The sequence below is a fragment of the Cucumis sativus genome, chromosome 4 (genome assembly GCF_000004075.3).
Source record: "Cucumis sativus cultivar 9930 chromosome 4, Cucumber_9930_V3, whole genome shotgun sequence".
Taxonomy (NCBI): domain Eukaryota; kingdom Viridiplantae; phylum Streptophyta; class Magnoliopsida; order Cucurbitales; family Cucurbitaceae; genus Cucumis; species Cucumis sativus.
This window is the reverse complement of record NC_026658.2, coordinates 11,818,181-11,890,269: the sequence shown is the minus strand read 5'-3', so window position 1 is coordinate 11,890,269 and position 72,089 is coordinate 11,818,181. Positions and strand designations below refer to the sequence as shown.

General features: G+C 35.9%; 1 protein-coding gene and 3 long non-coding RNA genes across 4 annotated transcripts; 3 read left to right on the top strand and 1 right to left on the bottom strand.

The window, feature by feature from the left end:
• Positions 1–23,853: 23,853 nt before the first annotated feature.
• On the bottom strand, positions 23,854–24,356 carry LOC116403481. Its single transcript, XR_004216245.1, has 2 exons — positions 24,266–24,356; positions 23,854–24,172 (listed from the first exon to the last, which is right to left on the bottom strand). It is a non-coding gene; the product is annotated as an uncharacterized LOC116403481 (long non-coding RNA).
• Positions 24,357–29,001: 4,645 nt separating this feature from the next.
• On the top strand, positions 29,002–31,065 carry LOC116403160. The gene is made up of 4 exons (XR_004215763.1): positions 29,002–29,786; positions 29,879–29,951; positions 30,037–30,085; positions 30,874–31,065. It is a non-coding gene; the product is annotated as an uncharacterized LOC116403160 (long non-coding RNA).
• A 239-nt stretch (positions 31,066–31,304) lies between these two features.
• LOC116403161 lies at positions 31,305–32,466 on the top strand. The gene is made up of 2 exons (XR_004215764.1): positions 31,305–31,922; positions 32,271–32,466. It is a non-coding gene; the product is annotated as an uncharacterized LOC116403161 (long non-coding RNA).
• A 381-nt stretch (positions 32,467–32,847) lies between these two features.
• Positions 32,848–39,757, top strand: LOC116403159. The gene is made up of 2 exons (XM_031883648.1): positions 32,848–34,029; positions 39,573–39,757. Exon 1 carries the CDS (start codon positions 32,946–32,948, stop codon positions 33,999–34,001), a length of 1,056 nt encoding a protein of 351 aa, XP_031739508.1. The 5' UTR covers positions 32,848–32,945; the 3' UTR covers positions 34,002–34,029; positions 39,573–39,757.
• The last annotated feature ends 32,332 nt before the right edge of the window (positions 39,758–72,089 follow it).

Genomic DNA, 72,089 nt, shown 5'->3' with positions numbered 1-72,089 from the left:
AGATCCATTTACAACCAATAGGTTTTACGTCATTTGGTTGATCTACTAGAGTCCTAGAAAGAATTAAAGTACATAGACTCCATTTCGAGGTCCATGGCTTTGATCCATTGGTCACGATCTACATCTTTCATTGCCTGTTTATAGGTTAATGGATCCTCTATGCCATCGTCAGGTATGACGACTTGAGTTTCAATTAAACCCAAATAGCGATCAGGCTGATGAACAACCCTCCCACTACGTCGAGGCTCTCTCAACTGTTGAGAAGGATGTGATTGACCAGATTTCCTAGTCTTATCAACTACTTTAGTGGATGAACTAGGTTTTATCTATAGCACTTTTGGAAATTTCTTTAAATACTAGTTTACTACGAGGTTGATGATCCCTGATGTGGTATTTTATGTTTCTTGAGGATCATAAAATTCAATACCAACCTCTTGATTCTTTTGGATAACCTATAAAAAAGCATAATTTTGAACGATGTTCCAATTTCTTTGGATTTTGTACCAACACATGTGCTGGACAACCCCAAATTTTAAAATGACGTAAACTGCCTTTACGCCCTTTCCATAGCTCATAAGGTGTTTCTGAAACACTTTTAGAGGGAACATTATTCAAAATATAAGCAGCTGTTTCTAAAGCATATCCCCAAAAAGAATCTGACATCTGAGAAAAACTCATCATAGAGCGAACCATGTCTAACAAGGTCCAGTTTCTTCTTTCTGATACACCGTTCTGTTGAGGTGTACTAGGTGCAGAGAGTTGTGACTGGATTCCATTTTCTATTAAATAGTCTCGGAATCGTAAGTCCATATACTCTCCACCTCGATCTGATCGAAGTATTTTTATTGTTTTACCTAATTCGTTTTCTACTTCAGCCTTATATTCTTTGAACTTTTCAAGACTATTAGACTTATGATGTATTAGGTAAATATGACCATACCTTGAATAATCATCAATGAAGCTAATGAAATATTCATATCCACCTCGAGTTTTGACATTCATTGGTCCACAAAGGTCCGAATGTACGAGCTCTAAGGGTCCTTTGGCTCTTAGACCTTTTCCAGTAAAAGATCTCTTGGTCATTTTTCCTTCAAGACAAGATTCACAAGGAAGGTAAAGAGTTATCTTCTAACGGACTTAGAAGCCCACTTTTAACCAATCTCCCAATCCTATTGAGATTTATGTGACCAAGTCTTAAGTGCCATAAATAGGCATTAGAAGAAACTTTTTGTCTTTTATTCTGAGTTTCAGGCTGTTCTGAATATTTCAGTATTTAAGACAAAATTTGCTCTAGTTGGTCTTAACTTATATAAGTTGTCTTCAAGTATAGCAGTAACAAACTAGAATACCTTTATAGAAAACGAACGCTTCATTAATTTCAAAAGATATTCTATACATTTGTTCCAAAATACAAGAGATAGATATTAAATTTCTTTTCATTTGAGGTACATATAAGACATTCTTAAGTATGACATATCTATCTCTAAAAAACAACTTTAAATCTCCCACTGCTGAAGCTGAGACCATCTCTCCTGTTCCAACCTTGAGAGTGATCTCGCCTTCTGAAAGCTTTTTCAAGAACTATTTTCCTGAAATGAGAAGCAAATATGGTTAGTGGCTCCTGAATCTAGTATCCAGGTAGAATATTTCCATATTCCACTAAACATGTTTCTACAACTAGTAAATCATATTTACCTTGTGTTTCCTTCTCTGCCTTTTTTTCTGCAAGGTATTTTGGGCAGTTTCTTAACCAGTGCCCGTTTTGGCCACAATGGTAACACTTACCTTTTTCTGCACTTTCTTACCCTTGTTCTGTTTGGGAGTCTTTCCCTTTCCCTTCTTTTTTATTTGAGCATTAGGTTTTGAGGGTCCAGCTTTGGTTTTAGAGGACGATCCTCTTATAAATTTTCTTTGTTGTGGTAGCAACATTTGCTTCCACATTGTATTTCCTTTACCCATAAGTTAGGTTTTGCGAATCTGCTGGAGTTCATTCAGAAGGGTTGTCAAAGTTAAAGTTCTATCATTGTTCAAAGACGCATTCGTTTGGAATTGGAATGAAGCTCTTCGGAAGAGACTCAATAAGATCAAAACTAACTTGATTAACCTCTTCGATGGGACCACCATTCACTTCAGCGATGTTGAAGTGCATCATCGATGTCCAGAACAATGTTCTCTAACAGAGGTTCCGCTTCCGTTCATACGCTTAGTGTAAATGTATTTGACTGCCTCGTGTCTTAAGGACCATTCATGGTTAGCCCAAGACATTCCCCTTAATGAATCCATAATCTCACTTTAGCCGTGGCTAAGGATTCATGTTTCTTTTGCCAATACATCAGACATGCTGGCAAGAATGTAAACACGGGCTTTATTCATTAGCTTTTATCCATCGATCATATGCATCCCGACTAGTTCGGTTAGCATTAGAGGCAGGGTTTTGAGGACATTCCTGCAGTTAAGACAAATACTTAAATCGTTCAACCACTAGTATTGTGTTAAGATTTGATTTCCAAGCCGCATAATGTATCGCCATTAAGTTTTTCGGAAAGCTAAAAGTTGAACTATTGAGCTATTCATGCTGAAAAACAAACATATTCTTTTTAAGAAAAAACTATCAATCACTAAAAAATATCCAATCTAATTTAGCAATTACTAATAATGGTACCCTTTCATTATTTGTATTTTGCAACAATATTTCAAAGGTTTAGAACAACCTTCTCCGAAGGGTAGTTGACTTATTCCTCCTTTGATACCAAGACAATCTTGACTAGATGCTATCTCAAGAATAACTCTTTATTCTTTATCAGCACTTAGTTTATCGCTACTTTAGTCAAGAATATACTATACAACATTAGTAATTCTTGTAAGTGTTACCCACCATTTTCAGATTTTATAGATTAGAATCATTTATGAAAACTAATCTAAGAAATCCTATCCAGTTTTGGAGTTCGCGGTGTTCCGAATCCTATAATACAACCCTCCGAAGGGTGAACGTCGACTCCAGGGCAGACAAGCAGGCATATTATAGAAATCCTCACGGTGCGACCTAATGGAAGAGACCGTGGGATGTGCTGGCCACAAATCCCTCAACCCACTTACTATGAACTACTTCCCCTATTCACCTTGATTTTGATCCATTGACAAACACTCTCCGTAAGGGAGGCCGCTCCTATGCACGGCACAAAGCCCTGCATGGACCTCACGGTGTGAACTCTTAGGGACACTAGAGCTAAAATACATTATTTTTCTCTAGTTGAAGTGTTCTAAAAGAAAAAAATAGGGTAATCCAAACTTCAAGTATTTATATTTAGGCTAACTTAAACAAATCTTAAGTCTAGAATAAAACATCCAAGTACGTAACCATTATACAGGATTTCTAACCTATGATGTCCTAGGTGAAAAACCATTTTTATTGACCTCAACACCTCTCACGAATGCTCATAAAACTAGGTTAACTAGGCTCAAGAACTTGATTACGGACTCTCCAGGTAGGAGGTGTTCCGTAAACCGTCAACTTAAGAAACCTCCAACCTTAGTCATCTTATCTGACTTGTTGACAAGATTGAACCAGGTGAGCCTTTTGTAACCATGTTTTACAATGATATCGTACCTTTACTTTCTATGAAAAATGGAAGATATGTTTAACCTAAGTGAGCATGCATTTAATCTTTGTTATTGATTTTAAAAGTCTAATTTATTTTATAACACTTATAAAAACTTTTCAAACTTAATCAATCACTTTTATCAATATATAATAAACGAACAATCAATTAATAATGGATTTTAATTTATCTTAACTTTAATTAAATTCATATTTAAGTTAAATTAAATCGAAACAACTAATTAATTAATTTGATTAAATTCATATTTAATCAAGAATAACTTAATTAATTACAATAATTAATTAATCATATTAATTAATTTCCATATTAATCAATTAACATGCATACAATACAATATAACCTTTATATCATACATTTTAATGCATGAACATGTTAACCTATGGTGGGATCTTTAAGATCTCAGTTATGACATTCAAAATGCACATACAAATTTAAAGTAATTTAATCATGGACATCACATGCATAAATAAAAAAAACACCCTAAAATCAGGACTGATTTTTGGCTCCTAAATTAAGCTAAGTGCTAAATTATTACATAATCCTTAATTTGGTGTAGTACAGAACCACTCCCAAAAATTTCGAACCGTGCTAAAAAACCAACCGAACCGCTTGAACCGGCCCAAAAACCAAATTTATTGGCTTGAACCGGCCCAGGCGCACTACGGGTCGTGCGAAGACAGGCTGCGGCGAAGGCGGGCGCGCGGACACATGCGGGCATTGCGGGCGCGTGCGGGTCGCGAAGCGGGTCAACAACCGGGTATTCGGGTCTGTGACCTTCTTTTCTTCACTTGGTTTTTCAATTCTCTTCACCCGAGTTGAACCAATTGACAGCCTAGCTTCAACTCTAATGACTTTTTTTTATTTTTTAAAAAATTACAATACACTTTTGCAACAATAAAAATAAGCCATTAACAAGGCTATATTACAATAATTAGAACAAAAACACTTAGAGATCTAGAGCCAAAATCATAATATATCCATTTTAGTTCAAACCAAAATTTATCTAATGAAATATGAACCCACCACCATGCAAGTTGGGTAAAAATGATAGCATGCTCTGATACCACATGATAGAACTAAGGTCATGCACAGCGGAAAAAGAATCGAATTTCTACCCTAATTGCCACAATTAACATGTAACCATAAACTAATCAAATTAGGGTTTTAAGAAGTATTACCTTTGAAGACTTTCAAAAGGTTTGATGTCATTCTTACCAATTCTGAGCCCGCAGACCACCACTAGTACTCAACTAGCTATCCTTCTAGACAAAGAACCGGGTTGTGGGACCCAATTTTGGTGTAGAAAGTTAGTGGAGATAAAATGAGATTGGAAGCTTTTTTTTTTCTTTTGTTGAGATTACTGAAAATGATCACAAAGAGAGCAAAAGGTACCTTCAACATTCTCGAAAACATCTCGTATTTATAGCCTAATTACATGCAAAATGCATGCAATTCAATTGCCAAATCTCAACACCTAATATTCCACTAACAATTAGTGGAACTTAGTGGGCTAGGTGTCTATATCTCATATAGCCACATATCCCACTAAGAGTTAGTGGGATTATCCAACAAAATGTTGGAATTTTCCCACTAACTTGAGTCCATAGGGTGAAAATGGTCATTAGATTTTTCTAGTCAAAAGTTCAGAACTTTGACTTTCTCTAAGTCAAAAGATACAGATATTTTGACTTTTTACCATTTTGTCCGTCTTGACTAATTCCAACCTCCCGAGCATGAATCCGCATTCATTGTTTCCAAAATTCAAATCACATTTGAATATAAGGCTGGTCAAAGTTTGACTTTGTCAAAGTCAAAAGTCATACATTTTGACTTTTTACTATTTTTGACCAATTTTCGAGCTTCTTAGTATGAATCTGTATTCATACTTATAGTATGTAAAACATAAAGCTCATATTTCTAATTAGAAGACCGACGATTATATCACTGTATATGTCGGTTTTCCTTTCTTCTGCCCTGATTCGAACAATTCGACTTATTTCATCACACTGTTCTAAGTTTAATCCATATGAGCTCAGCAGAGGAACCTATATGGACCTATAGATCATGGGCTCCAACGATTCAAGATCTAGACTAGCTAAACTATCTTTCTAAACCGAGTTAATCAACATTCGTTAACTAACGGGTCATTCCACTAAAGTCCCGTAGTTGCACTCCCCTCACTATAGATATATTTGTGTCCATTTGATAAAACCATAATCAAGTAAAGTTAATCCTTCACAGGTTGCTCGTAACCTTGGCTGGGTCAAATATACGCGTTTTACCCCCAAGATTACATACTTGCTCCTGTAAGTCCCACTAATCCACTATTGAACAATTGGTTTAAGGTTCAACCTTATAAACTTAAGTCCCTCTCGGGCCAATGAGAGGGTGGGGCCCCTTGTTCAAGACTTGGATTCAGTGCTTAAGAGAACAACCTATCTACTAACCCTAAAGCGGGTTACGGAGTGAATTCCATCTTGTACTCTATGTTCCCAGCTATCCACCCGATCTTACCCCTGAAATGTGGAGAGCTTATTGGGCCAACGCTAGATGAGCTGCCCTCACCTATAGCAGATCTAAGGATAATCTCGTATGAACAGGAGTTCATAGTTAACTCAGGGATTAAGAACTAAGTTACCTAGGTCATCAATAATTGAGATAGTCAGTTTTAAACAGTAAACGGTGTTATAACGTAAAAATGACTAATTCATGGTTCAGTCTTATGTAAACATTTTACATAGGATGCCCCCACTTTCATGTCTCTACATGAACGATTAGGATCACATCGTTTGTACTACAAAGTGGGCCGCATCCATAGTCTCTCAAAATAAGGCGCCCCACCTTTATTTCATATACTATAGACTATTTAGGCTATATACTCGAACTTGATCCACGTTTATGTTTACACATAAAGTTCAAGTTTATTCAAAAAATAGCCTTGGAACTTTGATTTATTGGATTTAAGATTATAATATTTTAATTTCTCAATAACAACTTTATTGAATAGAATATGATTTACAAACTACGAGTTTTAGGACAAAAAATTCCAACAAACTCCCACTTGGACTAAAATTCCTAGTGGTATGAGAGATGTGGTGTGAGAGAATATATATGAAACTAGGGCACATGGCCAATATTTGGCCATTCGTTTGAGGATGGCAGCTTAAGGATATATTTAAGCGTGTCCCCAAGAAGGCGAATAGTTCGGTCCAGAGAGTACCAATGAATCTACCATCCCTGTCACTCACAGTGCTTGATGGAACTCCTCATAACTTCAAGACGTTCTTAAAGAACAAGTGTGCTATCAGCTCGACAGAACATAGTTTTGTAGTGGGGATGAAGGTGGCGTACTTCAGGAACCAATTGATTATAACCAAGATGCCTCAAAGTCGTTCACCTTTGGGATGTGTAATAAAATCCATGGATTTCACACATTCAGGGAATTTCAATGTGTTCGACTGACTTTCCAAAGTTAGTTGAAGCTGTAGGATTTCGGACAAACACTTTTGGCCAAACAAAGAGCGGAAAACTCCACACTTCCCTAATCCTACTCTTCCAGCTCCTTGGCTCATACAGCCTCTACGATCTCTAAATACTGATAGGCCCATGGTAGTGAAGGTGTACACCCGTAGGCACAAGAAAGGATTCAGGAGAGGAGGATGGGAAGCTGTATTTGTTGGTCTGAATGTTGCTAGTTAAGGGAGCCATGAGTCTTTTATGCTTTCATATAAATGCTATTATGATTGTTTGGGGAGGGTATGTTTTGGCATAGCTTGTATCAGATTTCTTAGAATAATTGGGAGAGCTAGAGAAGCTTCTGATTCCTTCCCTCCATTATTGATAAATAAAATTGAGGTTAAGGCTTATCATATACATACCTAGTCATTGAACTTCTCCATATTCCTTAAGAGGCATATCTTGCTTGGCTTATTTGGTTGGCTCTACTCATGTAGGATTTCAAAAGGCGAATCTGACATCCTGCCAAAAATGATTAATCAGTTTCTTTAACTGTTGAACTTTTAGGTTGTATACTAGCAAGCACATGAAGTTTAGGGATTCAATCTTTATATTATTTTTAAGAGTTATTCAATATCCCTACCTAAAATAGACAAATGAAGCTTGAAACTACCCATAATATTAATGTTGTTGTTTAATTATGACATTTTTTGATCGGTCTTTCTAACTTACGAATATCCATCTTCTGATATGTGTTCACATGCATATTTTATGGATGTAGATTTTATAGTATTTCTTTATTTATTTTATATGGCATTAGTTGTATACTTTTTTTTATAAAATATGAATATAAATATTAAACCACCGATTCACCAAAATGTTTAAGCTGGTGGTTGAAAGAAAATTCAATTATCGCCTTAAGCTTAAGCTACTTTGGTGGACTAGAAAGTATAATCTTAGAAACACTCAATCTGATCAAGTTCTCTGAAGCAAGAATTAAAGTTCGGAAAAATCTTTGCGGATTCTTACCAGCAACTATAGAATTAAAGAGTGAGAACTGAGGAAATTTTTCCCTTAATTTTGGGGATTTTGAACCCTTAGAAGCTCCTGTAATAATCCAATTTGATCTATTTCAAAGTGATTTTTCCAATCCTATTGATTTATGTAGAATAAATTCAGTGATTTTAGATGAAGGGCTCCAAAGTGATGGTCTCTCAGATACCTGAATTTTCTCAAACAGAATGCCCCATCCATCTCAAGAAATCCTTTCGAAGCACTTAGGAAGTTGGGTGAGGAAGAAGAAAACCTTGTTCGACCGGAAAAAATAATTTTCAAAAGGCAAAGAGAGAAAAACAGATCTCGAAAGAAGAAAAGACAGGCACCCAGCATTTTATTATCTAAAAAAATAGCTCACCTTGCCCTCCCCAACCAGATTTTTTCAAACTTAATGTATCTGCAGATATTTTAAAAGCTGACACACAGATGGTAGGCCCCAAGAATTTTATTAATCAGAATTCCAATGGCTTTTGGTATTCTGACGAATTGGAGGAAGAATCAGAGTCCTCTCCTCCATCAAGGAACTTCACTTGCGGGCCATCTCCTGTTTTCATTTCTCAACCAAAATTATCAACCTCTCCCAAGACTAAAATATCCTCTGCAATGAAAGTTATTCCAATTCATGCCAGAAATTTTTCTAAGCACCTCAAGACCTATACCAAAGGGAGAACTTCTTTTCGCAACATTTGGATGAGCTTGGCTAATTCTGATTTATTAGAGGAAAGTTGTGTGAAGATACAAATTCCAAATTCACTTGGCAAAAGGTCAGTACTGCCTTCCTCCTTAAGTAATACATTTTCTCAATCCTCCTCTAAACTTTTTGGTTCATTCTTTAATTTTGTGCAAGATACTTCTTGTCTCAAAAAAGTTGAGAACCTAGAAGATGAATTCATGGAAGTTGAATCAGTCACCAGTTTAAGTAGTGCAGAATTTGAACCAGTTGAGGAAGAAATAATTCAATCAGAGACAGAGAAACAAGAGGACATTGACTCTCTTGGTCCAGATTTTATTAAACTGTTTTCCTCCCCATAAAAAGAAATTTTGTGCAGGTCAACAAGTATCCTTCCCCCTCAAGAGTTGGTTCCTTTCTTGGCAGCATGTGAAATTGAATTGATATAAGGCAGAGGTAGCAAAGATGGAGATTATATCATGGAACACTAGAGGATTCATGGGCCATTCGAAACAATTGGCTATTAAAAATCTTTTGAAGAAAGCTAATCCAGATAGAGCATTGATTCCGGAGACCAAAAGAGAAGAGATTGCCAGTTGTATTATAAAGGCACTATGGAGTTTAAAAGGAATTGGCTGGGTCTTTGTTTGAAGCTAGTGGCAGATTAAGAGTTTTGCTGATTATGTGGATAAATATAAGTTGTCGATTATTGAAGTTCGGTCAAGAGAAGGAATGTCATTACAGTGTGGCTTATAAGTTGTTTCAACATTAATTTATAAGTTGTTTGGAAAGGTTCTCGCAGAAAGATTAAAGAAAGTCAGGCCAGTATTACTTTGTAAGACCTCCTATTATCTATACCTATAAAAGGAACGGTAGAAAGGGAAATTCCTTAGCAACCAATGATGAGAGAATAATGGGAGAGGATCGTGCAGGTGGGGCCGCCAGGAGGGATGAGAGAGAGAGGTATAAATATGTAATGTTGGGGTAGGGGAGGCTAGGTCTTTTTTGGTTATTTCAAGGAGAGTAAAGGCTGTTGTAGCCTGAGGGTATCCAGCCCCGTATAAAGGAGCTGGGTAAGTTTTCTATGTTGTTCATCCTTTATTTTTCATATCTACTACAGTTGAATGTGTTTTGGCTTTTACATAAATAAAGAATTACAGAGTGCTGCCTCTGTTTAGCCATTTGGTTAGGATATTTTGTGTTTTATTGTTAGAATCCTAACATACTTCTCCATTACAATGTGGCTTTCTGGAAGAGTGCCAAATATTGGATCCTATTTTAATAGCAAAAGAAACTGTGGAGGTCTATAGTATCCGAAAAAAGAAAAGATGGATCATTAAATTAGACCTTGAAAAGGCCTTTAACAGAGTGGATTGGAAATTTTAGAAAATGTAATGCAAAAGAAGATCTTCGACGTAGGATATTGTGATGATCAGAACTTTCGGATCAACCCTCTGCTTCAAACAGTTTTTGCTCAACCAATCAAGGCTTATTCTTCTTTGTTCTCAGCATGCTGCCTTGGATTATGATTTTGCTTTGGAAAGATTCTTTTTATCATTTTGTTTGTCTTTGTTTTTGTGGCTTTTTGTTTTGATCTTGTGTTGTCGCTTTTTGGATGTTTTGAGGGCACTAAGGGGGTGTCAACCTAGTTTGAGATGCCCGGATGCGCCTGTTGATCTTCCCTCTCCCCTTTTGCTCTTTGTATAATCCTCATGTACATTGAGCTTTGTCTCTTTCTTTATATTAATAATAGTGAGACTCGTATCCTTTTTTAAAAAAAGAAAGAAAATTCAATTATATATCACCAACACTCTCCTCACTTGTGGGCTTGAAATATTTGAAAGGCCCAACAACTGGAAATGGATTTTAATTGGGGAGGAAACGACAATGCGAGGCTTGAACACAAGACCTTCTTGGACCACCTGCTCGATACCATATTGAAAGGGAGACAAAAACACACAACTTTACGTGGAAACCTGTGTACCAGGAGAAAAACCACTATATTTTTCTTCTTATTATTTTTGATGAAAAATACAATAGGTACAAGGGAGAATAAATAGAATATACAGAGGAATAAAAAAGGAAAATATTTAGGAATTAAGAAAAATATTCCCATAAACTTTTCATAAATATTCTAAGATTCTAACAATAAAAAGTTCTATTTATTCCAAATTGTGACTGCTCTAATGTGCAGTTGTTTTCTGATTTAGATGATTGAGGAGCTTGGTGGTTCTCTCACTGCTGATGGGAGTACAAGCACTCATGTCATTACAGGAAATGCGGAAAACTCTAAATTTTTGTATTGCTCTCTTTTCAGGGTTAGTCTTGCAACCTTAGACGAACACTCTTCTATGTGTCCTTTTGGCCTTTGAATACCGATAATCATCTCATTTGCACAAAGTTAGCGATTCCATGCACACAAGGCCTTTGCGTTATTCTTCCATTGCTCGTAGTTGTGCTTAGGCTGGAAATTGTTGTGAACCTTCTAGATCTAAAAGGGCATAGTTTCTTATTCTACTGCCTGTTTACTTTTAATTAAACAAAAATCAATTCTTATGTTTGAGTTGGATTGTATCATGCTCTTCCTTCTCAGTTGTTTCTATCGTGATGGTGGGTAGTGGTTGTTAAGACAACCATTAGGCTAATTTGGGTTTCAGGCTTACTTTTCCCATTTTACGTGTAAAATGGCTCAAGCTCACTAATGAAAGATATTTGTTGGCTAGCTAGTGTTTTTATCCTCGATTTCCTTCTTCCCCTAATACATTATGTTATGGAATTTGTTAGATACCTAGATTAGTATAGGGTTGGGGTATAAGGGTAATTAGATATTTAGGAAGTTACTAGTAGTTATTGTGTAAGTGTGGTTACTAGTAGTTATTATGTAAGTGTGGTAACTAGGGTGGTTACATGTTATTATAAATGGAGGGAGGGTAAGTTGGGAGAATTCTGGGGAGTGATATAAGGCTTGGGTGAGAGTACTCAAGAGGGAGGGTTCCAATGCTTTATACTTGGTTTTATCTTGTATTTTCTTATAGTTACATTATAATAAATTCAGATCTTGTTCTTGTTAGGAAGTATATGTCTCCAATATTATTTAAATACAGTAGAAGAATTAAAAAGGGTAATATTGACCCACACGAGAATATAGGAGAGATTATAGGAGGAGAAATATCGGAGGAGATCTTTCCCATTAGTTTGTTAGTAAAGCAAAATAAAAGGGAGGAAAGAGGAGGGAGAAAGGGGACAAAATATTCCAAAGAAGTAGAGGCTGCCGTCTTTCGTGCTTGGGAGAAGTAGAGGGTCCAAGTCAAGTTCTTTTTATTGTTTGTTTTGGTCATTTTCATGGTTGCGGTTTGTTCTTAGTTTTTCTTGTTCTTTGTTGTGATCCTCACTGGAGTGTGCCTTTAGGAAGTAGATGTGAGTGATTTTTTATTCTCTATACTGTAATTCGTTGAGGTAATTCAATAAAGTAAGATACACTTGCCGTATATTTACAGTATCTTAACAAATTGGTACAGCGTTTTAACTTGGGAGAACGATAGAGCAGCACAAAAACGGATCGAAGAGAAGTTGGAGACCTCTGATAAGGAAATCTCGGGGATACAAGTGGAGTTACACAAGTTGCTGGCAATTGAATAAAACTTGTTATCCTTGCCAGAAAGCATCGAAAGACTGGTCATCTAGTTGGAAAAACAAGAACGGTTGCTAAATGCATCGAAGGAATAGCAGAAGGATAATTCGAAAATCTCCGAAAGAATGGAAGGATCGTCGAGCAAAGGACCAACGATTGAGAGTATCATCGAAGGTGGAGGTAAGACATTGAAGGAAATCAAGGTAGAAGGTAAAACAAACAACTTTAAAAGGGATGAAAACTCGAACGATCATAGCAAATTCAAGAAGGTTGAAATGCCTGTGTTCAGTGGCACTGATCTGGATTGTGTTTATTTAGAACGGATTGGAATCTTCAGGTCCATAAATCGATGGATTCCAAGAAGTTGCTAAATCCATAGAAGAATCGAGGAAAACGCGATTGCAACGGTTATACAACGAAGGTGAAGAGGATGGCAAAGAGTGACCAAGAAGAAACTATAGAGGAAGGTCGACGAGGATTACCTGTGAGGCTCGAAATGAAGACTCGAGTGGAGAAAAATTTGTTGCTCAAAGAAAACAAAATGGCTGGTTGCAATGGAGAAAGAAGAAGCCGACAGTTACCGGTCTACAGAGGCTCGAGAAGGTGGTCTGGAATAGGGGTGAATCACGTGACGAGGAAGAAGTTGCTGCACACATGATGGTGACAATGACGTGGTAGAAATTGGTAGGAAAGAGGATTAGGACAAAAGTAACAATCTTGGGTTTTACTATTTCAAGTGGGCTTCAACTTACTCTAAATGAGCTTCAACTTATTCTAAATAAAACATTGGGGGCACATCATTTTGTAGATGAAGTGGGTGGAGAGTTCCAAAAATAGGAGGGAAGAAAAACGTGTATGTAGGTGGGTCCTAGGAATGAAACCGGCGGCAATATGATTTTGGTCTTGACGCAACACTTTGATTATGGCCGAGCCCACTAGAGATGAAGAGTTTGAAAATTAAACACTTGTTGGTGATATGCAAAGGGTTAACTAAGACAATGTGTTTTGGAAAAGGAAAATTCAAGTACATTGGGCTGCTTTGTGGGCTGAAGTCAATGGACCTTATTGGAATCAAGAGTTTTTCAAAGCCGAAGGGAGGATTTCTTTTCAACATTGAAGAGCAGAATGCTGGGGATTGTTTGCAATTAAAAAGAGAAAAAAAGAGAAAGGGGCCTTGATCATGTTTGTAAGCACACCTTGAGGACAAGGTGTTTTGAAGGATCGGGTAATGTTAGATACTTAGATTATTATAAGGTTAGGGGTATAAGGGTAATTAGATATTTAGAAAGTTACTAGTAGTTATTATGTAAGTGTGGTTACATCTTATTATAAATGGAGGGAGGGTAAGTGAGGGGAGAATTGGGGAGTGATCTAGGGCTTGGGTGAGAGTACTCAAGAGGGAGGTTCCAAGTGCCTTATACTTGGTTTTATCTTGTATTTTCTTATAGTTCATTATAATAAATTAAGATCTTGTTCTTGTTTGGAAGTATCCTAACAGAATTCCTCTAGAAGGTCTCATGTTAGCGAATGATAATCTGCGTTAAGTGTGTATTTGTAGGAGTTCTTCTCCCGGGCATCTATGGTTGATATTCTTTACCTTTCAATATATCAAAGCCAAGGATTCTTTTGCATTTCTCTATGCTTTTTCTATGTAACCCATTTATGCTTTTTTCCAGTTATAATTTGAGAGTAGTATTTCATTTCTTTCATGTGAAAGTGTTGAGACTTTCAGTCCAAGTGTGGAGAGTGTTGAACGTAATATCTTAAACCTTTTATATTGTAAGTATAATCCATTGACCATTGTTAAGCAAGTGTTGTTATTGTGAAGATTGTTATTGATTGTAGAATGTTTTTTGTTCTTCATAGCTACTGTTCATTAAACTATTATTTTCTCCTGTTTAATAAGTTCTCAATAGATTATCGAGACATACTGGATCAATGTACCATGTCGGCTTCAAGTGTGTACAGTATACGGCTAAGACTGGGTGCCTTCATCCTGGTAACATTATGATTACTACTCATCTTGTATTTACTAAAATTGCAATGATCTAATGTGCAAATGTACTTCAGATGCTTGTGATTTTCTCCTATCCAGTGTGGTTGCAATAGACGAAACCGTGAACGGGAAGGCAGATGTTGTTGGTACAGTATCGAATTGGCTTGCTAGTATCACAAGCGTGACCTATGTAATTTAGTCTTCCACTTGAGTGTATTTTCATCTCTTGTACGCTAGAGATTGTCTTGTGATTTGTATTAATGATCCTGTATTGATCTGCAGACTGAGTATGCCTATCATTCACTACTACAATGATAGACTCTCTTGACGTTTTTACACTATCAAGAATCAGTATTCGAGCCAGCCTAAAAGCTGCAGTTGACTCCAGCGGCAAGAAAGTCAATGTTCTTGAACTTTATTTGAACGTCAGGTATAGCGATTGTTTGCAGTTTATCAGCGTCACGTCTACAACCATCCATGACACTTAAAACTCGTCAAGTCCTTGAGTAGTCAAGTCATTTAAAACCGGTGGAGAATGTAAGTTCTCTGTTATTGTACAAACGGTCTCGATTACTATGGTTTAGGTTCTCTATATTACATATAGAATCCACTTATTAATGACATGGCTAATCCGTCATCTAATGAAGACGTTGAAGTTCTTCAACAAACATGAAGCACGTATCACGAATTTCTAGATCATGGGTCAATTAAATCATAGTACATGTGTTGACTGTGTCATTCTTGTAGTGTGGCTAAAAAATATCAGGAATATGCATGACTAGAATTCTACAGTTTTAATATATATTAACATTTAATCATATATGTATGATCATTTCGATAACTTTATATAGAAATTTCATATAGTCATATACAGTACATTGTTTCAGTCAACACCATCCTACTGTACTAATCCTAGTGTTACAACACGTGTTCTCCGATGCTGTTCCATACATCACTTGTTTACAATTCGAGTACACTAGCCAAAATCTAGAGTGTATGTGCTTCTTAAAGTCTTTAATATTGTATGAATTTGTTTTGAAATACAAACTAGGAATTGAGCATGTAATGTAAAATAAAGTACTATAGCAAGTCAAGATGGGTTCATATGGCAACATCTTATCACGTGGTTTCAATGTTTCAATTAATCAACAATTAATGTTCAAGTTTTTAATTGTCATCTAGAAATATACGAACTAAAAAGTACTTGGATGTTAATTATTTTGTGAATTTGGTTTACTAAATAACATACATCTCATGTTTCTAATTATGATTAAGATTGCCATTTTCTTACTTTGGCAACATTGTTATGGCAACCTCTTAGCTGTGACTTTGATCTTGGAAAGACTTACTAAATTATGTATGGATTTAGATAGTATCCATTTTAGCCTTAGTTAACTTTCAAAACATCCATTTTAATCAAGATCGAGAACTTTCAGCTAAAGACGTAGCCAACTAACGATTTTAGTATTTTGTAAAGTCTAACATTTATCAACTAATATTCATTTATCCAATACTCATCGGTCATTTCTGCTATATGTGCACCTTGGAATATAGTCTCATAGGAATCAAAATTTTGATAAGTTGGGAAAAGAATGGAAAATTTTAGGGACTAGAACAATGTAAATTTGTTTGAATAATTTTTTGTATAAGGGTGACATTCTTGCAAATTCAATACCTTGTCAAGTATATACATGAGAAGTTTTTTCTGCTCAATCTTTGAAGCCAAATTCATTATGCTTGATAAATTTATGAGTTCTGATTCTAACTGACTGACTGAGAGTAAAGTAAACAAGCGTATTGGAGTAGAACGATCTTTGTGGCTTGTGAGGAAGACGTAGGATAGGAAGCCAATTGGTGGCCGTAGATCAAAAGCTAGGATAATGGACTATTCTAACGTTGAATGAGTTCCTAAATGGCATGGTAGTAATGAGAGTTATTCCACTCGAATTGTCTTAGACCTGGAGGCTTCCCTTCAGCATTTGCTGAGTCCCTATGAAAGTACAAGGTCACCCTTAAAAACTTTCAGTTTTGAACAAGCAGCAGCCAGCCATTTCGTCCTTAGTGTTAAATCCACTCTTTTCTCAACTCACTCTAATTTGGTACATAAACAAACTCTGATCGCTCCATCTCTAATATTCATCAGTACATCAAAAGAACGATAAGTTTATTCATGGAGAAAGTTGGATGTAAGTATGTTTTCAGGATATGGTCCTTCATTTAAGTTAAAGCTTTGGGAATTGTAAATATGAGGTAAAAATGAAGTTCTCATCAAGTTAGATAGTGTTCTTGTTTAAATGTCTGGATGAGACTGATTCCATTGGATATTACCAGAATTGAACTTGAAGTTACGTGTTTGATGTTCCATTGGAACGTGATTAGAGAAAAAATGTTCCTTTAACAAAGGGTAATCTGTGTTTTATGTTAGACTTTCTTTTTATTAAAATTGCTTAAAATACAATCCTTGAGAGTATATTCAATAGCTATTCAATCCAGAAGTTGTCAAACAACTTTAGTTTTTCTAAAATAACATATTTTCAAAATTAATTACTGTAATAGTTAAACAAAAGATTCTTTCCCTTAGAACTTTTAAAGTGTGTCTAGTTACCTCTTAAACCTTGTCTATATTGCTCTTAATCTAGGTCTTTCCCTAGGATTTTAATGCAACATTTTAAAGTGCTCGTAATTAAATTTTGATATTTTTTTTAAATTATGTTAGATATCAAGATCCTGAAGAAGATGAATCAAAGTAGATTTGTAAGTTTATAAATAGTTTAAAAGTTGAGAAATTAAATTTGTAGTTTAAAAAGTTGGAGTAGAATAGTTTGTTAGCTCTTAAAAAGTTGGAGTAAATAGTCTTGTCGTGTAAAGATTCGGGTTCGTGGATATTTTACATTTAATTTATGTTTAATATATTATGAAGATGAGGGAGACGAAAACATGCAAAGCTGAAGAGGAGAAGAAGCGGATGGCTGACTTTGTATATTTCATAACCTTTGTCTATTTCAATCCCTTGGATGAAGAATTTAGCTTTGCCATACTTCACAATTTGAAACAGGAAACTGAATACTTTCTCCCTAACAGAACTTCAAGGTCTCTCTCTTCTTTTCGAAGTTTATTTTCAATTTTTTTGTGTGCTTCTCACATTGTGTATAGCATAATCTCTCTTTTCTTCCTTCTCTGTTTCCTTCTCCAATGTACCAAACTATCACCACCGTCTTCACAATCCTACACTTTAGAATCCGTCAAGCAACCATTTTTTCCTATTCGCTCGCATGGTAACCTTGTTAGCCCGAGTACATCTTACAGTTCTAGTCACTTGTATCCCCATGTTCATGTTTAGAATGCTGAACCTTTGTTCGGTTATTTGTTGCATCGATCCGTCTCCGTTAGAATTTGCATTCTCCACAATTTGGGTAAGTTATTGGAAATTTACATCATAGAGTGAAAATTGGAAATGGATTAAATTTAGTTTGTGAAGAAAGTGATTGATTTCTCTTCAATTATGTTTACGAGTCGAGGTTCGTTGCAACTTTAGTTTGACAAAAGGAAGCTTAACGTGTTTACAGGTTATCGAATAGAGTAAGGGATTACACATTTCTAACGGTGAACTGACGGACTCACCTCATAGATTTTGAATTGTGCTGTCTGTATAGTTACCTGACTGACGTTGAAGGTAAATGAATGAATCAAAACGATGATATATACATATGGATGTAGACTTCGGTGTTGAATGTATACTGTGAATGCACTGAAAAATATATATATATACATGGATTGATGTACGACGCTTTTGATGTTGAATGCATATTGGTGATTGTCTGGGATATATATATATATGTATGGAATGTAGACAGGACGACAATTGTAAGATTGTGTTTTGTAATGGAATGTGGATGTGATACTTGTTTGGAAATTTCTTGTCGTTTAGATTGGGTGTAGGTTATACTAAAGTTTAGGGCTGTGTACTGGTGAATTGAGGGGTGTTATAGACTTATATTGACGTTTGATTGACGTTATGTATTGATATGTTACTGGCTGGACATTGGGCTAAAGTGAGATAGGTATGAGCTATTTCAGGGTGTTAAGTGAAAGGATTATATGTTGAAGTAGCTCGGACTGTACTATGAATGAGTGTTAAGAATGTTTAGAATTGGATTGAGGGGAAAATTGTTGACGATTTCTATTCGGTAGTTACATCTTGCTGGGTGTCCTACGGGATCACCACCTGAATATGTGCATCCTTTGATAGTCACTAGAGCCTGATATTGTAGCAGTCCTTTCGAGAGCATTACTGACTGGATAGTTGTGATTATACTTGCAGAACAGTAGACTTGATTTATTGCGTCCTTTGAGGTGTTAGACTGATTAATGTGTATCCTACATGGTATCACCAAGACTGTGAACTGTGGTAGGGTACCCTCAATAGGAAGTTAGACAGTTTCTTTTTCCCCTAATGGGACCAATAAACGGGTTCTTCTTTAGTGTTTCATTGGTTTTTCCTTTGTACATGTAAGGTTGGTTTAAAGAATTTTGTTGATGGAACTGGAGTTTACGAACTGTTGTTTTGTAAATAGTACTTTTAAAGTTTTGGTCTATTTGAAATAGGGCCCGAACATATAGTTTGTTTTCTTTGAGTTCAGTTATGAGTTTCAAGTGAATTTTACATAAAGCTAATTTGTGTCAATCAAGGTCTCTTTGTCCAAATTAATCTGACTTCAACTTAGCTTCAGAAAAGTTGGATCGTTACAACAAATTCTTAAGTATTAATGGGTAATGAGATTTATTTGTACTTCATGTAATTAAAGATCGATAAGTTTAACTAGTTTTTTACGATAATTTACAGTGAGACATTACACGATCAGTTTACCAAACTATACAATAGAAATTCAACTTTACAAATGATTCAACACGATCGTGTGACCGATAACATAGACGATTGAGTTTACATCTTAATTCAATACGAATTGCACCAATATCATAATGATCGTGATAAACCCATGTTTCAACACGATTCAAATTTATTTTAAGTCAAATATTAGTCATTTACCGTTGTGTAAATGGTCGTTTATCACGGTTAATAGGATCGTTTAATGTAATATTATTTCATTGCATTCGATTTCGTTTACTTATTAACTAATGCATTAGTGTTTAGTATTATCAGTAGTTTGTACATATTTATTCTTTTATTCAGTAATAAATGTATAGAATCTCATGATTCTATTCTATTTCATTTTCTATTCCCAGAATTAAATAGACTTATAATATCTAGAAGATTTTTTTTTTTTTACAAACGATTATAATGGTACTCTTTCCGATTTAAGTTGTCTTTTTAATGGACGGTCAATGGAAGTGGATGTTAACTATGTTATGAATGAATTACTTAGTTGCTGAAATTTAATGGTACGAATGTCTCGAATCACCTTTAGATTCTCTACATTGTATTTAATATCGTAGAACAGATTCAATTGGATGGAGTAAGTAGAATTATCGAACAATAGACCGTTCATTGAATGATTAGTTGTCATTATGACAAGCTTCTTCAACAGGTTAGATTGACAGTTGCTTGATAGCATGCAGTTCAAGTTCATGTCTACTTCTGCCATCGTATTCATTCCGAAAGCAATTGTGCATAAGGCATGTACAAATGCTTGGAGTTAATATTAAGCAGAAAGCTTGGATGGGCAAAAGAACACATAGTAAAGATATTAAAAGGTGAGACAGTATAAATCATACATGTTAGATTCCAAGGAGTTCGAACAATTTGATAAGCCATTGGTTGAATCTACTCTCTAGGTATGACAAAAATGAGTTTCAAGTTGATATCTAGACATGAATTGACTATCAAATTGTGTAGACAGTGTAAATTTAGTTTTTAAAGATCTTAGAGAACTGACCTGTAGCTACCATGCTTAGCTTCAATTTAGAGATGTATTGGCAAACATGTGGTTATTGATGAAAGAAGTAAAGCTACTTTTAAGCAATGAAGATTGTGCTAAGTTTTGAACTTCTTTGGGCTTGAGAATCGTGTTAGCATGTTTTAGTCTATACCTAAAGTATTCTAAGATATATATTAACCCTTCGGTAAGGTTTTTTTTTTTAATGTTTGTCATCTCAGGTAGATATTAAATAGATTGCTATTTTTGTCTCATCGGTATTAGAGAAGATATGAACAATTCTATGTGTGCTTAGTTTCAGATAGATAGAGATAGATAGCCTATACGAATGTCTATTTGTCCATCTCATTGTAGTTATAGCGAGATAGGGCATTTTTTTTTTTTAGAGTTTCATCTCGTATATTTCGTTTTATGTATTAGGGCTTCGATGCCTAATTTATTGTATTTCGACTCGACAATACAAAGTAATGGAACTGATAGGCAAAATTTGAGATAAGTTGTTTGAGTTTGATTTCATATTGGTTCTAATTTGAAATATTCAATATTTATTATTGGAAAATTATGTATAATTAGTATAATCATACAGTGATACATTTAGCTCAATATAAAGTTTAATATCGTTATATGGATAACGTTGTATGTATAATTAAACTTTAATTTAGTTATTGAGATAAAAGTTCCATATTATGTAATATGACTTCAAATTTAACCCATTTAAGTTGATAATATGAAAAATATTTAGCACCTTTGAGTTGATTAATTAATTGAATCGAAGTGTTAGTTTAATATTATTTAAACATTCAATATTTGTTGGGATTTAATGCTAAATTAAGTATAAAACTTATAAGGTATTGGAGAGATATTCATTCAATAAGATTTAAATTTGGAAATATTAATTTATAATATTGATTTAATTTATATTATTAACTAATTGATTAATGGTGTAATTAGTTTAGTTGATTTTTTTGAAAAGGAGACAACTTCTTTATTAATATTAATATATTTTTAATAGTTAGATAGAAGCTCCTAGTACAAGAGAGTTATTCAATGAACCTGTAACCCCGGATCAGGGGGTGCACCTTGGCATCTCAACTAGAAAGACACCCCCAGAGCACCGTCATCATATCCAACTATGCTAGAACCGATAACAAAGCAGTCTTTTCTTAAGGCAAAACAAACATAAAAATCGCATTCGATTTGTGGCTTTTGATTGCAAAATAGTATTGTAACGACCTGAATGTGTTTCGAATGCTAAGCTGAAGTTAACTTACTTTAGATGACTAGATTCGTCTCTTTAACCTCCATCCTATAGCACTTTGTATAATCTTAAAAAAATTGAGCTATGTCTCTTCATTTTACAACATTAATAAGAGTGAGTTTTATATCGGGCTCTATTTCCAATAAAATTTTGGTAAAGTTGATAAAAGTATCGATAATAAAGATAAGGTTCAAGAACAACTAACACATCGTTCATGATCATGAAACCCAAAACAGTGCTCAAATTAGATCTATAAGAAAACTTGCAGCAATAAAAAAAATATAAGATGTATAAGTCAATTTGAAGGACATTTTCCTTATGGAGCAGTTTCGCAGAAAGGCCAAGACTTTTGGGAAACATTGGAAAAGGGTGATGGTTATAAACTTATACCCAGTAAGAGACCCACTACTGATCAAACTGGTTCACTGAAGAAAAATAAAATTGTTAACTTCCTACTTGGAGGTGCCCTCGCACCTTTAGATAAGTCTTGTGATCATGTAGAAATTACACATAATTCAGTCCAATGCCCTAAAGGACACAAATATTAGTAGTGCTCTTCAGAAAGCACATGTAAGTCTAGTGCTTTCGAAGAATGCACATGTCAGTCTATTGCTCTCGAAGAATGCACATGTCATTCTAGTGCTCTCGAAGAATGCACAACAGGTGGTGATCCTGTAGGCACCTGCAAGGCACACTACCCAATCGACAAAGCTAACAATTTTCCCTTAGTCCATTATAAACATTTAATCAATCCATTCCTAGTATAGTCAAACTACTTCATCATATCATCAATCCAACTTAACACACTTACGTTCAATCTATTCAATCTATCATAAAATCAGTTGATACTATAACAACACACCAGACAGTCAAGATATATATATATACATAACACCTTTCTTAGTTTACAAATACATTATCCATCGTATCTACTTCTATACTAGTCTGGCATAATATACATTTGTCATCATATCTACTTCTACATATTTGGTAAACCATACTAAGTCCAGAGATCCAAACAGTCAACACATTTCAAAACTTTCAAAGAGTCCAGTAATAGAAACCCCTTACTTTAATGTTACTTAAATTTCTCGAACGAAGGAAACCTAATACTAAGAATATGGAACTCAATTACTTTCACAATACTTTCGTTCATTTAATTTCCTCAATGTAAATTCTAGCTTTATTGGCGAACCGAACTCCAACAAATCTACAACTTAGTTGTGAATCCAAAGAACTCAAACGCTAACTTCAAGAATCAATTAACAATTTAACTAATTATCCAAAACTACAACCCAAGGATAATTACAATGTAAAACCACCACACTCACCAATACAACTTACCACAAAAATCCCAAAAATTAGAGTAAAATGGGGGCAACAACTTCGAATAACTGGAATCGACGCGTGTAATAGATCAGATCTAATCAACAAACGAAAAACAAACTTCAGCTTACAACCCATGGCTGAAGGTGAAGAGCCGCGCGACGGCACTTCAACAGACGTGACGGGCTCAGGTCTGTCGACGGCTGCTTCAACTAAGTAACAACGCGGTGAGATGATAGGTCAATCGGTGACGCTCCTCGTCACCTGGAGCAGAATGTGGTGGCGCAACGTCGAAGGAGCTACGCGCGAATGAATCACAGCTTGGCTGGAAAACAGAGGTGAGACGCGATGCCGAGAGTTCGAACTCACGACGAACGGTGCTTCGGCTTCAACGGAGACGAAGGGATCGGTGACGGCGTGGCCGGCTGACGTCCAAGAGTAATATAAAATGGCTAAGGGAGGCAGGTGGCGGTGGGCACGGGAAGAGGAAGAGTGAAGGAGAAAGAGATGGGGTTGCACGTGAATCAATAAAGAATTGATATTTTAAATTAATAATAACATTAATTCTATTATTATTATTTAACCTTTAGTATTAGTATATTTTTTCATAAAAGCCCCCTTCACTTCCTGCTAAATCCACACCACAACCAAATTCCTTAAAATCTTAATAAAATTTTAAAAATTTAGCTTGAGAGAAATACCTTGATATTGGGGGTGTTACATAGTTTCTCTCTAAATTTTTTTTTCATTCCAATTGTTTTCCACAAACCAATCTCATCTTCGAAGATAGGAAGGTCTCCAACGGGTGGTGTCCCCAATTCGGTGGATTATAGATTCAAAGACGTCAACAAGAGTCAGTTCTATGTATCTTTTAATTTAAAAGCATATTTAGTTCTTTATTTAGAACTTTGATTCTAAATATTGTCAATGTACTGGTATTTTGGAATTTTCAAATTAAAATTGATGAATGGTTTTGTAAAATCTTTCACTGCCAAGAGCTTTTATCCCTTTAGGGCACACATACCAATTAAACTAATGCAAGACCTTTGACAGTAGTTAATGGTAGCATCTCACAAAGTGGAAGTGGTTGGCTTACCAACGGAAGATTTTCAATCATTTCTAGCAATCCCTTTTCTGTTTGAGTATGACCTTCCATATTTTCTGCTATATTACTTATAGTTAATATCAAATGTGCATCTCTGCCATATATGCTAATATCACTGCCTGACTACTCTTGATGTTGAGGCGTTGTTCATTTTTGTTCCCTACACAGAAAAGAAAAAAAATTATTGTTGTTTATTTATAATCTAAGCAATTTTAAACAATATAAAGCGGTAACTAATGAATTAAACACTAACTGTTGAGTTTCTACAGTAGATTCTTGAAGATGTGACTCTTGAACAAATGGATTCTCATGGATGATCACATGTTTGTTATTTTGATGGTCATCATTCTTCCAGATTGTGATGACTAGAATCATCACGAAGATCATCATACATGTTGTTAATATCATCAAACAATTGATTCTGGTTCTAGTATAGAAAGAAAAAAGGATAAAAAAAAAATAGTTACAAAATGATCGTGTATCCTTAAGCAAACAATCGTGTAGAATATCTAAACGGTTGTTTTACCAAGGGTGATCGATATTTCAGATGGGATATGCGATCGTTCATATGTGATATGCGATCGTGTAAAGATATATCAAACCTTTGTTCTGTCAGAAGTCGTGCTAAGAAGAGTTGAAAGCTTGTAATAAGATCCATCAAAACTGAAAGATTTTACATCAAACACGTTCCTGACACAGTACTGCAGTATCAATGAGCATCAAATTACGTGAGATACATATTAGAAAATATCTAACTGCTCAGTTAATTTTTTATGGACATCAAATCACCTTTTTTCAAGCTTAAGGAAGGAAATGTCGGCACTATATATGTCAGAGTTGTGGCATTGCAATGGAAGTGCCAACACGAGGTGATACATGTGTGTCTTTCTGGGATGTAAATGCCACTCCCCGACTAGGACCAGCATAGTCTTAGGAGAGAAACATGCTAGGAATTGGAGTTGTGTCCTCAATTTCTCCAATTTTACGAACAAAAAACAAGTCGAATATGTACCAGAGATGCAACACTCTTTGTCATAAGAGATATAGCAACGTTTTTATGGGTCATTTTGAAAAATGGCAAAACTACTTTTTCTTTTAATTTTAGCAAATAGAATTTTTGCACGTGTGCATGATATTATTATATAAAATACCAAAATATTCACCTTCTCAAACAGTAATTATTTCGTTCTAACGTTGTAATTATAATTTATGTTATGCATTTATTAGCTTTTAATTATTTTTACCTGAAAAGATACATCCTTTTTCTTAATATCTCGGGACTCAACTAATTGATTCAAGATTTTAATTTTATTCATTTACAAAATTTCAAAACCTAATTAAATTTCAATTTCAAATAACAAAATTATTATTTTTTGAAATTTGAGAATCTCAACGATAGATTTTGTATCAAAATAACTTTAATTGAATTTCAAAATTAAAAAATATCAACTTGTACACTATTTTTATCTCAAAATAACATTAATGACTTGAATATCAAGATAATTGAATTATTATTTTAAATTGGGAGAAATTTACATTAACAAATATCAACTTGTTCGCACACAAGCACACGCGCACACGTGCACAACACACGCACGCAACACACACCCATCCACACACGCACACGCACGCGCACATATGCACACACACAAGGATGTGTAAATTAATTAAAGTTAAAAAACAAATACATTAATTATGTTTAGAAAGAGTTTTAAACCATGTTCATTTGACTTAATAACATTGATTAATTATAATTTCTATCAATATTGGCTTAAAACTGTCATTCGTTATTATCAATATAATGCGGTCTTATCCAATTTTACCAACAAAAACAAATCGAATATGGATCAGTAGATCTACACTCTTTGTCATAAGAGACATAACAACGTTTTTAGGGGTCATTTTGAAAAATGACAAAACTACTTTTTCCTTTGAATTTTAGCAACTAGCATTTTTTGCACGTGCATGGTATTTTATAAAATACCAAAATATCAACATTCTTCAACTGTAATTATTTCGTTTCTACATTGTAATTAATTTATGTTATGCATTTATCAGCTTTTAATTATCTTTTACTTGAAATAGATATATTAACTCATATCATAATATTTTTCTTAATATCTCGAGACTCAACTAATTAATTCAACATATTAATAACTTTATTCAATCATACTAATTTCAAAATAACCTAATTGAATTTGAATTTCAAAATAACAAAATTATTATTTTTCGAAATTTGAGAGTCTCAACGATAGATTTTGTATTAAAATAACCTTAATTGAATTTCAAAATTAAAAAATATCAACCTGTTCACTATCTTTATCTCAAAATAACATTAATGCCTTGAATATCATGATAATTAAATTATTATTTTAAAATTGGAAGAAACTCAACATTAAAAAATATTAACTTGTTCGCACACAAGCATAGAAGCACTGCGCACACACGTACACATGCACACTTACACACACGCGTGCACACGCACACCTACACATAGACACCCACAGACGCACGAACGCACGCACACACACATGCACACGCGCACGCATGCACACACACACACCTATCCACACGCGCACAAGCACACACACATGCACAAACGCACACACGCGTACGCACAAACGCACACACGTAAACACATACGCACACGCGCACAAACACGCACGCGCGAGCACACCCAAGCACACACGCAATAGCCCGTGCACACACACGCACGCACAAACACATACAAACATGCACACACCCACACACACATGCACACGGACACTCGCACGAACACACGCACATACACATACGCACACCTACCTACACGCGCACACGTACACAGCACATATGCATAAAGATGTATAAATGAGTTAAAATTAAAAAACAACTACATTAATTGTGTTTAGAAGGACTTTTAAACCATGTTCATTGACTTAATAACATTAATTAAACTATAATTTCTACCAATATTGGCTTAAAAGTGTCATTCGTGTAATTATTTCAATATAATGCGATTTTATCCAATTCTATTAGCAACAAACATGTCGAATATGAACCAGTAGATATACACTCTGTCATAAGAGATATAGCAACATTTTTATGGGTCATTTTGAAAAATGGCAAAACTTTTTTTGTTAATTTTAGCAAATAACATTTTTTGCACGTGCATAATATTTTATAAAATACCAAAATATTCACATTCTCCAACTAAAATTATCTTGTTTCTATATTGTAATTAATTTATATTATGCATTTATCAGCTTTTAATTATTTTTTACCTGAAAAAGATACATAAACTCATATCATACTTTTTTCTTAATATCTCGGGACTCAACTAATGGATTCAAGACTTCAACTTTATTTAATCTTACTAATTTCAAAATAACCTAATTGAATTTGAATTTCAAAATAACCAAATTGAATTTCAAAATAACAAAATTATTATTTTTCAGAATATGATAATCTCAGCAATAGATTTTGTATCAAAATAACTTTAACTGAATTTCAAAATTAAAAAATATCAACTTATTCACTATCTTTATCTCACAATAATATTAATGGCTTGAATATCAAGATAATTAAATTATTGTTTTAAAATTGGGAGAAACTCAACATTAAAAAATATCAACTTATTCACACACAATCACACGCGCACACACATACATACACTTGCACGCGCGTGCACCCATACACGCACACACACACGAACATAGGCACACACACACAAACACACACATGCACACGCACACCAAACCGCACGCACACAAATGCACACGCAAACACGCACACACCTACTCACGTACACATGTATGTGCGCATACACACACCCAAGCACACGTGGACATGCGCACACACGAGCGCACACACACACGCCCACTGATGGTTCAATTTCATCGATAGTTCCTATTTTTGCTGACAGTTTATTTTTTGCCATCGATAGAGGATCTTCCGACAGACCTACCTGACGGTGTGTGTTGACAGCTTAATTTCGTTGGCAAAAGAAAAGTTGATTAGTTTTTGAAGATTTACTGACGATATTTGTCATCGACAAAGGGTAAATTTCTTGTAGTGCATGTACGTCAAACATATCGAATTTGTTAAGTGTACCAATGAAGTATAACAAGTTTATTAGTGGTGTATCAAGTGTATCAAACTTATAAGTGAAGTCTTTAAGTGTATCAAACTAATCAAGTGTATCAAGGTCTCAGGGGTATCAAGTGTATCAAGAAGAATCAAGTGTAACGAGAAGTATTATGTGGAACGAGAAGTATTATGTGTATGAAGATGTTTCAGGTGTGTATCAAAAAGTATCGAGTGTATCAATGAGTACCGAGTGCATGAATTGTATCTATCAAATGTATCAAGTGTATCAGTAAGAAGTATCAAGTGTATCAAGGGGTATTAGGTGTATCAGACGTGTATAAGGTGTATCAAATGTACATCAATAACGAGGGCATTTGTGACATTTTACCTCTTGATGTGTGAGTTGGTCTTTGTTTTTGTCATTTTCTCAAATAATAAAGTATGTGTTCTATGGACTTAATTATTATAACTTATTTTGCCATTTTCGCAAGTGTCCCTTAATTGTAATACATGTATATGTGACATAATCTAATCAAACTAACTCATAAATGGACTTAATGTATCAAGAGGTATTAGGTGTATCAGACGTGTATAAGGTGTATCAAATGTACATCAATAACGAGGGCATTTGTGACATTTTACCTCTTGATGTGTGAGTTGGTGTAACGCCCCAAACTCGAAGGTATTTTATTTTAAGAGATTTTTTCGATTTGTACAAGATTTATTGTTTTGAAGAAAATATGTTGAAGGGGGGAAAGAAGATTTGAAAATGTGATAATATAATATATATATATATATTTATTTATATTTTTAGTTTTATTATTTAGTTTAAATAAAAGAAAAGAAAAAGAAATTTTATTATATATATATTTATTTATATTTTAGTTTTATTTTTATTATTTAAATAAAAGAAAAGAAAAAAGAAATTTTCCTTCCTTCTTCCTCCCGTGCGTCCTCCATCCCTTTCTCCTTCCCGTACCCTAGCAGCCGCACATCCCTCTCTTCTCCGTTCACCCAGTCGGCCACACAAGCTGCCGGTCGTTTCTTCTTCTTCTTTCCGGTCGTCTTCCTTTTCTCCTTCGGATCGAAACCGCCGCGCCCATTCGCTCACAACCGCCGTGCCTCTCCGCTCACAACCGTCGTGCTCCCTCGGAAAGCAAATCGTCGTCCAGATCTGCATCGCCGAGCCGTCTAGGTCCTCGCCGCCGCATGTGCTTCACCCTTGCAGTTCGCCGTAACCCAGATCCGTCGCTGCAATCGTCGGTCGGTTCGTGAAGCAAGCCGTACGCGTCACCTTGCAGCAGTCGTCCAGATCTGCGTCGCCGTGCCCATTCCTTTCCTCTCCGTTCGTGAAGACCTGCTGCGCAATCTCTGTCTCCGTCGAAGCCAAGCCCAGCCGCCGCCCGTTCCTTTCTCCTCCGTTTTCTGCACTGCGCGCGACTCTCCGACCGCGTCTGTCTTCACCTCCGTGAAGCCGTCGACGCATACATCTCGTGAAGTCATACACGGATCCAAGTCGATCTCTTCCTAAATTACGTGTCCCCTATCAAGTCGACGTTCTTCTGCTCGTTGTAAGACGGAGTTACGATTTGAAGCCGATTTTCTTTTCCAGTTGAGTCGCATTCAGTGTTGCTCTATTTACAGCCGCTTGATTCGTTCTTGATTGTCATTTTTGCCTCGCCGTGAACCATTGGGCTCATATTTGGGTAAGAACAAGTTATGGTTTTTGTTGGTTTCTTGGTTTTTGTTGAATGCTGCCATTGGATTTAATTGTTGGCGAAATGCTTAATTCTTGAAGGTACATCTTGATTCAGTGAGCGAATCCTTGATTTTCCAAAAGGTTGAAGTGGACTTGATTTTCCACTTCTTGGGTAAGTTGTGGAATTTACATATGGGGTAATTTGAATGGTTGAAACTATTTAGAAAGATGTTGATTTTATGATTGATTATGTTTAGGATTTGATTCATTGGATTTAGTAGATTGAAGAACTTGCATAAAAGTGAGGTAAGGGATTTTATTTTCTACTGGACTCACCTATGCTTTTGAATTGTAATGTTAGTCACCTCTGATTGAGTAAATGTGTTGAGACATATATATATACGTATGGATGTAGGTTCGGTGTTGAATGTATACTGTGGATGACTGAAAATATATATATACACATGGATTGAAGTAGACTTGATGTTGAATGCATATTGTGATTGTCTTGGAATATATATATATGTGTGTGGATGTAGACAGGACGACAATTGTAGATTGTGTTTGTATGAGATGCGGATGTGAACTTGTGATTGTCGTTTAGACTGGGTGTACGTTATACTAAAGTATGACTGTGTGCTGGTGAACTGAGAGGCGTTATGACTATATAGTTTGATTGACTGACGTATTAGTATGTTACTGACAGACATTGGGCTAAAGTGAGATAAGTTGACTGTTAGAACGTTGAGTGAAAGAACTTTATATTTTGAAGTAACTGAAAGATGGTACGAATGGATTGAGGGGAAAAATTGTTAGCTTTTATTGGGATGTGTGCCTTGTAGGTGTCCCACGGGATCACCAATTATTCTGCACCTTCGGGAGCATTAGACTGATATGTGTTTCTGCAGAACACTACACTGAAATGTACGTCCCTCGGGCGTTAGACTGAAATGTGCATCCTACGGGATCACAAGACTGCGACTGTACAGGGTGTCCCAATAGAATGTTAACAATTTATTTTTCCCCTGACGGGACCAGTAGAGGGTCTCTTACTGGGTATTTTTATACTCACCCTTCTTATGTTTAATTTTCAGGCAAAGGTAATAAAGGCGGCAAACCGGCGAGGGGCAGGAAGGAAGTGTGATTGCCATAGGAAATGTGTTATTTTGCTTCCGCTTATTGTTTTTTTTAGGTTTAAGACGTTGTATTGAAACTTAGCTTACAAACTTTTATTTGTAAATAGTACTTTTTTTAAGTTTTTGGAATATTTGAAAATCAGGTTTGACTTAAAGTTGTTTTTCAATTGGCTTACATTTCATTTTGTATCAACCAAAGTCTTTTGTCAAAAATTAACGACCTCGACTTACCTAGAAAAGTTGGGTCGTTACAGTTGGTCTTTGTTTTTGTCACTCAAATAATAAAGTATGTGTTCTATGGACTTAATTATTATAACTTATTTTGCCATTTTCGCAAGTCCCTTAATTGTAATACATGTATATGTGACATAATCTAATCTAATAATCAAACTAACTCATAAATGGACTTAATCGATCTCATGGACCACAAATTCTTCAATTACTTGCAAATTTGGTGAGTTCCTTCAAACGGTGGGCGAAGAGCTTAATTTTGAGAGAGAGGAAAAGTCGTGAAGAGTATTTGCGAGAGAGGGGGAACGTCGCCAGAGAGCATTTGCGAGAGAGCTAAAGACAGTGACGATGTGGGATGAAGTAAGGTTTTTTTCGGTCATTGTTCACAAGTGGGATGAAAGCTTCGAATTATTTGTTTTAAATCAAAAAGCGTATGATTGAAGGAAAACATTGATTTTTTATTAGGGTAATTTTTAATGACACATAATTTATGCCATTATTTACAATGCGAAAATTTTGTCAAGAAAACTCAATTTGTGTCACAAAAAAATTTGTATTTTTATTTTTAACGACACATTTTATTCCCTCATATCTTTTTTTCTTGATTTCAAGTGTCATTAAAACTTATATTTCTATTTATTCGACGAAAGTGGCTAGATTGGTGGGTTTGACGGCGAAGGCTTGTTGTGGGAGCAACGACAACAGTGGTTGGAGTGTGGAATCGACGACGACAAGTGGCAAAAAATTGGAGGGCAAGGGTTCTTCATAACGACTCGGTAGCCCACTTCGAACTTTTTTGAAATTTGAGGTTTTTTCATTTGAAATTTTTTTTAATGACAAAAGAATTGTTAATTAATGACGAAAAAATTGTTTTGAAATAAATTAAATTGTGTCAATATGATTGTTTTAAGAAATAATCCATATTTTTATTTTCAACAACACAATGTACCTCATCCCACCTCTTTTTTCTTTATTTTCAACGACACAATGTCTTGATTAAAATCCATTTTTCTAGTATGACTGAAAAAAAACTGGACAAAATCATAATATCTTTGATAATTAAATCACCAGTTGGTCTCTTACTGGGTATTTTTATACTCACCCTTCTTATGTTTAATTTTCAGGCAAAGGTAATAAAGGCGGCAAACCGGCGAGGGCAGGAAGGAAGCGTGATTGCCATAGGAAATGTGTTATTTTGCTTCCGCTTATTGTTTTTTTTAGGTTTAAGACGTTGTATTGAAACTTAGCTTACAAACTTTTATTTGTAAATAGTACTTTTTTTAAGTTTTTGGAATATTTGAAAATCAGGCCTGACTTAAAGTTGTTTTTCAATTGGCTTACATTTCATTTTGTATCAACCAAAGTCTTTTGTCAAAAATTAACGACCTCGACTTACCTAGAAAAGTTGGGTCGTTACAGTTGGTATCAGAGCCTAAGTTTTAGGTTCTGTAGACTGACTTACGATGTAAGTCTATGTTTTATGTCCCTATGCCTAACGCGACCCTTCGTCTCTCGTCAGGTATGCTTTATGCTTATATGTATGGTTTATTTGCATGACTTTGCCTAAATTAAACTAGATTGCATGACGATAAAGACTTCTTATGCTTATGATTAAGACTTTTTAAAGAGTGTTGTTGGTGGATAATAGGAATTATGCCGCCAAAGAGAGGTGTACGTAGAGGAGGTCGTAGAGGCCGGGTAGAGGAGCAGGTCGTAATCAACCTACTGAGGGTCAAGCTGAATAGCGAATTCCTACTGCACCCGTGACTCATGTTGAGTTTGCTGCACTGTCTGCTCACATGGAGCAGAGGTTCACGGAGCTTATGACGGCTATAGCTCAGAACCAGCAGGCACCTGCAGTTCCACCTGCACCTGTGGTTCCCCCTGTACCAGCAGCTCCACCTGCACCAGCAGCCCCTCCTGCGCAAGGATTGGCTGCACAACAGCCGCAGACATTACCGAACCAACTTTCTGCTGAGGCGAAACATTTGAGGGACTTTAGGAAATATGACCCTCAGACGTTTGATGGGTCACTAGAGGATCCTACTAAAGCTGAGTTGTGGTTGTCCTCTGTGGAAACCATATTTAATTACATGAGATGTCCAGAGGAGCATAGAGTTCAGTGTGCTGCTTTTCTTCTGAGGGACAGAGGTATTATCTGGTGGAGAACTACGATGCGTATGCTAGGTGGAGATGTGAGACAGATTACCTGGGATCAGTTTAAAGACTGCTTCTATACCAAGTTTTTCTCGGCTAACCTTAGAGACGCCAAAAGCCAGGAATTCTTGGAATTGAAGCAAGGACATATGACAGTCGAGGAGTACGACCAGGAGTTTGATATGCTGTCGCGTTTTGCCCCTGAACTTGTTGGTAATGAGCAGGCTAGAGCTGATAGGTTCGTCAAAGGATTGAGAGATGAGATTAGAGGCTTTGTGCGAGCACTAAAGCCCACTACCCAGGCTGAAGCGCTGCGCCTGGCAGTGGATATGAGCATTGGGAAGGATGAAATTCGGGCAAGGAGTTTTGATAAGGGATCGTCGTCTGGTCAAAAGAGGAAAGCAGAGCAGAGAACTGTGGGAATTCCTCAGAGGAACTTGAGATTAGGCGATCCTTTTTGCAGTTTCCAGCAGAGTTCTGGCGGGGCAGGAGACACTACTCGAGAGAAGCCACTATGCAATACGTGTGGGAAACACCACCTGGGTCGTTGTTTGATGGGAACGAGAGTCTGTTATAAGTGCAAGCAAGAGGGACACATGGCTGATCGATGTCCCTTGAGATCTACTGGGGCTGGACAGAGCAGTCAGGGAGCGAAACCTCCACAGCGGGGTACAATCTTTGCCACTAATAGATCATAAGCAGAGAAGGCCTGCACAGTGGTGACAGGTACATTACCAGTGTTAGGGCATTTTGCCTTGACCTTGTTTGACTCGGGGTCTTCTCATTCATTTATTTCATCGCTTTTTGTGACGCATGCATGCTTAGAGGTGGAACCCTTAGATTATGTTTTGTCAGTGTCTACACCGTCTGGAGAAATTATGTTGTCTAAGGAAAAGATTAAAGCATGTGAAATTGAGATAGCTGGTCGTGTGCTGGACGTAACCTTGTTGGTATTAGATATGCGTGACTTTGATGTAATTTTAGGTATGGATTGGCTAGCTACTAATCATGCTAGTATTGATTGCTCTCGTAAAGAGGTTGTGTTCAGTCCCCCTACCGAATCTAGCTTTAAATTCAAGGGGTAGGAACAGTAGTACTGCCTAAAGTAATCTCAGCTATGAAAGCTAGTAAACTGCTCAACCAGGGTACCTGGAGTATTTTGGCAAGTGTGGTGGATACTAGGGAAGATGAGACTTCCTTAACTTCAGAACCTGTGGTAAGAGAATACCCAGATGTGTTTCCAGAAGATCTTCCAGGACTACCGCCACATAGAGAGATTGATTTTGCCATTGAGTTGGAGCCAGACACTACTCCCATTTCTAGAGCCCCTTATAGGATGGCTCCTGTCGAGTTGAAATAACTGAAGGTACAGTTACAGGAGTTGCTTGACAAAGGCTTTATTCGACCTAGTGTGTCGCCTTGGGGTGCACCAGTATTGTTTGTGAAGAAGAAGGATGGGTCGATGCGTCTTTGCATTGACTATAGAGAGTTGAATAAAGTAACAATCAAGAACAGATATCCTTTACCTAGAATCGATGATTTGTTCGATCAGTTACAGGGAGCCACGGTGTTCTCTAAGATTGACTTACGGTCAGGTTATCACCAGTTGAGGATTAGAGACCGTGATATTCCTAAGACTGCTTTTCGTTCGAGGTACGGACATTATGAATTCATGGTAATGTCTTTTGGTTTGACTAATGCACCTGCAGTATTTATGGATTTGATGAACAGGGTGTTTAAGGATTTCTTAGACACTTTTGTGATAGTCTTCATTGATGATATTTTGGTTTATTCCAAGACTGAGGCCGAACATGAGGAACACTTACATAAAGTGTTAGAGACTCTTCGAGTCAATAAACTTTATGCTAAATTCTCTAAGTGCGAATTTTGGTTGAAGCAGGTGGCTTTTCTTGGTCATGTGGTTTCCAGTGAGGGAGTTTCTGTAGACCCTGCAAAGATAGAAGCGGTTACCAGTTGGTCTCGACCCTCTACAGTTAGTGAGGTTCGTAGTTTTCTGGGTTTAGCAGGGTACTACCGGAGGTTTGTGGAGGATTTTTCACGTTTGGCTACTCCCTTGACTCAGTTGACAAGGAAGGGAACTCCGTTTGTTTGGAGTCCAGCTTGCGAGGATAGTTTTCAGAACCTTAAGCAAAGGTTAGTTACTGCACCGGTCCTTACAGTACCAGATGGATCCGGAAGTTTTGTGATTTACAGTGATGCTTCCAAGAAAGGACTGGGTTGTGTTTTGATGCAGAAAGGTAAGGTGGTTGCTTATGCCTCTCGTCAGTTGAAGAGTCACGAGCAGAACTACCCCACACATGATTTGGAGTTGGCAGCAGTGGTTTTTGCATTGAAGATATGGAGACATTATTTGTACGGTGAAAAGATACAAATCTTTACTGACCATAAGAGCCTGAAGTACTTCTTCACTCAGAAGGAGTTGAATATGAGACAGCGAAGGTGGCTCGAGTTGGTAAAGGATTATGACTGTGAGATATTGTACCATCCTGGTAAGGCGAATGTGGTGGCTGATGCTCTTAGTAGAAAAGTATCACATTCGGCAGCACTCATTACTAGACAGGTACCATTACATCGAGACTTGGAGAGAGCTGAGATTGTAGTATCTGTGGGGAGAGTCACCTCACAGTTAGCTCAATTAACGGTGCAACTGACTCTGAGGCAGAAGATTGTTGATGCTCAGAGTAATGATCCTTATTTGACTCCGGAGAGACGTCGCCTTGTTGGAACAGAGCAGACTGATGAGTTCTCCATATCCTCTGATGGTGGATTGATGTTTGAGAGACGTTTGTGTGTGCCAGCGAACAGTGCAGCTAAGATTGACTTACTAGATGAAGCCCATAATTCTTCATTTTCCATGCATCCTGGTAGTACGAAAATGTATCAGGATCTAAAACGATTTTATTGGTGGCGGAATATGAAAAGGGAAGTGGCGGAATTCGTTAGTAAGTGTCTAGTATGTCAGCAGGTTAAGGCACCTAGACAGAAACCAGCAGGTTTGTTACAACCTTTAAGTGTGCCAGAGTGGAAGTGGGAGAATGTGTCGATGGATTTTATTTCAGGGCTGCCTAAGACCCTGAAGGGTTTCACAGTGATTTTGGTTGTTGTAGACAGGCTTACGAAATCGGCACATTTTGTACCAGGGAAATCCACTTATACTGCTAGTAAGTGGGCACAGTTGTATTTAACTGAGGTTGTGAGACTGCATGGAGTGCCTGTATCGATTGTTTCTGACAGGGATGCACGGTTTACTTCCAAGTTTTGGAAGGGACTTCAGACTGCTATGGGTACGAGATTAGATTTCAGTACAGCCTTTCATCCACAAACTGATGGTCAAACTGAACGTTTGAACCAAGTTTTAGAGGATATGCTACGAGCTTGTGTTCTAGAGTTTCCAGGTAGTTGGGACTCTCATCTACATTTGATGGAGTTTGCTTATAACAACAGTTTCCAGGCTACCATCGGTATGGCACCATTTGAGGCTTTGTATGGTAAATGTTGTAGAACCCCTATTTGTTGGAGTGAGGTTGGTGAACAGAGGTTGATGGGACCTAAATTAGTTCGGTCTACTAATGAGGCTATTCAAAAGATTAGAGCACGTATGCAAACAGCGCAGAGTAGACAAAAGAGTTATGCAGATGTACGGCGAAAAGACCTTAAGTTTGATGTGGGAGAAAAGGTATTCTTGAAGGTAGCACCTATGAAGGGTGTTATGCGTTTTGAGAAGAAAGGGAAGTTAAGTCCTCGTTTTGTTGGACCATTTGAGATCTTAGAGAGGGTTGGTGTTGTGGCGTATCGCTTGGCATTACCACCATCACTCTCTGCAGTCCATAATGTTTTCCATGTTTCGATGTTGAGGAAGTATGTGGCCGATACATCTCATGTCGTGGACTATGAACCCTTGGAGATTGATGAGCATTTGAGCTATGTAGAACAACCTGTGGAGATTCTGGCTAGAGAGGTAAAGATGCTTCGTAATAGAAGCATTCCATTAGTACAGGTTTTGTGGCGGAATCATCGAATTGAAGAGGCGACATGGGAGCGAGAAGAAGAGATGAGGACTCGTTATCAAGAGTTATTTCAGGATTAGAACTTTCGCCTTAAGGAGGGAAGAATGTAACGCCCCAAACTCGAAGGTATTTTATTTTAAGAGATTTTTTCGATTTGTACAAGATTTATTGTTTTGAAGAAAATATGTTGAAGGGGGGAAAGAAGATTTGAAAATGTGATAATATAATTATATATATATTTATTTATATTTTTAGTTTTATTATTTAGTTTAAATAAAAGAAAAGAAAAAGAAATTTTATTATATATATATTTATTTATATTTTAGTTTTATTTTTATTATTTAAATAAAAGAAAAGAAAAAAGAAATTTTTCCTTCCTTCTTCCTCCCGTGCGTCCTCCATCCCTTTCTCCTTCCCGTACCCTAGCAGCCGCACATCCCTCTCTTCTCCGTTCACCCAGTCGGCCACACAAGCTGCCGGTCGTTTCTTCTTCTTCTTTCCGGTCGTCTTCCTTTTCTCCTTCGGATCGAAACCGCCGCGCCCATCCGCTCACAACCACCGTGCCTCTCCGCTCACAACCGTCGTGCCTCCCGCGTCAAAGCAAATCGTCATCCAGATCTGCATCGCCGAGCCGTCCAGGTCCTCGCCGTCGCTTGTGCTTCACCCTTGCAGTTCGCCATAACCCAGATCCGTCGCTGCAACCGTCGCCGGTTCGTGAAGTGCCGTACGCGTCACCTTGCAGCAGTCGTCCAGATCTGCATCGCCGTGCCCATTCCTTTCCTCTCCGTTCGTGAAGCCCTGCTGCGCAATCTCTGTCTCCGTCGAAGCCAAGCCCAGCCGCCGCCCGTTCCTTTCTCCTCCGTTTTCTGCACTGCCGCGTGACTCTCCGACCGCGTCTGTCTTCACCTCCGTGAAGCCGTCGACGCATACATCTCGTGAAGTCATACACGGATCCAAGTCGATCTCTTCCTAAATTACGTGTCCCCTATCAAGTCGACGTTCTTCTGCTCGTTGTAAGACGGAGTTACGATTTGAAGCCGATTTTCTTTTCCAGTTGAGTCGCATTCAGTGTTGCTCTATTTACAGCCGCTTGATTCGTTCTTGATTGTCATTTTTGCCTCGCCGTGAACCATTGGGCTCATATTTGGGTAAGAACAAGTTATGGTTTTTGTTGGTTTCTTGGTTTTTGTTGAATGCTGCCATTGGATTTAATTGTTGGCGAAATGCTTAATTCTTGAAGGTACATCTTGATTCAGTGAGCGAATCCTTGATTTTCCAAAAGGTTGAAGTGGACTTGATTTTCCACTTCTTGGGTAAGTTGTGGAATTTACATATGGGGTAATTTGAATGGTTGAAACTATTTAGAAAGATGTTGATTTTATGATTGATTATGTTTAGGATTTGATTCATTGGATTTAGTAGATTGAAGAACTTGCATAAAAGTGAGGTAAGGGATTTTATTTTCTACTGGACTCACCTATGCTTTTGAATTGTAATGTTAGTCACCTCTGATTGAGTAAATGTGTTGAGACAATATATATATACGTATGGATGTAGGTTCGGTGTTGAATGTATACTGTGGATGACTGAAAATATATATATACACATGAATTGAAGTAGACTTGATGTTGAATGCATATTGTGATTGTCTTGGAATATATATATATGTGTGTGGATGTAGACAGGACGACAATTGTAGATTGTGTTTGTATTGAGATGCGGATGTGAACTTTGTGATTGTCGTTTAGACTGGGTGTACGTTATACTAAAGTATGACTGTGTGCTGGTGAACTGAGAGGCGTTATGACTATATAGTTTGATTGACTGACGTATTAGTATGTTACTGACAGACATTGGGCTAAAGTGAGATAAGTTGACTGTTAGAACGTTGAGTGAAAGAACTTTATATTTTGAAGTAACTGAAAGATGGTACGAATGGATTGAGGGGAAAAATTGTTAGCTTTTATTGGGATGTGTGCCTTGTAGGTGTCCCACGGGATCACCAATTATTCTGTACCTTCGGGAGCATTAGACTGATATGTGTTTCTGCAGAACACTACACTGAAATGTACGTCCCTCGAGGCGTTAGACTGAAATGTGCATCCTACGGGATCACAAGACTGCGCGACTGTACAGGGTGTCCCAATAGAATGTTAACAATTTATTTTTCCCCTGACGGGACCAGTAGAGGGTCTCTTACTGGGTATTTTTATACTCACCCTTCTTATGTTTAATTTTCAGGCAAAGGTAATAAAGGCGGCAAACCGGCGAGGGGCAGCAAGGAAGTGTGATTGCCATAGGAAATGTGTTAGTTTGCTTCCGCTTATTGTTTTGTTTTAGGTTTAAGACGTTGTATTGAAACATAACTTACAAACTTTTATTTGTAAATAGTACTTTTTTTAAGTTTTTGGAATATTTGAAAATCAGGCCTGACTTAAAGTTGTTTTTCAATTGGCTTACATTTCATTTTGTATCAACCAAAGTCTTTTGTCAAAAATTAACGACTCTCGACTTACCTAGAAAAGTTGGGTCGTTACAGTTGGTCTTTGTTTTTGTCACTTTCTCAAATAATAAAGTATGTGTTCTATGGACTTAATTATTATAACTTATTTTGCCATTTTCGCAAGTGTCCCTTAATTGTAATACATGTATATGTGACATAATCTAATCAAACTAACTCATAAATGGACTTAATCGATCTCATGGACCACAAATTCTTCAATTACTTGCAAATTTGGTGAGTTCCTTCAAACGGTGGGCGAAGAGCTTAATTTTGAGAGAGAGAAAAAGTCGTGAAGAGTATTTGCGAGAGAGGGGGGAACGTCGCCAGAGAGCATTTGCGAGAGAGCTAAAGACAGTGACGATGTGGGATGAAGTAAGGTTTTTTTCGGTCATTTGTTCACAAGTGGGATGAAAGCTTCGAATTATTTGTTTTAAATCAAAAAGCATATGATTGAAGGAAAACATTGATTTTTTATTAGGGTAATTTTTAATGACACATAATTTATGCCATTATTTACAATGCGAAAATTTTGTCAAGAAAACTCAATTTGTGTCACAAAAAATTTTGTATTTTTATTTTTAACGACACACATTTTATTCCCTCATATCCCTTTTTCTTGATTTCAAGTGTCATTAAAACTTATATTTCTAAATAAATTTATTCGACGAAAGTGGCTAGATTGGTGGGTTTGACGGCGAAGGCTTGTTGTGGGAGCAACGACAACAGTGGTTGGAGTGTGGAATCGACGACGGCAAGTGGCAAAAAATTGGAGGGCAAGGGTTCTTCATAACGACTCGGTAGCCCACTTCGAACTTTTTTGAAATTTGAGGTTTTTTCATTTGAAAATTTTTTTAATGACAAAAAAATTGTCGTTAATTAATGACGCAAAAATTGTTTTGAAATAAATTAAATTGTGTCAATATGATTGTTTTAAGAAATAATCCATATTTTTATTTTCAAACAACACAATGTACCTCATCCCACCTCTTTTTTTCTTTTATTTTCAACGACACAATGTCTTGATTAAAATCCATTTTTCTAGTAGTGACTGAAAAAAAAAACTGGACAAAATCATAATATCTTTGATAATTAAATCACCAGTTGGTTTGAACATATATAATCTTGGATCTATTCTATTATGATATGACCATGGTACATCATGAACATACATTGACTAAAAAACTTAAATTGATGAGTGAATGTAATAAATTTAATATTAATTATATATGATCAATACTTTACACATGTATATTGGTATATCAGTCAATAACAGTAGTAAGACAAATTATAAAATATAAGGGATAAAAGTCCTACACATGCATGTATGGTATACTCTCTTGATAGCAAAATGCATTTATGTCAACTCATGTTTGAATGCATTTATGTAGGAAATTCAATAAAATAATTAAGAAACCTTGCAATATGTGAGAGATATACGAACTTCAAACAAATTTTACAAGTTTCAGCAAAAATTTTCAAACAACTTTTAAAGTTTAAGCAAAAAGTAACCGTAGGTAGGAAGGGGAGCAAAAGTGGGGTCTCGAATTAATTCTGAAAAATTAGTAGGCTTTCAAAATTTAGGTTCTAGAAGTAGAATTATTGCAGAAAAATAAATAATTGCATCATTCAAATTGAATCAAACATATCAGGATGTTATATTCTCCACAACGTATAATGGAGTATAAACATAAAGTTTCTATATACAAAGCTATGTATCTCTACCCTTGACTTCTCTTTCTCTCTTTCTACCTTTTTTATCCTTTCTTTCTCCCATTCACTCAATACACTTGCAAGAACCTTCATTTTTTTTGTATTTAAATTTTCTTGGCACCATCCTTTTTTTAATTATCAAGGCTTTGTTATTGTGTACCAGTATTGTGTCGTGCCTCCTTCACTTCTCATCATCATTTTCATGTCACATCTCTACCTTGTCAATTTTCGTTTTTCACTCAGCTTTCTTTCTTCTTTTGTCTTCACTACTTTCTTCTCTCCTTCTTCTCAAGCTCTAACTTTTGCTATTATCAACCAGTCTCAAATGACCATTGGAAAACCTATCGCCCACTGAGAGGCAGCAAATATAGTAATGCCTCTAATGATAAACTCCAATGAAATCAAAAGTTCTTCTTTAAGATTTGGAAAAATATATTAGATAAACTCGGACGTGGTGAACGCGGTGAACGCAGACGTAGGAATGCGGACTGACGGACGGTGAACACGGCAGAAGTTAGAGATCCTCAGAGAGAACTTGGCATTTCCGAATGCGGTAGAGACAAGTCTAGGGCTTCGAAGGATTCTTCTTTCTATCCAAACAGTCCAAAGTAAGCCAGTTATGGAGGGAGAAATACACATTAGAGAGCTCAGTTATGGATGGAGGAATACACAACTTTTTCTCATGGTCATTTTCCTCGTGGGCATTCTCTTCATGTTTCTTCTTATTCCGACTAAAATACAAGCACAAATTATTCTTCGCCTTCGTATAGGTTTGTTTGAAGAAGATTAAAAAAGTCCTTAATTTATCTCGACACTTCCAAAACCAGAATATAATACCCGTGCTACATAAATCCCTCTTTCCAAATAGTCGAACATGAACTATCCATGCATATCTTGGAATAAACAAGAGAAACCCTAACTAAACCCAAATAGAAAATACGTTGCAATCTAAAATATACTTAAAGAAACAAAAAAGAAGTTTTAATGCTGTGGGTTTTTTACTGATCTTCTTCAACAACAAAATAACTCAACGCCACACTTCAATTTTTCCTTCCACGAATTGGGCTTTTAAAGAGTTTTCACCACGAATTTATCTTTTTTGGTTCGACAAGTAACAACATGTGAATCCCCAAATGCAAGGTTTTATTAAAAATTTAAAATATAATTTTTTTAAAAAAATTATAATACCTAAAAATATTATTTTTTTATATTTATAACCTAATTTTCTGTCATTGCATACTTGAGAGAAATATATTTTTCAATTAGCATAATAACCTTTATATAGTAAATTAAATTTGTAGAATGAGAAAAGACCTTAGATCCAAAAAAGTTATTTATTTATTATTGGAGTGAATTGTCTAATTAATGTAGTTAATGGATGGTTTTGTAACCATAAAAAAATAATGAAAATAATTTTCTAAAAGAATGAATGAAAATTTGGAAAGTTAAAAGGTTTTAGGAATTAAAAAAAAGGGTGTAACATTATAAAAGACTACCAAATATACTGTAAGAGACATGCATTAAAGGAGCTGAGGCATGCATACTACCAAATATACTATAAATAAACCAGAATTCTTTTTTAAGAAATTAAACAACTAATTAAATATAAAGAAGAAAGATTAGAAAATGAATGATCAAACAAACTATGACTCATTTATTTTTGACAGGTTCGGCCAGTATCACCTAACAATTCATTTTCACCAAGAGAATAAACATGAGTAGCCTTGGAATCAAGTTCCTCCGATAAAAGCCACGGAGTTGATGGGTTAGAGACAGAACCAGAATTTGAGTTCAACGATGTGGATGCAAAATTTTGAAACTAGCAGCAACATGAAGTTAAGACAACGAATTATTTTCAATATAGAAAGGCTAATTGTAAGAAGTTGTTAATGAAGTGTCCAAATGCATTATGGTAATATTGGGTGCAGAATGTTTGGAAGTTTTATCCGTGTGCTGTGAAGCACCACAGAGTTGAAGCATATGAAACCTGTGTTTATCTGACAAAAAATAGTGTCATGATCATTGCCTTTCCATTCCATAAATTTATGGATAGCAGAAGAAAGAGAACTCTCAACACTTGAATCACCATATAGCACTCTACATCCAGGTGGTGCCTTGATTTTTGAAGATTTAGTTAAAAGCAGTGATAAAATTGGTACAGAAATTACAGTGCATTTCTCGATATGCAACAACATTAAGAGCAACTTAAAGACAACAATCATCAAGAAATCTAGTATTTAAAATGTACAAAGAGCAGTAGTAAACATATGTATTTTATGGCTGACTTTATCCATAATAAATGTTGGATTAAATCATCAAAATAAAACACAAATAGATAATTATCGAGTTTTTCAATGGAGGATAGAGAGGAAGACATGCATGCACAACTACTAGATCTATATGGTGCCAGACTGCCAGTAAAAATTTAAAGACACACATGACAACATTATTTTGGATGAAGTTCTAATATTGCAACCATGGAGGAAAAATCAGCAAATCTTAAATAGATGTAGTAGTCCAAATGATAAAAGTTTGTCTCAAGATAATATTTTAGTAACTGCAGATGCATTGTGTTGAACCTAACCTCTTGTGTTTCACGGTAATGAACAAGGACAATGTGTTCAAAGGTCCTGAACAAAAAGCAGAAGAAAGTCATAAATTATATAAGTAGAACACGATATACTGCCACTGTCTAATTTCATTTTTCTTTGCTTGTGGCATGATGGGGATAGACCCCACTGAAACAACTGGTAGCAAGCAATTTAACAATTTTCTTTCAACCATAACATACTTATCTAGGAGCCAATAACACCGGCGAACAAAGGTTGGGCTATCTAGTCCATGGGCATAGTATACATGTAATCTTTCTACATTACCAACATGCTGAAGAGAAAGAAAAGATTATCAAAGCACACCTTTTCTTGGTTATTAAGGCTGTAAAAGAATGAAAATTACCATAAATCTAAACACAGTTAATATTAGACCATTGAACAACCTATAGATTCAAAAGAAAAGACTCAAACCACCAATAGACTGGTTAATCATTTAAACTGATCTCCAACAACATGATACGCAGTATATCGTGCTAGATCCATAATTACCACATGTGGACTCCTATGGTAATTTCATTGATGATACACAGCTAGTAGGCAAGATTATGAAATGAAGACGGTATGTGAGAAGATTGAAAAGATCAACATGATAAAATTATAGGGATTTGAATTTATATCTTAAGAACACCAGAGTCAAATGCTTAAGCTGATTAACTGTGTTAAATTTAACTCTATAATATATTTTAAATCTGAACAGTCATTAAACAACTACATTTTGAATAAGCTTTAGAGAATATTAGCAAAAGCAGTAGAAATTACTTCAAATTTGTAGAGAAAGCACATAAATTATATTCTAGAGAAAGAGCATCTGAATTATATTCTACAGAAACACGAGCCCATAGCATGTCTACGGAGTAGCAATGACAGTGAAAAAGGGAATAGTAAGTAACTAATCTCATAAACCCCTTTCTCACATCTAACCAAGTTCTTTCACAACATGCAAAAGCATCAAAATATTTAAGAAAACTTCCAATATTGCATTTGGAACTCATTGATTGACTTCAACGTTTAAGAGTCATAAAAGATACAGCTTACTTTCTCACCTGTCACCACTAAGCCTACGGCAACATCTTTTTATAAGATATTCAGCTAATCTTTAGATTGTTTACCGAATAATCGTCTATTGTTTTGTAATTGATCCCACCAAGCGCTTGCGCCACCTTGAAGTTTGAGAGCAACTAATCGAACCTTCTTGTGTTCGGGTGTATTGGCATAGTCGAAAAAAATTTCTACGTTCTTGATCCAATCAAGAAACTTCTCCACGTCCATTCGACCATTGAAGGTAGGGAGATCCACTTTCATACGTATTTCTTGATCTTCTTGAAAGTATGGTCGAAGTCCAAACCTTTGTTGAGGTTCTTGATGAATGTTCAGCAAGTTGTCTTCATCGAAAGAGTCAGAATCGTTTAAGAAATTTCCAAGTACGTTGTTTCCATACAATCGATTATTGTGGATGTGAATAGGTTGATTTCTTAGTAGTTCTTGGTTTACAACAGGGTTTATTGGTCTTTCTTGTCTTTCTTGGTTTGCTGCAATTGGGTTTCTTGGTCTTTCTTGTCTTTCTTGGTTTGCTGCAATTAGGTTTCTTGGGGGATGAATTGCTTCTTCTAAAGGTTGGACATGAAATCGGGTAAAAAGGTTTGTTAATTCTACTAACGATTGCTGTATATCCGACTGCCCTTTTCGAAGTTCTTCAATAGCTTGTTCTACCAACTGCAAGCCTTGGTTGAATGAGGCTTATGCGTCCATGGATAAGAGTGGTAGGATCCAAGTTTTTTTAGGGAAGAGTGAGCTAGGATCACACTCTGATACCAATTGATGCAGTAATTGCAAAGCTAGAAATCTTTATGTATAATGCCTCTTTTTTTTTTTATGTCTTATTAATGAAAATGAGAAGCTTTTTTATAGGCTGGAGATTACGAGAGTTGTTAAACTAACTTGGGGTTGAGTTAGTTTAACTTGGAGTTGAGTTAGTTATAACTAACTCAAGATACAAAATTGGTAATTCAAATAACTAATCCTAAACTATAAAAATGGTAATTCAAACCACTCCTCTAGGATAAAACTCAAGAAACATCAAGAAGGGAGATGTTCTACATCAAAGTGTAGAGAACGATTCAAAATCATTGGTGAAAGGAATGAATGTTAACTAATGTGTGTTTATGTGAAATTGTTATGTTATGAGTATGTTAAGGATAAAGAAAGGTTTATGCGAGATAAAATTATTTGATGTTGTTTATGCGAAATGATGTTTATGAAAAGGTATTGCGAAAAGGATTTCATAAAACCTTAGTCTTTTAGACATTCTTTCAAAAATTCATCTTCCAAGATGAGGTGTTTAGGCCAAGTAGAGAAGAAGGTTGAAGGATTTGCAGCGAGATGACCAGACGTTTTGAAAATAGTTAAGCATTGGTTGTTTGGTCAAAGTGTTGTAATTATGTATCAAACACATGTTATTAATAAACATCTTGGTAGGTATTTATTATACTTGCACGCCTACTCTCACATTTAGCCATATGTTGTACTTTGTTTTCCACCTTGACTTTTAATGACACACAAACCAACTTTCCAAGGAATTCCCTTTCATTTTCCTATTAAATTTGGGCTTTCACACCAAATGGAATTTCTTTTTCTTATTTACTTAAAAAAAAAAAAGAAAATTTACCACGCCCATTTTTTTCATCTATTTCTCTCGTCCGATTCTTTCATCCAACGGGTCCCACAACTCGATTATGAGTCTAGAGGATACTAAGTCAAACTTAGTGGTTGTTCGAATAAAACGCAGCTTCAAATGTAAGTATTCTAAAAACCTTATTTTTTTGGTTTAGTCTCGTTAATTAAGCCCAATTAGGGTAGAATTTCGATTCTTTTTCTGTTGTGCATGTCTTAGTTCTATCAGTAACTCCCTTCAGGGTGATAGCTCTCATCAGTAGACTTTCCATTGTTGGTTTCTTCCTTAGTCATCATTGTATTGTTGTTTTCCACAATAGATAGGGTGAGTTACAGTTTTACATGAAATGCACTGCTCAACCCACACTCTTTTCTCACTAGTTCCTTATTCTCAATCTTCAACGCAAATTTCATCATCTGGGCCAACCCAATGAAATGCACTGCTCAACCCACAATTTCCACTTCCATTTTTATTCATGGGCTAAGCCCAATCATCAAAGTCTCCTCTAACACTACCGTTTGAAGAAATGCTACTAGAGCTAAATATCGATCAAATCGGTTGCGGTAGTCTTCTACATTCATTTTCTGTTTGATTGAGAAAAATCTTCCAACCAAAGTTCGTTCTCGAATTGATCGAAACTGTACAAGCATTCGTTCTTTCAGGTCAGCCCAATTCTTAAAAACTTCCAACTCTTCTTGTGCTTGGTACCAATCCAATGCCAGATCATCAAAACTAATAACGCCTGTGGTTAATTTCTCTGAATCAGTAAGATCATGTATCTTAAAGAAGCGATAGGCTCTAAATGTGAGACCCATTTCTAATTTAAGTAATGAAGTAAATTTGGCTAGGTATTAAGAATTTGGCGTTTGAATAAATCCACGAAAAGGATTAAGCGATAAAAAAATTTATGGTTAAGTATACGTTATTGCGATTCAGTGGGTAGTTTGCGAAGGAAGTTGTGCGACCCATTTCTAATTTGAGTAAGGAAGTAAAATTCGGCTAAGAATTAATAAGTTGGTGTTCAAATAAATCCATGGAAAGATTAAGTGATAAGATCTTTTACGGTTAAGTATACTTTTTTGCGATAAGTGTGTAGTTCGCGAAAGAAGTTGTGCGATAAGAAGCGAAAAAGTCTTTGCGTAAGTTAAGAAATGAAAGTTTTGAGTGTTAGACTAGGAGTTTTGGGTGGTCTTCCCGAGAAGAATCAAGCATTTCGTGGAGAAGAAGTCTACAAGGAAGCCTTGGAGTTTAAGTTCGTGATAAGAGTTTTATGCGAGTAAAAGTTGGTTAGTTCATGTGGAACGTTTCTTATAATAAAAATATAATCAAGCGATAAGGTTATTCACGAGAAATGTTAAGTGGTTGAATTTATTCACGGTTTGGGTAGGTGGGGAGCAAGGTTTGTAAAGAAAATGTCAAATCTTATTTGACATGGGTTAACATGTAAGATTAAGGATTTGAGCATGACTAGGTTAAATATTAAGGATTTGCATGACTAAGTTAGTATAAGGGATCTATAAAATAGGAGAATTTAGGTAACTAAGGAGGGGATGATGAGAGTTTTGTTGAAATGCTAAAGTGTTGTTGGTTTAGCCACACGAAAAGATGGTTGTGAGAAGGACTTCTTTAGTAAAGTTTGGTGAGTGCTTTTCAGTCAAAAGAATTTATGTTAAGAAACTTTATTACGATTTCTCTTTACTGATTCGAAAGAAGAATTCAGATGAGAATGTTTCAGAAAGATTTCTATGAAAAGTTATGTTTTCAAGCATTATTTATAATGTTAAAGCTTGATTTGATGACTATGATTTCAATATTATGTTTCTTTGAGATGATGCTAACTTTTGTGTGCACATAAAGAGTGAAGGCCACTATGGAGTGTACGAACTACATGGTAATAAGAAGCTGACTTATGCATTGAAATGAGCGTATAAAGCTTAGCGGTATGAGCAACAAAGACGAATTTGTATGTTCTCAGATGCTGTTGATACAGTAGTCTAAACGCGAGGTAATGAGACCAAGCGTAGAGAACGATTCGGGATCCTTGACAAAATGAAATGATTTTTTAAGCATAGAAAGGTTTATTTGAAATGAAATAATTTTTTGGTATATTTAAATGATTTGATATTATTTTTACAAAATGATTATGAAAAGGTATTGTGAAAGGTTTTCATAAAACCTTAAAGGATTTAAAAAAAAAGTGGACCATTCAACTTAATTCCCATCCACTATCCTCTTGTCCAACATGAAACTTTATCTTAGTAAAACTTCTTGATCCACTATTTTACAAAAATATTCAAAACAATACCATACTACACCAAATGTGATATTTTGGTAACACTTAAAATGGTTAGAAATACCATTTTCCTGACTTTTTTTTTCATCGACCATTAAAGAAAAAGTATAGATGATATTTCACAAAAACTTCCAAACCATTGTGTTAGTTATCGTTTTGGATGAGGGTTGGGGTAGAGCATCAATACTCAAAGGTTGTTAAGAATTAAGAACTAAGACTTGAAAACGAAACCGCCTGCCTGGTTGACAACAACACCATCCCACTAGAGTGCACAATGATGATTTATTGCATTAAGAAGAAGATGGCGCAGTTAACCTTAGCGCCGTAATCAGAACCTCAATCCTCTCTTTGATGAAACCTAAAGGTGTCATGCCTTTCCCCTCTACCACATTGAAGCTCTTTGTCTAACACTACAAGAAATGAGGGCTCTCTCGATGCATAAAATCATTGGGAGATATATAAAAAGCGTCAGAAAAGGCTTTTCTGACGCACTAATATATGTCGGAACACAAGTCAGGAAAAATGTATCGGGAGTTCCTCTCCCGATGCACAATGTTGTGCGTCGAGAGTTTCTAGACATCTTCCGACGTTGTATGAACGTCAAAGATGTTGTCAATATAGCATCGAGAGATGTCTAGGAACCATGCGTCGGGAGATCCTCTATTTTTTTAAAAAAAAATAACTTCAATTAATTCCTAAATTCAAATTGAAAATTTTAAATTCAAACTCAACTTCAACACTTCAACCTCAACTTTAACACTTCAATCTCAACTTCAACACTTCAAATTCAAATTTCTAAAACCTACAACTAATTTAAAATTCTAACAACACTTGAAATTAAATTTCAATACTAAAACTTACAACTAATTCAAAATCTAAATACTAAAACTAATTTGAAATCTAAAATCTAACACCTAAAACAAATTTGAAATCTAAATACTAAAACTAATTAACTAAAACAAAACAATATCTAAACTAAACCACTTACAGATGGCGACGACGACAGGACGACAACAGAGGACGGCAATGGAGATGACAATGCCCTCTTCTTCTCAATCTTCCTCTCGGTCTCCCTCTCTCTCTCTCATTTTCTTTCTCTTTATGTTTTTTTTATGTAAAGAATGGAGTTAAAAAAGACAGAGAACTCCTGACGCACAACGAAAACGTCGAGAATAGCACCCTATTCTTGACCTAATTTGTTAAACGTCAGAAATCCCTAAACATATTCCCACGCGATTAATAATACGTCGGGAATCCCTAAATCTATTCTCAACGTTGCTGCCACCACGTCAGAGGAAGGCGTAACATACAATTAATGATCTGCCCTTCCTCTGACGGTTCCTAAGCTTTTAGCTTTTCTCCAATCACCCCTTATGCATGTTCTCAGGCGAATCTCAACCAAACCATAACACTCCATCAAAATAAAGAAGAACAGAGACACCTTAAAACCTTTAATAAAGATAAAGAATAAAGAGAAGAAGAAGCTTAATAAGATGAAGAATGGCGAGAGAAGAAGAAGACACCTCAAAACCTTTAATATTATCCTCTCACCACCAAATACCTCATCATTATAACAACATCCTTCACCTCACGACCTGACCGAGCAAGCCCTTACCCGATAAAAAGGGCATTGTTAGCGAAGACGAATTCCTTAGGGTTGAGGAGGAAGAACTGCATCACATTCCTCTCCCTCCGCACACTACTATACGTAATTCCAAAGAGGAAGACTTACATCTCGCATGTAAACCCTGATACCCAATAATCCTTAATTCATCTAAAGAACTCAATAGGACATTAGGGGTTGATGTTAGGAGAAAGATGGTTTAAGATTGGATAGTTTAGTTGAAGTGTTATGGAAGATGTGTTAATATTTTTAAGATGACAAAAGAAAAGTGTCATCGTAACAAAGAAAGGCCTAAAGGGTGTTCGAAAATTGGCTAAGTGTTAGCTAGGGCATGTTGCATACTCTAGGCGGCCAAAAGTGTCAAGCGAACCTTTAAAGAGACATGTTGGGTGGCCAAAGGTTGAGATGTGGTATGGGCCGAAAGGTGTCAAGACAACCTCTATAAGACAAGGCTATATGACCAAGGGTATGCGCTAAGGCAAGGAAGCTAAGCATCTAGGAAATGTCAAGAAACTCTAAAGAAGTTAGAACGTGGATAAGGAATGTCATGCAACAAAGAGGTGGGCTATGTGGACATAGGCCATGCGGCCAATGGGGCAATTCAACAAAATGCTAGTCAAGATGGCATGGTTTGTTGAAGGCATTGAGGGATGTTTGGGAGATTAGGCGAGAAAAAAAAAGTCTTAGGCATTCTTGGCAGTAAGAATTTACTAAAGAACCCTTATAGAAAAAGGGATATGCGTCCAAGGATGACTTAAGCAATATGAGGTAAGATGTGCGGTAGAGTACAAGTGGACAACATACAAGATACCTAAGTTTTGCCAAATAAGTGTCTTGCATGAGGTGGAAAGTGGCAAGTATAGGCGTAAGAGGTGATAATAAAAGTGTCAACCAAAGAGCATGCAAGGATCACTATATGTACAACTTTGGACGAATTATGTTAACAATCAACTTGTGTTAATTGGGTAACTCTACTTCGAAAATCTCCTAAATTGAGTGTAGTATCAGGAGAAAGGCTACCAGGAAGAAAGGCATTGAAGTGAAGAAAGACTCAAAGGTCATTTTCAGAAAAAAAAAAAAAAAAAAAAAAAAAAAACCTAAACAATGTTAGAGTATTTTGGAGCTACATAACTCAATACTTGGAATTTGTTAGTGACACTTTGTGGTAAGCTAGTGAAGACATTCTAAGTAAGTTTGTAGAAGGAATCTTATTGATTTAAGCTTCAAAGTCGAGTTAAGTTTCTGGTAGAAAAATCATATTTCTAGCAAGGCCAAGGGTGGTTGATTGCCAGGATGACAAGGTGAGATGAGCGTGTGTTTTGAGCGAAAGAAGGTTATTTAGGCTTCGGACATGCAGAAAGCATGTCCTAGCATGATCAAGCAGCCTGAGCCACGCGTCATTACACACTCTATTATGAAAGTTGAGTATATTGATACTTGTGAAGCAGCAAAAGAAGCAGTTTTGCTGAGGAAGTTCTTGCATAATTTGGAAGTTGTTCCAAACATGAACATACCCCATCACTCTATATTGTGATAATAGTGGGGCATATTACTAATCCATTTACAAAGACTCTCATGGCTAAAGTGTTCAAGGGTCTTCTAGAAAGTCTAGATCTGCGAGTTATGTACATTAGGTAATCTAGGAAAAGTGGCAGATGTGTAATGGGTATGAGGATGCCCTAGTTTATTGTATTTGTATATACACATTCTATGTAATACACTTGTACATTTTACCATTTTCAATGTTAGAGGATTACTTTATTATGAACATCCCAAAGAGACTAGAGTTTTAGTCCAAGTGGGAGTTTGTTGGAATTTATGTCCTAAAACTCGTAGATTGTAAATATAATCCATTGACCATTGTTAATAAAGTGTTATTATTGTAATAATTGTTATTGATTATATTATTAGTTTTGTCTTAATAACTCAAATCCAATAAACTAACATCCTAAACTGTTTAATAAGTATTGAATATTATGTAGAGACATACAAGGATCAATGTTCGAGATCAGCTTAAAGGGTCTATAGTATAGGGATAAGACTGGGTACCTTTATCCTGGTAACATTATGAATACGACTCACCTTGTATTTGATACAAATACAATGATCCAATGTGTTCATGTAGTTGACATGCGAGTGAAGGTATCCTATGCAATGAGATTGCAATAGACCAGACCGTGAAATAGTAACCACTTGGTGTTACTACATTAACTAGTTAGGTTTCTATTTCACTAGGATGACCTAGATAACTTAGTCTTAATCTTGAGTGTATTATGAACTCTTGTTCGCGAGAGATTGTCCTTTGATTTGTACGAGTGAGAGTGGCTAGATCGCCGACTCAATAAGCTTATCATTCACTACTACAAAAATAGACTCTCTTGACGTTTTTAAACTGTCAAGAATCACTATTCTTGACGGTTTTAAAACCGTCGTTGAAGCCAGCGTCAAGAAAGTCAAAGTTCTTGACGGTTAATAAAACGTCAAGAATAGCGATTCTTAACAGTTTATAAACGTCAAGTATACAAATATTCATGACAGTTAAAAATCGTCAAGTGAATGAGTATTCATGACATTTAAAAACTATCAAGAATGTAATTTATGACATTTAAAAACGGTCAAGAACACAATTGTTTATGACGTTTAAAAAACGTCAAGAATTTACTTGTTAATGACATTGAAAAACCGTCAAGAATGTATTTGTTTATGACATTTAAAAAACATGAAGCTTGTTTCATTTTTTTTCTAAATTATAATTTATTTATATTTTTGTTCCTGTATTGTCTCTATAATTCTTGTAGTGTGGCCCAACAATCTCATAAATATGCACGAATACAATTCCAAAACTTTAACATATATTAACATTTAATCATATATGTATGAACATTTCGAAAACTTTACATGTTTGTTCGATATTGTCATATACAAAACACTACTTCAGTCAACCCCAACCTAATATGATAATCCCAAAATTACAAAACCAATCCAACTATGCTATTCCAAAAATCACAAGACTACAATTCTAGTTCAAGAAACAAAATCTTAATTAAAGAAGCTTTGAAACTCAATGATCTTGGATGAATTTGACTTCAAATACAAACTTGGATTCCACAACCTAAACCAAAATAAAATAATATATCAAGTTAAGATGGATTCACATAGCAACATTTTATCAAATGGTTGCAATGTTTCAAATAAGCAACAATTAAAATTCACATATCGATTTGGCATCTATAAATATACAAACTAAAAAGTACCTAAATGTCAATTATTTACCCAATAAGGCTAACTAAGTAACCAACCTCTAATATGTTTTGCAATGAAAAAGGTTGCCATATTGTTAATTTGGCCATATTGTGAAGGCAACCTCTTAGATGTGTTTGTGAGAAAGGAAAGAAATACCAAAATAAGTATGGACTAAGATAGTATCAAATAAAGTTGAAGTTGAATTTTAAAGCTCTATTTTTTTCAAGATAGAGAAATTTCAGCTAAAGAGGAAAACACTAAGGACAACCAAGCAAAAAAGTCTAACAAATATCAAAAGAGAACATGCAGGAAAGAAAGAATGTAAATAAGGTTTTATCCGCACCAAGCAAAAAAGTCTAACAAGTATCAAAAGCTTCATAAGTTGTACTAGAATTCAAAGCTCTAAACTCTAAAGAATGTAAATTTCTTTGAAGAAATTTGTGTATAAAGGTCACACAGTTGAAAATTCAATACCTTTTCAAGAATGTTGTTGAGAAGATTATTGTGATGAATCTTTGAATCCAAATTATGGAGACAAGATAAATAAATGAGTTCTGATTCTAACTGACTGAATGAGAGTTAAGAAAATAAGAACATTGGAGTTGAATTATCAGCATTTATTTTAATCAAACTTACGATAGCAAACCAAATTATAGAGAGAGATCAAATGCTAGGATAAAGGAATAGTCTTACATTTGGTGAGTTCCCAAATGTTGTGGTAGTCACGAGAGTTATTCCACTCGAATTGTCTTAGACAAGAGGCTTCCATTCAGCAAGTACTGGTGAGAATTAAAGTGGAATGACAAACTTAAAAACACTTAATCTTTAACAAACTTTTCTGACTTTTTGCAATTACTTTTTAACACAAGATATCAAAACACACTTAAAAACCATAACAACCAATTACCATAAAACGGTGTCCAATAACAATAATTGGGTCAACCCAAACATCATTAAATTCTTGGGAAAGGTTGTGGACTAGACCTTCACCATCTTGCCCCTAAAGCAAGTTAAAGCTTAAGGAAAAACACAATAGAAACAAAAATCATAAACTCATCAGTTAGATAGTATTGGTGGTTAAAACCTCAAGGTCTCACTTCTTCCATTTTATATTACCAAATTTGAAAATGATTTTTAATATATGATCATTAATTGAAACATGTTGGTGTACAAGTGTGAATGAAACTAAATCAAGTTTGTGTTTTATGTTATTGTTTTTGATAGTATATTTATGTGCTATGCAATCCATGAGAGTATATTTATGTGCTATGCAATCCAGAAGGGGGAATGCAACTATACCCAATTCATAATTGTATTTGGAACACTAATGATTTTAGCACAAATTCCATCTTTCCATTCTCTAAGACATATAAACCTTATCTCCCTCACTCTATACCTTGGCTATAGTGCTCTTTGTCTACATCTATCCCTAGGATTAAAACGCAACATATTAAAATGCTCGTAATTAAAAATTCATACACAATTTAAATTAAATTAAACATCAAGACCCCTCACGAAGATGAATCTCTGTTCATTTTTCTTTTTATTAACAAACAAAAGTTTTTAGGTCCACTTCTTTCAACAACCTCCTCAAGGATCCTTAATTAGCTCTTTCCAAGTTCATAACCACTCTAGTCATGCAAAGATTAAGGTTCATGGCCAATCAACAATTAATCTGTGATTAAGATATTATGAACATTATTCACATAAAAACATGAAAAGATTAAGAGCAGATAATCAGATGCATTACAAAGAATAATTCATAAACTTTGTCTACATCTATCCCTAGGATTAAGAGTTTAGCTACCCCATACTTCACAATCTAAAACACAAAACTCAATACAATACCCATAACAAAAATTCAAGGAGAAGAAAAAGAAAACGAAGAAGAAAATCTAGTGATTCGTATTATTATAATATTGTGTATAACAGTATGTGTTTTTTAATATTCTCTGTTTCCAGCTCCAGTGTACCAAAATATTATCACAAACTCCACAATCCTTCTCTTTCCAATCCCTAAACTAACCAATGAATCATATTCGCACGCTTGGTAGCCTTGTTCAAAATATTATATATTACAATTATAATAACTTGTATCCCCCCTTTTCAAGCCTAAAATGCAAAACCTTTCTTCCATTCTCTAAGGCATATTTCCTCTTCTTTAATTTTGCATTCCAATTTTAAATTCCAAATTACAAATTTTAATCACAAAGGAAAAAAGGAAAATTATTACCTTTAGAAAGGGAAGAAAATGAATGAGTAACCATGAAGGATTTGGAAACGAATAGAGGTTTAGCGAAAGTGGAATGCGACAGAAGGACGGTGAACGTGTTTACTCGTTTTCGAATAGAGAATGTGTTTACACATTTCAAACGGTGAACAGACGGACGCAAATCAACGAAGGTGAAGGGAACGCAAAGCAGACGAACGGTGACGGACGATGAAGGCAAATGAATGAAGGTGAACGCTGATGAACGCGAAGGGAAGTCTTTTTCGGCGATGAACGCAGATGAATGCACAGATGAACGCGAAGGGAAGGTTAGGTGAACGACGCTTTTGATTTCGGGTGGAGAAGGGACAAAGTCGCGGCGAATTAGGTTTAATTAAGAAAAGGGGAAGTGATCTAATTGAAACGTTGCGTTTTGTAAAAGAAAATTAACACAATAATTTTTTTGGAAATTTCTTGACGTTTTTAAAACATCAAAAACAAATTAAAATTTCTTGAAGTTTTTAAAAACATCAATGATTTTTTAGAATTATCTTGACGTTTTAAAAACGTCAAGAATTTTTTTATAAATTTCTTGACGTTTTTAAAACGTCAAAAAATTATTAGATATTTCTTGATGTTTAAAAAACGTCAAGAAAAAGTACATCTTACTTGACGTTTAATAAACGTCAAGAAAGTTGAAAATTGGCCTTTCATAAAAATTCTTGACGTTTTTTTATTTGAAATCACATCTTTCTTGACGTTTTTGGGAAAAAACGTCAAGAAAGGAAAACTACAACCGTCAAGAGAGCCTGTTTTTGTAGTAGTGATTTTGGGGACAAGACTGAGTGGGGAGTTGGGATTATAATTGCACAAAATGGAATTCACTCATTTCCTACTTTAGGGTAAGTAGATGAATGTTAGCTTAAATGGTGTCTCCAAAACTTGAACAAAGGGCTCGTACCCTCTCTATGACATGAGATGGGTTTTTGTTTATTAGTAGGACCATAAACAAGTTGTTCATTAGAGGAGCACTGGTTTTTAAGGATTAGAGGTAACATAGGGGTAAAGCGGTAAATTGGTCCAACTGGTGTTACAAACACTCGTGAAGGACTAACTTACTATTATTGGTCTATATCCATGGACACATAAATATATTTTTAGTGAGAAGAGTTCAGTTGTGAGTCTTTAGTGGAGTGTACACAAAGCTAACAAATATTGATTAATGAGTTTAGCCAATTAATCTTAGATCGTTGTAGCTTCTGATCTGTAGGTCCATTAGGTCCCTTTCCTAGCTCGTAAAGGGTAATGAGATTTATTTGTATTGGTTGTAATTTAAAATGTTTAAATTTAACTTGGGAATTAGTATAATGTATAGTGATACATTATAATATAAAGTTTATCAAACTTTACTATATAAATTTAACTTTGGGGATGATTCAAAATTAATTTATGAGAGATAAAATATTTGAATGAGTTCAAATATTAATTTAATGTGAATTGGATTCATATTAAAATTATTGAGAGAAACTTATATTTGAATATGATTCAAATTTAATTTAAGTTAAATATAAGATAAATAATTTAGTGTTATTAGTTAATTGGAGAATTAATTAATAGTTTAGTTTAATATTATTTAATTAAATTCGATTTCATTAATTATTAACTAATTGATTAATGTTTAATTAATCAGTAGATTTGAAATATATATTAATTTAATTATTTATAAATTAATAGAATCTCATGATTCTCTTCTACTTCATTTTCTATTCCTAGAAGGAAAGAGAGTTATAATATCTAGAAGAAAACAATTTTCTTAAAAACGACACTAATGGTACTCTTTGCAATTTAAGCTCTCTTTGCAATGGACAGTCTTCAAAGTTTTTTTTAACGATGTTTCCAATGCTTTCCTTTCTCTCTCATGTTTAATAAAACCAATTTCTCTTAAAACCTATAGGGAGGCTACATCGTATCGAATTTCATACAACTGACGTGTTCATCGAGTTACAACAAGTGTCGCACAATAGTCTGTTCCGTGTTTGAAAAGTTGTGATTGTGACACGCTGCACATGAGGTTAGAACGAGACATGGCAAGGCAAGCCCTACGCGCACCTGCCAACTTCTGCCACAATATTTTGTACGCAAGCTAATGTCTTTGGGCTGTTTTTGTGGTTTTTGGAAATTTTAAGCAAAGTTTTGATATTTTTATGATCAACGGGAATTAAATGGAATTATTTCCCATTATTTTTCATTATTTTAGATCTGAAGGAGATCGAACAAGTTTATAAGCCAAGGGTCCAAGCTACTCTCTATAAATGACAAAAATGAGTTTAAAGTTGATTTCTAAACATGAATTTACTATCAAATGTTTCAAGCATGCTTTGATGTTTGAATATTTGAGAATACTGACTTATAAAGTATTTCCAAAGCATGAATTTAGAAACATTTTGGTAAACATGTTTTTATTGATGAATTTACTAATGAAAATTATAAGCAATCATGATTGTGCTAAGTTTTCAAAATGTTTAAGCTTGAAAATAATATTAGCATGTTTTAGTCTATACCTAAAATATTCTAAGATATATAGCAACCCTTCGGGAAATATTTTCTTGTGCATAGAGGTCATTTGATTTGGATATTCAGTAAATACCTAGCTTTCCATCATTGGTATTAGATAAGAGATGAAGACTTCTAAAGATGCTTAGTTTCCCATCTCAAGGGATGAGAGCCTGTACGAATGCCTAGTTTTCCATCTCATTGTAGTTATAACGAGATAGGGCACAATTGATGCCTAGAGTTTCATCTCGTAAGTATCGTATCACGGGATAGGGCTTCTATGCCTAGTTTATTGTTTTTCGTCTCGACGATTCTAGGTATAGCAACTGAAAGGGAAAGTTTGAGATAAGTTGTTTGAGTTTGATTTCATTTATGTTAAGAGTTAATTGTTAAATACTTATTATTTCAAAACGATGTTTTATAAAACAATCACTCATTGGGCTATTTAGCTCACTCTTTGGATAAATATCCCCATATGGATTACGTTGTTTGGAAAATTAAACTGTGCTTTAGTACTTCAAAGAAAACTTCCCTCCCATGTCCTCTCACCTCATGTCTGCCCCATTTGTGTTGATAACATGAAAAATATTTAGCACCTTTGAATTGACTATGTCTTTGTATCGAAATGTTGGTTCCGTCTTCTCCAAACATTCAATATTTGTTGGGATTTTTTGCTCAATCAAGGCTTATTCTTCTTTGTTCTCGACCTGCTACCTATGATTTATGATTTTGTTTTGGACATATTATTTTATCGTTTTGCTTGGTTTTATATTTGTGGCTTTTGTTTTGTTTTGTTTTTTGTTTTTTTTTTTTTTTTGAAAAGGAGACAACCTCTTTATTAATATTAAAATAATAATAATAATTAGACAAAAGCTCATAGTACAAGAGAGTTATACAATGAACATGTAACCATGGATCAGGGGGTGCACCTTGGCATCTCAACTAGGTTGACACCCCCATAGCACCCTCATCATATCCAACCAAGCTAAAACCCATAACAAAGGAGTAATGTCCAAAGGCAAAACAAACACAAAAAAAGCCTTCTATTTGTGGCTTTTGGTTTTGATCTTGTGTTGTCGCTTTTTGGATGTGATGAGGGTGCTAAGGGGGTGTCAACCTAGTTGAGATGTCCAGGTGCGTCTATTGATCCTCCATCCTATTGCTCTTTGTATAATCCTCATGACATTGAGCTTTGTCTCTTCATTTTTCAATATTAATAATAGTGAGACTCATATCCTCTTTTTTTTTAAAAAAAAACATGGGTTAATTTGATAAAAGTGTTGCAAGCAGAGATTTGGTTTGAGCACAACCAACACATTTTCCATGATAACAAAAGGGATTTGCGTGGTGAAAATAGATCTATTAGATCTCTTGGAGCAATAAAAAAGAAATAAGATCTTTATGTGAAAGTCAAACTTTTTTTTTATGGAGCATTGTGAAGAAAGGCCTTTACTTTTGGGCAACATTGGAATTGGGGCATGGTTGTGCGCTTATTATCAAAAGTTGTCCCCTAACGATCAAACTGGTTCACTGTTGCGAAATGGTGGGTTAGTTTAGGACATGCCATTATTCTCGAACCTTCAGATAAATCTCCTTATCTTAGGGAATTAAAAGTTGTTCAACACAAGCTTGAAACAGACATGTATAGGGCTTCTGTATTTTCCCATAAGGAGCCAATGATTGATTATATATTGGTCTGTTTTGCAAAGGGAAAGATTTCCCTAACACGTATTGTAAAAATATATGTAGTTAGCTAGTAGTGAAAAGTTAGCAAGGCTATTCATGTTTCTCTTGGTGTTCCCTCTCACTCATCTTGAAGCTTATTGTGGGCATTTTGTCAACTTACTTTGGGTTTCTTTTGTCTTCTGTTTTAATTAATTACTTCGTACTTATTTTACATTTTAGTTTTCATTAGTGCGTCCTGGATAGAGGATTTGTTTAGCTCGTTGTTATTGTTGATAAAATTAAAATGCCAACGATTACAATTCTTGAGAACGGACTCATATGTTTCCAATTCAGATGCCCAAAACTTGTTGAATGGATCCTACCTCGTTGATCGCGACATCTTGCTGGCAAAAGTATGCTCCTCTGTAAATGGACTCCAGGTATTGTCCCTAAATCCTTTGTTTTTTATTATGTTCCTATATGGATTAAACTAGGTAGGATTCCAATGGAGTTATGGATAGATGTCAGATTGACTGTTGTGGCTAGTGCTATAGGAAAACCTCTATCTTTAGATCTAGCTACTAAGGAAAGACGAAGGTTGTCACATGCTTGAGATGTGTTGAATCAAATGTGGACTCTCCTATGCTTGCTGAATTTACAATTCACCTTAGGGGAGAGGATTTCGTTATGACTGTGAATTATGAGTGGAAGCCTCGAAGGTGTAATTTGTGCCGGTCTTTTGGGCATTCTAGTGGTAAGTGTCCTAAGATTGTGGAAAACAAAGTTCATCGAGAGAAGGATGTGAGCAAGGTGGTTTCAAACAAAGAGGAGGAATGGACAATTGTGTCTTGTGGATGTGGTGTTAGACTTTAAATAGTTGGAGGAAAGTAAGACTAATAGCTCCCCCATTAGGCATATTAAGGAAAAGGAGGTAGGTAATCGAGATGAAATTACTCGTTATTAGGAAGAAAAGAGAGTTGGTTTATGTTCGAGAGAAGGGTAAACGTGTGGATGTGATTATGCCTAACTCTTTTGGCAGCCTTATGAAGTTGGGTGAGGGAGACAAGTGGACCTTATCTATAGTGGATGACTCCCCTCCCCCCTTACAAGTGGATGATACCGCTATTGTTCTTAGGCGTATGTTATTAATCACCTTAAGATAATTTCAAAATATAAATATATTTTTAGTATAAGTCCTCACGTTTGACTCTAGACTCACCAAGAAACCTTATTTGGATATTACGAATATGACAAAATTAGTGATATTAGATGACTATCAAACGATAATCATAGGGTTATCAACTTTTAAATTTACTACTTTTAAAATTTAGAAAATGTAGTGACATGAGTCATGTGATTATAAATGTTTTTGTTATTTTTGCAGGGTTCCAAAGAAAAAAGAAAAAAGTAAGATGTGATTGATAATATGTGAAAAAAGGAAAAAAATTAAATAAATATAACTCGATATATCTAATTTGTTTAAAAACGACCCCATTTGTAATTTTTCTTTTCAAAAGTCACACAACATCTTTTTGGAAAGTTTTTTTAGAGAAGCATGCCAATACCTTCATCCTACGTATATAGATGTATTTATGAATAATTTTTAAAAGTTCAAAACAATTTTTTTTAACATTTCAAAGTTTAAGGTTATTTTTTTACACAAACTACAAAATTCAAAAGAATTTTTTTTTGTAATTTAACTAAATACTGTTGTATATGTATATATATTATATATATATATAAATTAGTTATCTTTTTTAGTCCTATATTGTAAAAAAATATGATTATCGATTTATTGAAATCTAATTTGTAAATGGCTTAAAACATTTAGTTATTAGTAAGCAGCGTTATTATTTTAAAATAGAAAACAAAAATTAACATTATTGTTAAACCGAGCCATTCTCGAGAACATGAAATAGAATTGGATAGCTGCCATGCATCGTGTCTATGAATGTTAAGAATGAAACTATAGTAGGGTTATAGAATAATCATTCTATCAGCCTCAATTATGATACAGGGTTTATGAAATAGAATTTTCTTATGTATTGTAATAGTAGAAGATTATTCGTCAGGAAGCAAAGCTTATAGCTTTGAAGAGTATCTAAAGGTTACAGAAGAGCAACCGAAAGCTTACGATCAGCTCCAAACCAATTTTCCAGCACAAAGCCAGAGTGGATCCCAAGTACAACGGGAAGGTTGTTAAAATCAAATCTCTTATGTCTTATTTCATAACTATTTAGTTTTGATCTTAACTACAACAATTTTCATTTTTTTCTAGGTGAACATTGTATGTGCTTAGAAATTAAGTGTTTTGAAAATTAGAGGTGAGCAATCACACTTAGAAACTAAGTGTAGAACCATAGAAATGTTACCCATCGGTTCTAGCAATGCCTAGTTACCGCAGTTCATAACAAAGAAAGAAAAGAGGCTCGTAAATGCAGACCATAAAAAAGTGAGACAATCAACAATTATAAAAAAAAAACATATGCAATATGCATTAAAAAAAGCTCATAAAAAATACAGAGTCAAGTCAATTAGGTCAAGTAGAACATGTTGAGTTCCCTAGCTATTAGAGATTTTGGGGGAAAACATCGCTTTTGGCCTAACCAAAACTAGACCATCTATTTTTAGTGTTTTAAACATAACGTCAAGTTTGATTGAGGGCTTTGAAAAGAGGAGGAATCCTCCTCGATCCACAGTAGGGCGAAAACGAGGCTTGTTGTCACTTCGAAGGGAGCAGTCAAACTTAGCATTGAGTTTGATTTTTTTTTGAAAAGGTAATAATGATAATATTATACAACAACAAGGTGGACCTCACAGCCTGAGGTCAAGACAAAAGAGCGAACAACACTCACAAAACAAGTAGTTAGACAAAACAACCCATAAGTACCCAAAACAACCCCACATCTCGGGAACAAGAACTAAAACCAAAAGAAACCAACTAGTGTTCCAAACATTAAAAGGACAAGAAAAGAGAGAAAGACAACAAAGTTAATAAAGAGAAGAGAAACCCCACAGCCCGAGGACAAGCAAACGAAAAGAACATTAAATAAGACCATGAACACCATCCGACCAAGAAGCAGCACACGCTTTAATACACGACCGAATGAGCTGGAATACAACCATAGGCTCCCGAACAGCACCTCCATGAAGACGATGATTTCGCTCCTGCCAAATGAAATAAATTGTAGCACACCAGAGAAGGCGCCACAGTTTTCTCCTCACACTCTTCCCAATACCCTGATTATAAATCCAAGATAACTCAACCCCCAATAACCGATTCTATGAGAAGATGACATAAGCAAAAGGATCCTCGACCAAATCTCCCACCCAAAATGACAAGAAAAAAACAAATGATCACGAGACTCATAGTTCCCTCCACAAAGCAAACACGATAAAGGAATCGACCTATCCACCGACTTAACCTATCTCTAGTACTCAACCTATCCCTGATGGCCAACCAAGCACAGAAGGAGTGCTTAGGAATATTTCCCCCACCCCATAGTAAACCCGACCATCCAACCCTACTTATGAGGACGAATAGTCTCCCACGCACTAGTGATCGAAAAACTATCACGACTCCCCGCACCCAGACCCACCTATCCTCAACACTCGGACTCGGCCTCACTCCCTGAACCCTTATCCCAAATGTCCATCAAATCCAAAGAAACAAGCGGCCACCTCCAATCACCATCCCGACCCATGAAATCCACCAGCCTCACATCCCACCGACTACCCGCATCATAGATCACCCTCTCCCCAAACTGCTGGATAATCGGCCCACCCTGAATCCATGGAACCAACCACACTCTACACTTCCTTCCATTGCCCACCTCCATCTAAACATGAGCTTTAAGGATATCCCGCTTACGCAAGATTTCCCTAAAGCACCAAGATCGACCCACCCCAGCATCGATCTCCCACAGCGATCTCCCTTTAAGGATATAAGATTCCACCCAAGAAACCACAAACTACCAGATTTAACAAGTAGCAACCATAATATCTTCAACGTGCTTGCTATATTCCAAGAAGATCCATCGCGAATATCAAGACCTCCTTCATCAAAAGGAAGACAAACCTCATCCCAGGCAACTTTAGCACCACTTCTTCCCTCCTCCTTACCTCTCCACAGATAAGCCCTCAAGATCTTATCAACGTCTCTGTGGACTTTCATAGGAAGCATGAACACACTAGCCCAATAAACCTGAAGGCTCCTAAGGACTGAGCGAACAAGCTGAAGTCTACCTGCAAAAGATAACACTTTAGCAGACCAAGACCGAATACGAATGGTAATACGCTGAATAAGGGGATCACAATCAGAGCTCCGCAATCTTCCAGAGAGGAGAGGAAGCCCAAGATAACGAATAGGGAGATGACCAATGGAAAAACCCATGTTAGCAGCAAGCCGAGAATCTTTCGAACTATTAACCCCCACAAGAAAAATTGAGCTTTTAGGAAGATTAGCAAACAATCCCGAAAGCTCACCAAACCTCTTAATAGTCTCTTTTATGAAACTCATAGAATGATTATCAGCAGTACAAAAGATCATTAGGTCATCTACAAAAGTAAGATGAGTTAATCTGACCTTCTCACAAAACTGGTGGAATTGAAAATTCTGAGGTGGCCTGTTCAACATGCGAGAAAGCACCTCCATGACCATCACAAATAAGAATGGGATAAAGGGTCACCTTGTCTAAGTCCTTTCCTCCCATGGAAAAAACCTTCCAACGATCCATTAATCATAATGGAGAACATCGGAGAGGTCACACACGCTCGAACCCAACTCATAAATCTTAAAGGCCTACCTATGGCAATCAGCAGGCCAAAGAGGAAATCCCAATTAACAGAATCATAAGCTTTTTGGAGGTCAACCTTCATAGTGCACCGAGGTTTACCTCTGTGCAAATGGTATGCCCCTACAAGCTCCTGACAAAGAAGAATATTGTCAATAATACTCCTCCCAGGGATGAAAGGTGGCTGATTTCCACTAACAAAAGAAGGAAGCCACACACGAAGCCTATCTGCCAATATTCTTGAAATGCACTTATAAATAACCCTGCAATAAGATATAGGGCTGAAATCCTCCAATCGATCAGCACCATTCCTTTTAGGAATAAGTGTAATAGCAATCGTATTCACCCCTTGAGGGAAGTAATTGGTCTCAAAGAAGTGTAAGACGACATCATAGAAACCCTCTCCAACCACCGTCCAAGCTCCTTAGAACCATAGAGAGATTACCCCACCGATTCTAGCAAGGCCTATTACCATATTTCATACCAAAGAAAGAAAAAAGAGGCTTGTAAATGCAAACCATAAAAATGTGAGACAATCAACAACTATAAAAAAAACATATGCAATATGCATTGAAAAAAGCTCATAAAAATTAGAGAGCCAAGTCGATTAAGTCAAGTAGAATGTGTTGAGTTCCCTAACTATTAGTGCTTTTGGGGGAAATTTTCACTTTTGGCCTAACCAAAACTAGACCACCTATTCTTAGCGTTCTAAACATAGCATCAAGTTTGATTGAGGGCTTTAAAAAGAGAAGGAATCCTCCCCAAACCACGGAAGGGGGAAAATGAGGGTCTTCACTCTGAAGGGAGCAGTCAAACTTAGCATTGAGTTTGGTTGGAGGCTTTGAAAAGAGGAGGAATCTGATAGACCCCCTATATTACATCTATACAGTGGAAGAGGAACAAAGAAATTAAAAAAAATATATCACGTGCACATGAATAGCATGTGAGGGTTAGTAAAGGGAAGGGTTAGTTACCTTATTGTTAGTATAAATAAAAAGTAATCGTGGGCGGGAAAGTTAGGTTTTGTTTGAGAAAGTGAATTTCTATTCTTCCTTGAGAGAGAGGATAACAGGAGAGGGATTTCATATTGTAATTAGGATTTCATTCCTATTCTATCATTAATAATATAGTAGCAATTTCATTCCAAGACTGGTTTCCATCAAATTGGTATCGGAGCATTGATCTCGGGCAAGAAGAATGCAAATGGTTCAGACTCGGATCGAAGAGATGGAGACGTTTGACCAGGAAATACAGGACATTAAGAAAGACATTAGTAAGATACTGATGATCGAAAAGACGTTGGCCAAAATATCCAAAAATATGGAGAGGTAGAATTTAGATGATGTTACGAATTATGGAATAGACAACAATGCACAATTTATCGACGAAGAATGTGGACGAAGGTGAAGGGTGACCAAGATGGGAGAACGAAACAAGGAAGGAAGGAAAGAAAATATATGATGAAAGTAATAGTTACTGCAATAAGTTTAAGAAGGTGGAGATGTCGATATTCAATGGAGATGATCCCGATTCTTGGCTGTTTCACGTAGAGAGGTATTTGCACATTCATAAACTTACTAAATTTGAGAAAATGACTGTATCCACTATTAGTTTTGAGGGACTAGCATTGAACTTTTACCGTTCTCAAGAAGAACGAGAGAACTTTGTAGATTGGGTGAATATGAAGGAAAGATTATTTGTGCGATTTCGATCCGTGAGGGAGGAATCGTTGTATGTAAGGTTCTTGCAAATTCAACAAAAGAAAACGATAGAGGAATATCAAAATTTATTCGATAAGTGGGTAGCTCCTTTGTCGGACCTATTAGAGAAGGTGGTAAAAGAGACATTTATGTCGTGATTGAAACTGTGGATCTAGGCGGAGATGGATTTATGTGAGTCGAAGGGATTAGCACAAACGATACGAATCGCGCAAAAGGTAGAGAACAAGGAAGATATACATCAGGAAGCAAATATTTCTGGATATTCTGGAGAAAATGTGATAAACTCCAATAATAGCACCAAGGCTAATACCATTGCGAATACAGAAGAAAGTAAAGGAGGAATGAATTGGCCGATGAGAACTATTACTCGACGAGGAACAACAAAAGAGGAAGTACGGAAAGAGGGACAGGCGAAGCGCTTATTTGATGCTGAATTTCAATCTAGAAAGAAGTGATTGTGCTTTCGCTGTAATGAGAAATATTCTCATGACCACAAATGCAAGATGAAAGAGCAAAGGGAATTGTGAATAATTGTTGTGAAGGAAGAAGGCGAGGAGTATGAAATTATCGAAGAATGAGGAATTGATCAGAAAGAGTTGAATGCCCCTGAGATCGTAGAGGAGAGTCAGGTGGTGGTGGAATTATCCATTAATTATGTGGTGGGATTATCCAACCTAGGGAAAATGAAGGTAAAAGAGATGATACAAGGGAATGTGGCTATAGTACTAATTGATTGTGAAGTCACACGCAATTTCATTTCAGGAAAAAATAGTGAAAGAGTTGCAACTGAGTACAAGAGAAACGTCGAATTATGGAGTCATTTTGGGCTCGGGCACTGTAGTCAAAGGGAAGGTAATTTGTGAAGATGTTGAGTTAATGCTGGGAGACTAGAAGGTAGTGAATGAGTTTTTACCCTTGAAGTTGGGAGGGGTAGTTGCCATACTTGGAATGCAGTGATTGTATTCCTTGGGAACGACTGGAGTGGATTGGAAGAATATGATGTTAACATTTACATATCAGGAATAAGGTGATAATCCAAGGAGATCCGAGCCTAACCAAGGTCAGGGTCTGTCTTAAGAAGTTTATGAAAACATTGGGGGGAAGAAGATCAAGGCTTTTTAGTAAAGTGCAGAGCCTTAGAGAAAAGTGAATCCTTAGAAGAAGAGAATTATGGGAGGTCGAATTAACAGTAGAAGAATCAATATCGATGATCCACTGTAGGAGGAAAACTTCGAACTTCGAAACTAAGTGTACTACCATAGAAAGGTTACCCCACTCGTTCTAGCAAGGCCTAGTTGCCACCTTTCATACCAAAGAAAGAAAAAAGAGGCTTGTAAATTCAAAATACAAAAAAGTGAGACAATCAAGAGCTATAAAAAAATATTTAATGGAACAGTTAGTATTGTTTGCTTTGGAGTAATACTATGGTTGTCCAATTTTGAGTTGAACATGAAATTACTTGATGTATATACTCGTTCTAAAGTTGGTGTAGAAAATGGAATTCGACAAGTTTAGGAAAGGTACCTTAGACCAAAAAATCAGAGATTCGATCTTTATTCCCATGTGTTGAATTAAAAAAGGGTGGTTAATGCTATTTGTTTTGGGAAGCAGTTCTTTAACAAAGGTTGTCCAACTTATGTTTGAACATAAAATTATTTATTGATTTAAATGGTTAAAACAGAGGAATGGATGGGTGACACAAAAGATCACAATCCACATATCACTTGAATCAAAATCTTTTGGCAGTTTTGATTCAAAAAACTTGTTTGTTTGCAAGATTTACATATACTGTTTAGTTTTAGACAAGATAAATTGATACGGTTTTATTTTGGTACCTTTGCTGTTAGTACTTGCCAATTAATATCCGACTGCATAATATATAGATTCTGGCATCTTGCTTGTCCTTTTGCAGCTGCACTTTGTATATAAATCTTGAACTTCTCTTTCTTAGTTGGCTATTTTCTGACAAGGATATGTTTTTTGTGTATGCTTGAACTTCTGAAAATATCCATATTTTTTGTGTATCAAAGCTGCCTACAATGAATGACAATGTGGATGTTTATGTGCTTGATTATGCAGTTCCTGTGAACTAACATATTGATAATTAACTTTTGGTCTAACTGCTTCTAATGATATCTAACATATGGAAATTTAGATTCTAGTAATTCAAGTTTTGTGATCCACATAATCCTTGAGTTCTGTCCCCTTGTATTTTCTTGAAATGAAAATTCGAATCATGTTTCTATCTAAAGTTGAATTGCATTATCTTTTTTTTTTTCTTGAAAAGTTAATATCATAATACAACAAGGATGACCTCACAAGAGCGGACAATGCTCACAAAAACAGGAAGAATCCAAAGTATCAAAAGAAAGAACAATAATAAACCCAACAAAATTAAGAGCAACAAAAACATAAAAAGTCCAAACAACCCCACAGCCCGAGAACAAGCAGATAAAACAAAAATCAAAAGAAAACAAGCTAAATAATACCATGAGCATCCTCACGCAAATAAACAACACGAGCACTGATACAAGATGGAATAAGCTGAAACAGAACAATGAGCTCACGAGCTTGACCACCATGGAGACAATGATTATGCTCCTTTCACATAAAATAAATCGTAGCACACCAGAGAACATACCACAACTTCCTTCTCACACCCTTACCAATACTCTAATGACAAACCCTAAACAACTCAACCCCCCAATACCCAATCCTGTGAGAGGAAGCCATAACCTAAAGGACCCGAGACTAAATATCACAACCAAAAGGACATGAAAAAACAAATGATAACGAGACTCTCAATCCCCACCCCACAAGAAACCTGTCCAACGAACCTTAACACTACGAGGATGAATAGTATCCCATGCACTAGCAATCAAAAAACCACTATGACGACCAAGAACCCAAACCCACCTATCACCAACATTAGGACACGAACTTACAACTTGAACCCTATCCCATAAATTAATCAAATCCAAAGACACCCTCGACCACCTCCACTCCCCTTTCGAACCAATAAACTTAGAGAGCCTAGCCTCCTATCTACTCGTTACATTATAAAGCGCTCTCTCACCAACTTGTTGAAGGATAGGACCACCCTGCAACAACGGATCCAGGCACAGTTTACAATGCCTACCATCCCCAACCTCCATCTGAACATGCTCTTTTAGACTATCTCGTTTACACATGATAGCGCAAAGACACCAAGACCGACCAACACAAGAATCGACCTCCCACAATGACCTTCCTTTATGAACATATGCCTCCACCCAAGCAACCCATAGAAAACTCGAACTAGTCAGCAACAACCAAAGATTCTTCATAGTACTCACAACATTCTAAGAAGACCCATCAAGAATAGCAAGACCACCCTCCTCAAAAGGAACACACCTCAGCCCACGCCACCTTAACACCTCCTCTACCTTCCTCCTTACCCCTCCAAAGATAAGACCTCAAGATTTTATCAACCTCATGATGCACACTCACAGGCAGCACAAACACGTTAGCCTAGTAAACCTGAAGATTATCAAGCACATATCAAACCAGTTGCAATCTACCTGCAAATGATAAAACTCTAGCAAACCAAGAATGAATCTGACTAGTAATACGTTGAATAAGAGAGCACAATCAGTAGGTCGTAACCTCCCAGAAAGTAAAGGAAGCCCAAGATAACGAACAGGGAGATGCCTGAGAACAAAACCCAAACTGGTAGTCAAACGATAAACATCATCACTATTAACCCCTACAACAAACATAGAAATTTTACTAAGATTAGTAAATAGCCCCGAGAGATCACCAAACTTTCTAATAGTCTCGTTAATAAAACTCAGAGAGGAATCATCAGCAGCACAAAAAATCATAAGATCATTAGCAAAGGTTAGATGAGTTAAGCTAACCTTCTCACAATGCCTGTGAAACTGATAGCTCGGAGGAGGCCGATTCAACATACGAGAGAGGACCTCCATCACCATGATAAAAAGGAAAGGAGATAAAGGATCACTCTACCCAAACCTTTCCTCCCATTAAAAAACCCTTGAAAGAGCCATTAATCATAATGGAGAACATCGAGGAGGTAACACAAGTTCTAAGGCAACTCACAAACCTCTTGGACTTCTAACACATGAAGGCTTCCTCCAATCTAACAGCCGTCCAAAAGGCCTCAATGGCAAGACCTGCTTGGCGACTCAAAACATCAGACATAGGATTTTGCCCAACCTTTCTCTGAGCTTTATCCATGGACTCTTTAGCAATACGAACCTCCTCACTTAGGTCTGAATGTGCTTACCAAACTGTCTATGGAGGGTAGGCTTGTGGTTATGTAAATTTCTCACGAAACTCACAATCAGAGAAACTCCTACATGGCGACTCCAAATCAAAGAGACAACATCAATAAACAAAGAATCCTCAACCCAATGGTTGAAGAAACAAAAAGAAACTACCCACTGTCTCTGCTAAAAGTTGGGATAAAATAAGAGGGGAGTGATCAGAAATACCCGAAGGCCATGCAGTAATCCAACACCATTAACCAGAATACGATTAAACCATTTTATCAAACCAGACCCATGAACCTTTCTAGTCCAGGTGAACCAGTTACCCTGTACTGTAGGTTCAACTAAATAAGCCTTGCAAATAGCCATATCGAACTCCTCCATATCCATAGGAACAGAAGACCTATCAAAAGCCTCAAAATGCATTTTGATATCGTTAAAGTCACCCATTACGAAACCTAACTATGTCCAACCAGAAGAGATATCACCTATATGAAACCACAACAAACATCTTTCAACATTATTATTAGAGGCAAAAATACATATGTTGGGATTTTATGTCCTAAAACTCGTAGTTTGTTATCATATTCAGTTCAATAAAATCGTTATTGAAAAATTTAAAATTATAATCTTAAATCCAATAAACTAAGTCTTAATGCTATTTTTTAATACATTTGAACTTTATGTCGAGACATAAACGTGGATCAAGTTCGAGTGTATAGCCTAAATAGTCTATAGTGCCTTATTTAGAGAAACTACGGATGTGACCCGCTTTGTAATTAGTACAAACGAGGTGATCCTAAATTGTTCATGTAGAGACATGAAAGTGGGGGCATCCTATGTAAAGTACTTACATAAAACTGATCCATGAAATAGTCACTTTTACGTTA

What these genes read in the sequence shown, in the direction of transcription:
- LOC116403159 (XM_031883648.1), top strand. Translation starts at nt 32,946, where the DNA reads ATGGAGCAGAGGTTCACGGAGCTTATGACGGCTATAGCTCAGAACCAG.